The 72,089-nt window shown below is 38.5% G+C and overlaps 1 protein-coding gene across 8 annotated transcripts; it reads left to right on the top strand.

Annotated features, from left to right (window-relative positions):
- Positions 1–13,453: 13,453 nt before the first annotated feature.
- On the top strand, positions 13,454–68,647 carry ARMC3 (armadillo repeat containing 3). 8 transcript variants are annotated; one of them, XM_015853325.2, is made up of 20 exons: positions 13,454–13,587; positions 14,045–14,204; positions 19,681–19,729; positions 26,471–26,588; positions 27,033–27,134; positions 28,011–28,136; positions 29,195–29,263; positions 29,574–29,749; positions 31,040–31,234; positions 32,032–32,215; positions 37,305–37,457; positions 37,574–37,679; positions 51,059–51,308; positions 52,466–52,602; positions 55,580–55,769; positions 56,639–56,739; positions 57,791–57,886; positions 63,379–63,582; positions 66,436–66,598; positions 68,087–68,647. In XM_015853325.2, exons 3-20 carry the CDS (start codon positions 19,682–19,684, stop codon positions 68,294–68,296), a joined length of 2,628 nt encoding a protein of 875 aa, XP_015708811.1. In that variant the 5' UTR covers positions 13,454–13,587; positions 14,045–14,204; position 19,681; the 3' UTR covers positions 68,297–68,647. The 8 variants fall into 8 exon arrangements, with proteins under 8 accessions (XP_015708811.1, XP_015708813.1, XP_015708817.1 ...); XM_015853328.2 differs by having other exon boundaries at positions 13,455–13,587; positions 55,601–55,769; XM_015853329.2 differs by lacking the exon at positions 27,033–27,134 and adding an exon at positions 26,715–26,759 and having other exon boundaries at positions 13,455–13,587.
- Positions 68,648–72,089: the final 3,442 nt, after the last annotated feature.

Genomic DNA, 72,089 nt, shown 5'->3' with positions numbered 1-72,089 from the left:
TTGTCAGCGGCTCATGGACTGTCATGTCTGCACTCGGATTAATTTTCAAACCTGTCCCCAGCAATTCCTCTAATACTCATCGTTGCCTTCTGAAATGCTGCACAGAGGCTTGATCTGCTTCAGCTCCATTTTGGGTGCCAAGAGGAACGGAATGTTCTGCCACAAAATCCAGACTACAGCTGTGTCTGTTTAGCATTCTGTTTCGAGGTAATACAAATCCTGAGAGCTCCCATTTACTGCAGGTTGGTGCAGCCTGCAGAACAGCATTTGCAGGCACCAGGTTTCCTTTCAGAAGAGCCCAACCTGATGTCTGTGCTCCATATAGCCACCAATTACATTTCAGTCCCTTATGGGAACACATGAGCCTGTGACAGCACTTACCACTTCAGGGTATGTTTGTGTCACCACTGGTCAGTCCAGATCAGAGGTGTGCACGGGAAGCAGATCTTGGGGCTACTTGACCTGCTCCTCTGTTCACAATGCAGAAGTCTCAGAAAACCTAAACTGTATTATTTGAAGGCAGAACTAACCTGGAAGTTGTATTCCAAGATTTTCTCCTAACATGCTGCATTTACTAATGAGCATTCAGTGCCTGGGCCAAGATCTAACATGTAGTAAACCCTCCGAAGTACATATTCTGAACATTAGGTTCCCAGCAGCAGCTGCTTCACTCTGCAGATGTGTTTTTCTCACAGCACGATGTTTACTAACCTAAACAAAGCCTCGGATAGCTCCTAACCACATGTGATGATAGTGGTGATGGTCTGGGGGGCCAAACTGAAACTAGTCTGAAGTAAAGCCCCTGAACTTCACATAATGTAGATAGATGTCCAGGCCTCAGTACTGATTAATTCACTGACTGACACTTTTTTGCACCAGATCACTTGCCAGTGTGGATGTAGAGCTCTTTGCTGTTAGACAGTGGCTTCTGATGCTTAGCCGTGCCAACCAGAAAACACATATCATAGCCCCTTCAAAAGAATCCTGCTTCTGACAACTGAACATCTACACTCACCCCTCGATGCTGTAACTCCATTGCATTCCTGAAGCTGAAACTTGAAGCAGGCAGAGGTGGGATATGTGCTACCACAAAGATACTGCATTGGGCTGAAAAGGAATGCTGGTTTTCATAGCTCTGTTGAGATTTAAATTCCATCATACAGCTTTTTCCGATGGTTTATTTAAATCCTGCAAATGCAGTTTTATTTTATTAATGTGCTCTACATCCGATTAAATTTTGTGGTTGGTTTCTTTTTTTATCTCTCTATATCACCTAGCATTAAAAGTAGACTCACTGGAATATAAATAAATACATAAGTGAACTCAAATCCACCATAATTCTGCTGGGTCTGATTTCATGGTAGCATTAATCAGAACTGGAATCACTGAAAATTAATGAGTGCTCTTGATAGGTAGTATCAAAAGGAACTCCTCCAACTTCACTGCAGCTTCTGCTCTTGGAGACTGCAGACACCAAAGAGGGTATCATTATAGAGCCTAAAATTAACCTGATGCAAAGCCCAAGACATGCCCTTCATGGTCCCTATGAAAAGGGAACACGCAAAAATGGACCAAATGTCAGAACTCAGTGTAAATGAAGGTTTCAACACATCTCTACCTTCTGCTTTGTGGTTTCTGTCTGCTATAAAATTAACCCGCAAAATCATATCAATCATGGCAGGACTGCAGACACAGATCAAGGCTGCTTCAGATTAAGTTCTAGGTATATATCATGGTTCAGCACCACCTGTTTCACATTGAAAAAGAATAATACTTAAGGGATATTTATTACAGTACAGTAGGAATCTTAAGAGCTTACATACTCCTTTAAAGAATATATTGAAATTAAAGACAAAGTCCTACATGGGAAACTGACATTCCTTAGCATCTTTCAACAGTCAGTAGTTTTACGATAGTATTGTAAATAAAAACCATCCGTAATGTACATTATTTTTGCCAGCATCCTGTAAAAATCATCACCATTACTTATATTGTGCTACTCACATATTTTACAGGCATATCCTGTAAGTTACAAAGAATAAACTTAAATCATGATACTCACTGACAAATTTCTGTTATGCATCTATATTTATGGAGAATTTTATGAAAAGAATGCACTTGCTTCTTTCTAGCCATGCTTGGATCTACTTAATTTTCCTATACTAGACTTCAGATTAATGGGATTTAAAATACATACAACTTTCTATTTATGCACTGCATATGAAATTCTTGCTCGGTGCTTTAGTTGTTGTTTTATAACTTTCTTCTTATTGTTTTGATTTTTCAGCCTCCTCGGCAGACAAAGGACTTGATGAATAACCACATACTGTCCTTGAGCCCTGCAGTTACCCATTCCTCTATGCAGTTTCAGCCACTTACACATGCCAGGAGAACTCTCAGAACTATTATGATCTCAACTACACAGTAGGTACACAGGGGCTCTGGAAGGATTTAGGATTCTTTAGTGATTTTTAGAATCCAGAGTTACACCGACCACATTGCACAGACTCCTGTTCTGTGGCTCTGGACACAGCAGCAGCAGCACTAATAGCATGCCAGGTGCACTGGCAGCTGTGTAGGCAGCTGTCTGACAAAAGTGATTTCTCCCTTCTGTTCATTTCTCATGTCCAGTTTTAGCAGTCCCAGCACAAGAAAGACTGTCCACCCTGGTGAAGAAACTGCTGAATGGAATCCAGCTGCTGCTTGAACTGCCCAACTGGCACCTATGGAACGGATGGTGCTGGACTCTTCTCTGAACTGCACAGAGAAAGGACGAGACAAGAGTCAGGTTGCAACAAAGGACATTTGGAGCGGACAGAGAAAAAAGGTCATCTATGGGAGCACATAAGCATAGAAACAGCTTGTCTTTAGGTTGTAAGAATCTGTCCATTTGATCAAGCAATGAAACAGGCTGCCCAAGGAGGTTGAGTCACCATCCCTGGAGGTGTTCAGGAGATGTTCAGATGTTGTACTGAGGGACATGGTTTAGTGGGGAACTGTTGGTGGCAGGTGGACAGTTGGACTAGATGATCTTGGAGGCCTTTTCCAACCTTGATGATTCTGTAATTCTATGATTCATCCTTTAAAACAGAATTTATCTGGAAAAGGCCTACTGTGACTTGAACACTGGCAAGGGGCTGGATCTGATGACCTCCAGAAGTCCTTTCCAACTCAATTCTAAGCCTACAAGGAAATCTTGCTATTCCTTCCCCTGTAATGCTTCTCATATCTAGTTTTTCACCATCTATACACTAAATCTGTCATCTACATCCCCATAATCTTGCATTCTGATTAATTCAAAACTGCTGTTTTCAGGCCATCTGTTATGCATATCCTCCCCTCAATCATGTATATACGAAATACAGTGGCCATGCGTATTCCCTGACCACAGTTTTGACATTTCTGACTTGTAATGTCTCATCACACTGCTGCTTATTTCCCCCCACATCGCAGAGGATTTGTTTGCCAATTTGTCAGATTCTGCCACTGGGATCTGGCTGTGCTGGCAGAACCATGCAGCAAACCATGCACTGTAACCTGTCATTGAGGTTTGGGTTGGATGGAACCTTAAATATAACCCAGCTCCAACCTTGCCCTATCCCTATAGGACCTGGAAAAAAGTCACACTGTCTTATAAAACCCCTTTAGATACTGAAATGCCCAAAGCCGGGCTGTGAACAAAAGGGTGAAATTCATCCCTGCATATTAGTAAGCATAAATTTAGGTATATGCTTATAAATGCAACATGTCAGTTAGGTGCCTAAGCTCCTATTCTGTATTGGTGATGAATTCACTGCAGTGGAGTCTCTAAAACTATGCAGCTGAGTGAATGGATTTGTGCCATCATTTATACCTATGTTGTGCTTCTGCAGATTCTCCTGGCAGTGTGAGGGGGGGCACAGCGTGTTGTTCTGGCCACTGGCTGCTGTTCCAGAAAGACACTGTTCTCCCATACATCTTCGTCCAGACCTTACAGCTGTGCCTGAATACCTGGTGCTGGGTGCCTGTGCTAAATGAATTGCCTTGTGCTGGTGGTGTTAGGGTGAGCTGAATTTTGATCCAGCCTCCACTGAATGTACTAACTAGATTTGTCCCTAAGAATAGCAACTCCTTTGAGTGCAGTAACACATGCAGATTGCTCTTTGTAGAAGATACATGAGCCTGCAAACCAAACCCCTCCCAAAGGTTTGATTCAGATGCTCGCACACAGTCAGCTGGTGATGTCATTTGAGATGTCCCATGGTCTCTAGCAGGTCTCTTCAAATAAAACCAGCCCTAGGCCATGTTTGGCTGCTATCTGAGTGTATCTGAAATGTCATGTGGTACCTCCACGTGCAGGCAACCAAGTTCCAATGAAAAATGAACTAATCCTATAAAATACTCTGAAATGATTAAAAGAAAATGGTAAGAAATCCAGAGGAACAATAAAAAATAATCATCGAGTATTTATGTGAATCAGTTCTTGGCACACTAGAGTAGGAAGAGCTGCCAGTACTGGTGAGTCCAGTCCATGCCACCCTTGGCACGACATCCTAAAGTCCTCTGCAAAAGCACAGCTCCAGTCCTTGAGCAGATATCTCCTACCACTCTAACAGCCAAGTGTGTTAGTCAGGTATAGCTCAGAGCCATATGTAATATCTGGACAAGTTCAGTACTTTTCACTGGAAAGAGCTATATTTTGGTCGTTTCTTATGCTCTTTTCTTTCCCCTGTAAGGGTTCAGACCGTGATATGAAACAAGCTGGATATCAAGCTGTGAGTTATGGGATATCTGCCCTCAACTCTCTGCCTACAACTTCATTAGAGAAAGTGGAAGCACTTAGTGGATAACAACTCTGCATTTTTCATGTCTTCAGAAAAAATCTGCAAACAATGACATCATCTTTGGCACTGCCCCCGTCCACTTTGGACTAAGAATCAGCTGTCTAGATCATGATAATTCGGTCCATCTTATGCCAAATGAAAAGAGAAGAAATTCCAGACAAAATCCTCTTTTTCAAAGTGCTCTGACAAATTAAACTACATTAGGGAAGGATTATTAATATAAATAATGAATTAGTTTTGTACTGGATTGTCTGTGTAATGGGATGTCAGAAATGTTTGTGGCCGGACCCCAAACTGCACAGTCGACAGAACTTAACCTCACTAACTGGAACTGAGATACAGATTTGGTTCTAAGATAAAGGAAGTAAGCACTGGTCACTTCCTATATCTATCTTTGTTCACTTTTTATTTGGAAACCTTTAAGAGAAAATTCACTACAAGGTAGAGGAAGAATAATATGAATACCAACTCAGTGTTAAAATTTCAGCGAGATGCCTTTGAAAAGAATCAGTCTACATCAAAATTATAGACAGCTTTGCCTGCCAGAAGACTAAGAAGTGCTAGATGATGAATGCATAACTCCTTGAATCAAATACAAACACTTGCAAAATCTTAAGCAGTGCAATTTCTGTCAGTCAAAACATTTGCATGCCCAATGTGCCAGAACACCCCTCGATGCATCCACATCATCTTTATTTAGCACAATATATTACTTGCAGATTGAACTTGATGGCTGTGACCAGCTTAGAAAAGCAGTCCAACACAAAGTACAACCCCAACCGTACTCAAAGTAGGGGATTATTTTCAGGTTCTTGATCACTTGTTGTAACAATTCTCATTTTTTCTTCTTTTTTTTGGGGGGGAGAAGATGATTCCAATATTCTGTCCTCCTTCAGTAGAGACATTTTGCAAACATGTGACCTGTTTTCTTGCTGTTTGTTGCACGATGTGAGTAAAGCCGCCTATCTTTTTCATGTGAAAGATGCGAGGGATCGTGCCACAGATGTGAACTTGCGGCAATCAGCTCCACCGCTGAGCTCAGCCTTCAGACCTGCCAAGCATTTCACCCTGCTTGCAGGGCTCAGGCAGTTAGCTCCCGCCTGGCATTTTCTTGCAGCTGGGGCTCCAACACACACATTTATTCAGCATTGACACAGCTCCTTTGATTTGATGCATGAGATCATGGAGCAGGAATGAAGCTGTTGCACGGCCATGCTGCCGTAGCGGAGCCTGCTGCTCGCAGGGGTCCTGCTGAGGGATGTGTGCTCTTTGGCTGCAGCCCAATTCCCCAAGCTCCGTGCCAGCCCACCACGCCGTGCTGCATGCCCCAGACATAGGGCAGCATTCTTACAGGCACTGAAATAAACCGGACCTGAGAGCACTGCTACCTGAGATTGTGAGATGCGCAGAATTTGGAGTTTAGAATAAAACAGACAGCGCAATAAATCCCCCAGTATTATACTTAGTAATGGTATCGTTTGTGTCATTCGGGAAAGCGCTCTTGATTCCTAAAGCCCCACAGCTCTGAATAAATCACTTCCACAGTGGAGTGTTTGACTGATGAGACACTAACTGTCCTATAGCGAGAAAATTATTCAGACTGGGAAGATGACAGGTTCTGAGCATGAAAAACAATAAGCCACAGAGAAGCTGGAAAGAACAGCGTGTACAAAAGACCAAAGGGCAATTGTCACTATCCCTGAGTAATGACCATAACAACAGGTGCTAAAACATACAATACAACTATATAGTGCCAGCCAATTTCTGGAGTGGCAGAAAGTTCAATAACCAAGTGAAACCCTTTATAAGCCAGAGCGCCTCATTAGCACAATGAAAGGGACCAATAAAAATCGGTAGAGATCTTGTTTGCAATGCCCAGAGGCCTGCAGTGTGAACAAGCTTTCTGTTTTCCCATCTCTCTATGCTATAGCTAATGCAGGAGCTGCCAAGTAGGAGAATAAGCTAAAATTCTCTACAGCCTTGAAATTGTTACAGTTTTTTTCCTTGTCTTCTTTGCCAACGAGATTCCTGCCTTACCAAGTACAGCGTATAATTATTCCGATTTCCACTCGTGAAGATGCACACCTTTTCTTATCTAACCTGCCTGTCATATCTTGTTACAGCTTACAGAAATCTGAAATACGTTCTTCTGATAAACTGACGGAATAACAACAGAAATATGTACAGTTAATAGTTGCGATGGGGTTTCCACATTATTCTGAGAAAGACCGAAATGAGTATTATAAATAGCACTGTAAGTGTAATTTATACCAAAAGTACAAACCCTGCCAGCTGATTCAGTTTACTAACAATCCTGAAATATTATCAGGTATTAATTGCTAATAAGTGTGATTCATTATGACTTACTGCGTGCTGATTTACTGCTCTCAGTAGTGAAGCAAGCAAACAGAAATTGGCAAGGAGCAGTTGTGAAAATTAAAAATATTTTGAGTTATCTCTAGGCCTGCCAAACACGAATTAATGTTTCTTGTGGAGCATGTCAGTACTTGTGCTGATACTCAGCACTGTGTCATGCGGAGCCTTTCTTTTTTTCCCCTCTAAATTTACAAACACTTCACACAGGAGAATAAAGGAGCTCTATTGTAACGTGCCGCAGAGCGCAGCCAGCTGGAGATATGAAGTGGAATCAAGCTGTCATTTGGGGAAATGCTGCAACCAGATTTGTTAGGTCCAGTCAGAGAGACCTGAAGGGATATTTAGTGGAATATTCTCCTGTATAATTGCTAATGACTTCAATGGTAAATTCAAGAGGTCTGAGAACGGGAAGCATAAGCCCCAGAGAATGATTTTTTGTTTGAAAGGCACATTAGCTTTAATCCCAAGCGTATGTCCCTGCCTCCTGCATGAATACGGGAAAATCCAACAGAATAAGCAATACCATCCTTTGATTTATTTCTCTGACTGCTTGCGCTTCAGCTTTGTCATCGAGTGATCCATTTCAGCCTCATCTGGGCACCTCGCATCTCTTTCATTCTGCTGTTTCTCAAGGCAGTTCTTGCCGCCGCTGCCTCCCTAGTAATGCACAAAGAGATTTGGGCATGAACATCCAATGACAAAGGCCTCTGAAAATTACACAACTAATGTTTTAGAATTGTTTGGTCTGGGCGGTGGCTTGCAGCACGCCACACAGAATCGGTGCGCTGAGATCAAAGATGGGCACCTGCGAGCAGAATCCTCTATTATCCTTTCACTGTCAACAGTAATTGTTGCTAACTGAACGAGTTTGTTTAATACTAACACAGCCCAAGAGACCGTATTCAGAGCTGATGGAAATAGATCCGCTTCTGCTGAAGTCAGCTCTGCTGATCTATACCAAGTGAGGATCTGACACAAGGAGAAAAACAGTTAACCCACTGCTTAACCGTATGAGCTGTGTGAACTAAGTATGTCTCAGAACTTGGCCTGATAAAGAAAAAAAAGATGTTTCTTTGTCTAACTTTAACTGAGAAGCTATTAAGTATGCACTCGGATATCAGTAGTCTAGTATATGTACAATAGGACTTCAAATGATAAAAGGTTGGAAGGCCAGCAAGAAGCCAGCCATCGCTTTCTAAATGCTTTTCCAAACTGGGTTAACTTTGCAAGAATCAAAGCTCCTCTTCTCCCCACCTAAATTCAACACACAACTCCAATCAATCAGCAAGCAGCAAAACCACAGATCTCGTGTATAGATTTAAATGTTTAAAATGTTAATAAACACAAATTCAGCACATCTCCAAGTCAGATGCAGTGGGAGCCATTGCCCTAAGTATGGAATGAAAGCAACAGAAAAACCCATCTATAGTCTAAAATCATTGCTCAATACCATTACCCCGCGCATTGGAAACTGCACCCTCAAGCTGCTGTCCAAGGGTCTGCCCCTGTTTGGAAAGTTTTTACTGTATCAACCATCAATGAACCACATAATGCAACAGAACATGAGTTATTACTATTCTGGACAACCGTGATTCTGCAAAACCACACAGCACTTAGCCCTGTTCTGACCTAAGCACAGCAAAATATGGCCCTGGGCACCCTGCTCTGGGTGGCCCTGCTTGAGCAGGGGTTGGACCAGATGGACCCAGAGGTCCCTTCCAACCTCAGCCATTCTGGGATTTAGTGAAGTTTCTACTCAGCACTAGGCAAGTACCGAATGCGTACTTTTACTAAAGGCAGAGGGAGCACAAGATCCAAGAACCTCTAACTTAACATAGAAAGCAGAAGACAAAGGCCAGCTGTGTTGCACAGTGTGTTATTCAACACTCTACACACAGCTCTGTAACATCCAGTGCAGATGCCCTACAAACAGTCCTGAACACACTTTGCCAAACACCCCAAACTGGGCTGAAGACCAATTTCTTAATATCCAGAAATAGGAAACGTTTTGGTAGGCTGACAGCAAGCCAAGATAATTTCCAAAACAACTGATGCCAAAACAATAATTGGATAGTAATAAAGCCAGGAAAGAGGGTGGAAATTAAGGAGTTCCAGCTAAAACACGAGCCTCAGTGCCATGCAGTTTCTGGGTCACTGTCCTGAAGCACAGCTGGATTCACCTCTTGTGCTCATCTTTCACTTTGCCTGGCTTTTAGAGGAGCAAAAAGGCAAGAGCTCGGCTGGTTTACATCTATATGCAAGCTGTGAATTACATTATTCCGACAATAAGGCCTGGCACCACAAACAGCCTTTGGAGACAGCAGTGCTGGCATGCTTCAAGCTGCCCATGGGTTCATTAAGCTGCTGGCCAGGAAGATGCTGGATTCTCATCTCTAAGTCTGAGTCTGGCAAAACCTCTCCACAAGTGTTTACTTTAAGGTCAGGAGGGAGGGTGTGGGAATAAACAGATGCTCTGATTTCTTACAAAAATTCCCCTGGCGATGAAGGGGTAAGACAGAAAACCAGTGTGAAGGTACTTCATTATCTCCAGATATGTTTGTCTGACTTGAAAACAGTTCAGAAATAACAGGATGCTTACACACTCTCACAGCTAAACACTAGAAAGCACAATGGAGGTATCCCAGATAAATTTAGGGAACATGATAAATAACATTTTGTAGCAATATATTAACTGTTAATTTTAATAACTTTTAAATACACTTTTCACCTCTGAGGCAGTTTTCTAGACCAAGAGGTTATTTTCATTGATAAAAAATAACAGCTTTCATTGAAGCTGTGTCTTTTTCAGCAAATATTATCTGTATGACTTTTGTTTGCATAACTACAAACTTAGAGATGTCTGTTGTCGCTTTCCGGATCTCCGAACTCAGGAGAAAAATCTCTTTAGGGAAACCTTCTTGTCTCTTTCTTACCTATTTTGCCTCAACTTTCTCAGCAAAAGGAAAATAGAAGTGTAATTGTGTACCCTGTATTGTGTTCAGAGCTGAGAAAGTGATGTAAATTACAGAGTAGATCAATGAAGAGGAACGAAAGAAAAAGGAAAAAACTGCTCATTTTCCCCTCCAAACAAGAAACAAAGGGAGGAATACAAAAGAAGTAAAACATCCAAATGATGAGCAAGAAATGAGAATTCTAAATCTATAATTAAAAGAGCAGACTTTAACCAAGAGAAATGTATGTTTTGAATAATATAGCAGTGAAACAACTTAAAAATATTCATTAAACTATCTTCTATATTTAGCAAGTTTAGTCGTCTTCAAAGCCAAAACAAGGACAGAGTTGTCATTCCTTTGGCAAGGCTTAGCAGGAACAGTGCTGCTATAAGAATGGAAATAAAACAGCATCATTTGTCCTGAGGACGCTACAGAGTGGTCGATTTTTGAAGGCTGAAGTTGCGAATTGAAATGTAGGCAAAACAATCTCCATACAATCTCCATCTCAAGAAACGTTTGGATGTTGTGTTGATGAATATGATTTAATCGGGAAGTATTGGTAATGGTTGGATTAGATGATCTTCTAGGTCTTTTCCAACCTTGATAATTCTGTGATTCTGTGATATTAAAGCACAATCTCATCAGCACAAAGCTCTGAGAACATCTGATTTCAAACTTAATATGTCCAGGATGACGCTTAATAATATTCCAAAGAACCAATTCAGTTTAGCCTTAAAAAGGATGCACGTCTTGGGAAAGCAAGAAATGCTTTAAATACATTTGCTGACATGCTATGAAAATACGTAGCCAGAAGTGTCTGTTGTGTTAGATATACAATGACAAAGGTAATTCCTTCAGTCATCCCTTCCTTCAGTCAATCCTTACACTTACCCTTTAACAGCTCTGACAATACACACAGTTTTCAAATACCACCTTCAGCAACAAACACAGGTCTTTATTTCCATCTATGTTAGCTAACCTACTTGTTTTTTAAAACCACAAGTACAATAGCAAGGTAATTTAAAACACAATCTCATTTTCTTAAGATACACGTGCCCTAAGAAACAAGCATCACATCCTGATTCACCAGATACCACTTCAGGATACCCTGCATTGCTTATATGTTTCAGCAGCAGTACCTGGGGATGTAAATAAACTTCAGCACTTGTTATGATAGGGGCTTCAGAAGTGTCACCTCTTACAGGCAGAAATTCAAATGCAGAAATACTGATGTATTTATTTTCTTTCCCAAAGAGGTCAATTTACACTGATATCGGGTATTTTAATGTTGAAGTAAAACACCAAACTGAAATGCAAAGTAGATATGCTGTAAACTCGTTACTTTAAAAGCCAGCTGCTTCTTGTCAAAAAAGGAAAGTTCCTTTTAGCTGCCTTCTGAGACTGATATAAAACAAGTTACATGACAAGGTTTTTTTGTACCATATGTTATCAGGTATTTCTTAAGGCATAAATTATGAATGATTCTTTATTTATTTTCTTTTTAATGGAAAAGAAGAATTATTCCAGCCAGGCAATCCAGCTAACAGTAATTCCACTTCTGATGGCTCAGGAAATGAGGAACGACTCCCCCAGCAGTGATTTCAGTAACACCATGAAGATCATTTGAAACACCTCGACATGTAAATTTCCAGCCCTTACATTCAACAAATACTTTGATTTTGCAGCAGCTCATGTGCTTAAACCCTTATGAAATCAAAGATATTCCAAATGTTGTTTCATAATATTCTTTCAAATGTGTTTTTAATCCACACTTGATTTATTTTTGCAAAAACCTTAATTTAATCAAATTGATAGGGCATTTGGCCCCGTTCCTTCATAGGGAAGTGTACAAATTCTATAGTGGCTTTGTCATAAGCTAAATCGTCAGAAGAAATTTCATTAAAACGTGTAGTTATAAAGTCCTTATTCACTCTATTAGATACTTAGTCTCTAGAAAGCTCTTTCATTTCATAATCTCCCAACTTCAATGCAGTTTGTATTATTCTGTTTTGTGTATATTTTTGTGCTAATAAAAGTCGTATTTCAATAAAATATTTCTGTCATTTGTGAACATTTTTCAGAGTTATAAATTCTCATGGCATTTTGTAACGATCCTCATTAGTCCCCTTCCTTTGCTTCCTCATTAGTATGTTGTTACTTAATGACACCCTTGGACTATTTTCACAAAATTAAATTAACATTATACATACAAAGCTTAATAAAAAAATCCTGCATTTGTGTGGCTGTCACCGTGCTTGACTACCTCTACCCATGGCAAACAGATAAGGGCAGAAGAGATCATCTCTGCTAAATGCATTCCCGCACTATAATAACATTCCGTTTATTTAGACTATGGAGTAGGTAAGTGAGCACAGTGTGCTCATAGAGTTTAACTTCCAGCCACACGACCAAATGGAAAAGAACACTGGGCTGAGGAACACGGAAGGGATGAGCTCAAATCTCACCCAGCGTAGAGTCAAAATGCTACACAAGCACACAGACCTGGAGGTGCTTCTGGTTGCTGAAGTCATGGCAGAAGTAACATCAGGGCAAGAGAAAAGCATGCTTATCGCTCTCCAGGTCATCTGCTGTCGTCCTTGCTCCTTACTGCCTGTATGCTGGTCTACTTCACCACATAGATGCAGATTCATAATGTTTGTGAGATGGTCTTTAAGCTTTAAGTAACCAAACATGTTCTTCTGGGGCTGCCTCAAAACAGCGACCATGGGTCTCATTACCACATCCCTCTTCCTTCACGTGAATTCTTCATTAACAAATACTGTTTATTTGACCGTTCATACAGAAATAAAGATGCAACTAAGTGGGGAGACTGGCTGTGTCAGATAGAATTCTGATGATAAAAACTACCACCAATGAAGACAAGGAGAAGCCAAGGTCATGGAGACCATTTTGTTTCCACTGAGCTCATCCCAGATTGCAACTAAGCATCCCACAGCCACTTGCTGAGCACCAGTGGGATGGGAGAATCGGAAAAGCAAGAGGAAGAAAGAAGTTGTGGGTGCAGATCTAGAAAGATCAATAAGTGAAGGAAGAAAACTCAAAAATCAATGCAAAAACCAATCATTCACCGCCTCTCACAAGGAGACCAGCCAGTTTGCAGGCCAATTTCAGGCAGAAATCGTGCAGCTCGGTGTGATTACTTCAAAAAAAGAGTTATATTCGCCCGTTTCCATTTGCTGCCCGCCGACAATGTGGAGAGGTCGAGCGGGAAGCCGACAAGCCCGATCCCGCCATCAGGCGGCTGTCCCGCCTTCCCTCCCGCCGCACTGCGCATGCGCCGCAGCCGTCTCCTAACAACGGGGAAACAGCGGCGCGATCGCCCCCGGGCGGTGCGAGGGGCCGGGGAGCCCGAGGGCGGGCGGGAGGAGAGACGGGAAGCGGCCCGTTAAAGGCTTGGGAGCCTTCAGCTGCAAGTAAGCAGAAATAACGCGTTTGTGGAAGCAGCGGTGAGAGGCTTAAAGTCGGAATCGCAACAGGGAGGTTTCGGCCCGGCCTCTGAGGGTGCCGTTGGGGGCGGCAGTGTGGTACGTGCCCGCCCCGCTGAGCAGCAGCCGGGAGCCGTCAGAAACCACGGGACAGGGTTTAAAAACTCCAAAACTTGGGTTATCTTTTAGCTTGAGAGCAGAGGTTAAAGTTTCCTTCAGCCACAGCCTAAACCGGCAGCTCCTGATCCTGGAAGGAAAGTGGGCACCGTATAAGGTTTATAGTGAAGCTGTAGGGCTTGTGTAGCTATGGAGAATTCCTCTGAAGCAGTAACATAACGAGATAGAAATAACATGGATAATAAAGGAGAGAGAGGAAAAAAAGTAGAATAAAACTTCACATACAGAAGATTGACCCTAAATCTCACCCTGTTTAATGATGCTTCAGAGGTATGGGATGGATCTGCAGGCAGGAGCTCTTAAGACCCAGCGTGGGTTTGGTCACAGTGGAGCATCACCTGTGTGAGAGGACTCCTATAACCTCACTGCTGATTGGAATGACCATCTTTGTAACACTGTCAATGCTGTATTACCTTAGCCAGTGGAAGGTAAGCACAACTGCTGTCCACTATTTGTTGGCTATGAGCAAGCCATCCTTCTCACCTTTGCTGATGGAAATACCAACATGTTTGGGACTCCTAGCACTGCTGCCATTTTCTGATTATCTCATGTACTGCTGCTATGGTGAATGCCAAGACAGGCCTCTGAATCCTTACAGCTCCTACTGCTGTCTGCAAACCTACTGCATGTACTTCTATCTTACCCTGTAATAGACCCATTTTTTTTTATCCCACAGACACCCAAGGTTAGGCTGGATGGGGCTCTGAGCACCTGATCCAGTGTGGGTCCCTGTTCATTGCAGGGGAGTTGGGCTGGATGACCTTTAAGTTGGCCTTTCCAACTCAAATGATTCTATGAAAAGACTTGCAAGGATGTGGATAATAAGGAATTGGGTGTTTTAGAGGACCTTAGAAGAGCTCTTTAGCATGACCAAATGAAGGTTGAATAGAGTTATCTTCAAATGTATTTTGTTAGTACTGCATATAAATGGTATAGTATGTTGTATGAGTGGAATATAGGCAATATATGATGTGTAGTAAAAACATTTAGGGCTATATAAGATGTATAGGATATAGTAAATATATACTGTGTGGTATAAATATTTAGTAATCTACAAAAATATTTTGTCATGTGCTAGGAGAGAAAGAAGTTGACAAAAGCTTGAACTCAACATGGATACACAGATACACAGTAAGCTATACTTAAAAAAGAACACACAAAGAATCTGTAGTTGCTGAGCAATAACTTGAGCAGCAGCTTTTCATTGAGAGGAGTGGGAACAAAATACACACTGTTTTTTTAAGTTATAGCGTTGGACTTATCTGGTGGGATTAATGTGATGTGATACATGCGGCAGGCAGGATTGAATCCAATCATTTAGATTGCCACTTTCAGCTCTATAATGTCCCTGTGAAATTGGTAGAGGGAGACATTTGTTTTAAGACATATGTATTGGTACAGCTGCTTAAAATCTTGAGTGTATTTAATTTTTACTTATTTTAAAGATATATTTCTTCCTAAGCCTCTTTGGCTTCTATATGAGGAATATCCGGCTATCATTGTTCAGAGAATGGGAACCTCTCTCTTTCTCTCTCTCTCTCTTTTTTTAGATTAAGTCAATTTTTCTTAGGCAGTTCCTCATGGGATGAGGGATTTCACTGAGTCTCAGTGAGACATTTAAAATCACACACATAATTTCTAAAAAAAATCTCCTTTATTCGAGTTGTCACAGCTTGGATTCTCCAAGGAGAGACCCCGGGTTTGATATTACTTAATATCTTCATTATAACTTGGAAATGAGCAATAACGTGGAGAAATCACAAATTTCTACTGAGATAAGATCGTTTCTGTTAATTAAGGTGATTGTTAGCAATGTCTGCAGCTATTCTGCAGTTAGGTGAGCTGGTAACGCTACGACAGATGAAATTAGTTGTTTACACATGGAATGTAATTTACACAGGCAGGAATATTTGGAACAACACACTTTTCAGTAGTGAACCTGAATTAACTACAATCTGTTGAGGGAATGACCTGTTTACCACATGTGGATGGCTTAGCGAAAATCTTCACTGAGGAAATTGGGTAATAATTAATCCTCAAAAAAGGCATAATGTGACCGTAATAAATCAGTGGTGTTCTAGAATTGATGGTGGTATTCCAGATTAGGTTAATCATATCTGAGAAAGATTTAACAGTCACAGAGGGGCTCTGGGATAAGAAACATATACATCTGGAAAAGCAATATGGAAAAAATAATTAAGACAGCTTAGAAAGGTGATAAATCAGAATGTACAGGGAACCATAAAAGAAAGTAGAGAGGATCAAGGCAGGGCATCTTTTAACTAAATTTGTAGTACAAGAATGTGGGGATGTTGTATTGAATTGAGTAACACATTTAAACTGTTTATGTGTTTTTTAAATCTAAGGACTAGTTGCTTATGAAGTACACTTGACATTTGGACCCGGGCCATAGAATGAAGAGCAGAGGGTTTAAATGTTGATGTGGTCACTAAAAATAGGGACTGTTGTTAGAAAGAGCGTAGCAACTTGTTGTCTAAACCTTTTTACTTTGGGGAAATAAAACCCCATAACGGATGGAGGAGATCTGACTTTTGGGATTATTTCATGCGTTTATCAGATATATCACAAGGAAGCAGTATACTGATCTACCACAGAAAACTTCTTACCAGTGTATTTGGTTCTGAGTCCAATCAGTTGCTTTGTGATTTGCTATTATGTTTGTTAATTCCTGTTACTTCATTATATGCACATTCATGCACTGCCTCTTGCACTGCACAAATTGATAATGAATTGTGCCACTTTAGCTTAGAATCACACAACAGGAGGGAAATACTCCTTAGTGCACCTCTTAACAAGCAGCTAAGCTTCAGGAAACTGCAGGTGTGGTGCTTGGGCAACACAAAACCAGGCAGTTCTATTCATCAGACTGATGGGCTTGGGATGTTTCTTCAGTTCTTTTTCTTTCCTCTGGCTGAGAGGAATTGACTTGAGAGGTTTGACTTAATAAAATAATCTGACCTCTACTTGTATGCAGCAGGACTTGGACAGTGTCATTGTGTACCTCATAGACTAAAGGAAGTATTTAGAGGATTTCAATATTTTGATCAGTACAACCACTGTAAGACTTTTCTCATATTTCCAAGTGTGATCTGTTATAAAACAAATCTTTTGTTAATTACTTTTTATTGATACTAATCAACTATCCATCATCTGGTGATTAAAGTAACCCAACACTTTCTGTGCATGCTCACTGGTGAACAAGGGTATTGATGAAAAACAAGTCGAGATTCCAGTGATGTTCTGGCATGTGGATTCATGTGGAGAAACGGTGAAATATACATCTGACTCGTTTTAATTGTCAGCCGTGTAAGTGCCAATATATGAGCCAGCAGCTCAAGGCTCCATTTTTGATCAGAGGATAAAATGGTTGTTTTTGTAGGTGTGATTCACCTGACCAATTTTAGACACTTACTTTAGGATGATCTGCCCTAACAGCTATTGGATGGACTGGCTAGATCTCCATCTGTTATAAAGGAGAGTGACTAACTTGAGTACTGACGCCTAATTTAGTTCTGGTCCTGCAGAAAAGGTGATGGCCCTTCTGAAATTTGGAGTGAAACAGGACACAGAGAGAGTTTGGGGGACTGTCATTTTGGAAGGAAGATGCAGTTAGACCTAATGTCTGCTTTACTGGATGTGAGACGGCATCTGGTCGCATCACTGCACTGAGGAGCAGCGTAAAGCAGGGTCATTTATCTAGCGCTGAAATCAGCGCATTCCAGGTGAAGAGCAGGAAGTAGCACTGAATGATGGCTCTGTAGGCTGCTCAGCTATGGCCACATCTGTTTAGTCAAAGTCCTTTAGTACCTCTAGCTCTATATGATTTAAACAATCAGCCCTTTCATCTCAAGACACAAGTGGAAAACCTACGCTCCTAGCAACTTATGGAATATAAAGTACAGAACATTACTCAAATAAGAATATTATTTATGTTTCATAAAGACTTAATTAACTACATTTAATCACTTGTGAATAGAGTTGTAGTTTTTAAAGCATTTTCAGGTAACATAAACCCAACATTTAATCATGTTAAAAATATAAATCCCACTAAAAATTTGTCTAAATTAAAAATCTTCAGAATAATAAACTGAGTCAGCAATACGCATTCTGTACGCAGCTAGAGAGAGAAGTTGAGTTATGGACCAGTAACCTTTAAATATGTGTATTCAGTCCAGAAGATGCAGTTCTAATGGTTAATATATTCCAGAATACTGCATGTGTCATAGCGGTCGTTCTCTCTCTAAGGGCAGAACACAAAGAATTGTATGGGGACCAACCAAGTGCAACAACAGTTGTTGGCAGAGTGCACTGAAATCCAGCACAGTAACTGCAGGAAAGAAATAACCTGAAAAGCATAATCTATGGTCATGTAATTATCCAGTCCCCTGTGCTTGTTGCTGCATATGATGCTGCCTTTTCAGTATTACCAAGGAACCAAATGTTTCTGAACATGGGGGACAACACACAAATTCCTTGAGAATATCCTTGGAAGCATGAAAGCATGAAGAAATACTGCTAAAAGCTTTGCTTATTCACAGTGTTAGAATACGTACAGGATTTGAAACTGAGAACATTAGTTGCACAACAGTTTCTCTTATATGTTAATTGGTCCCTTGCCAAAACTGCAGTTTTGAAACACTGAATGCTTCTATGTCTGGGTGTTCATACTTGTGCATGTATATGTGACCTGCCTATGAAGTTTTAAACTTCATATCCATTTTTAGGTTGTGCTTATCAGCTGGATTCACTACTGCTGTGCTGTAGCTTATTTGGGATGCCAGTAGCACTACCTGAAAGATTAGAGTACTCAAGAAGAGCTACAAAGTTTTAGCAACCACAATAAGCAATAGCCCTGGCTTTTGTAATCAGCCAAGCTGCACATCTCATTGCGCTGGGTAATGATCTTGTGTTGCACCACAAGAAGCTGTTGGTTTAGGCCTGGCTATGGGTGATAGTGTGCTTTCCCCTTGAGAACTACCAAGGAGTTTTTAAGGGATATTAAGAGCATTTTTACACAGCGTTAAAACAAGCCTAAGTTTGGCATAACTTGGGCTATATTCTCTGCATTGTTAGTGATAGAGGGTCATGTTGGACTTTACTTTTTGCCTGTAGCTTAACTGGAAGCCTCTCAGACGAGGCTTTGCAAGCCATGTGAAATTAGGTCCACATGGGGTTATTAAATCCATACGCTTCAGAAGCTGCTATTAGATGCAGCTGAGAAGGTCTTCCAGGTTCACTTGCACATGTGCTAGTACAAAAAAAGCAGAAGACAGAACCTGGTGTAAGATCTTTAAATTAAAAAAAATAAAAAATAAAAAAATCCTTGAAAATAGTTTAGTGCAAAACTGTTTCTTTGCACCCACAGACCTGATTTTTATCTTCTGTTAAATATGGACAGAGAAATGGAATTGAATTTGAAATCCTTTTTCTAGGTAGAACTCATTTGTTCATTCTACAGCTGTACGGAATGTTTGCCAACATATAATGTACAGGCAAACATAGGGAAATAGCCTGTTCTTGTGTGATTTATAGATGCAGTCAAAACTGACTTATAAAAGTGCATGTCTTGTTTATTTGTACCACGTGACACCCTGAGCCTGGGATGTCTTGTATTTTCCCTTTTAGGTGCTTTTTGATTGAGACATTTTACCAAATGTGTTAGAAAGTTTGTTGTGTTGCACAAATGAAATGTTACTGTTTGAAGGGATGTCCTTCTGTACAGGAATTACAGTGTCAGTGAATTCTTCCACTTGTTTAGATGGGTCAAACAAATGCATAGGTCGGTCTTAGAAGTTTCCCTAAAGCTCTGGTAAACTGGTTCATGAGACAGGAGGGGGTTTGTTTGTCTGTTTTTATTTTTCATTTTTGTGTTTTTGTTTTTAGAATGGGTAAAAAAGTGAAGAAGGAAGTAGAGCCTCCACCCAAGGATGTGGTAAGTTTATAAACTACAACATGCTATAAAATAAACCTTGCACAATTATAGGCCCAGATCTACCATCCTTACGTAGTTCCTTACTCTCTGAGCTTGCCCATATTATTCTAAAAATGTCTTTTAAAGATAATTCTGTTTCTGCTTTTTTTGGACAGCGTACAAGCCAGACTGACTGGGCATGTGTAGTTCTTTGAGGAGACTGTTGTCTTTGGCAGGCTGTGCAAGTAGTAATGTATGAAACAATCCAGGCTTCTGTTTATTGGAGGAGCGGTATTAGTTTTCCATTTGTAAAAATCAAAAGGAGAAGGTGGGAGGGACCTGAAATCTGCTTCTCTTTTGAACTGTGGAAACATTCCCAAGGATGAAAGAGTTAAAAGCTTAAATAAATCTGCAGGGTTGTTTGTTTTTTGTTTGTTTGCTTGTTTAACTGAATACAAGAGTTTTACAGATATTTTGAATACTTGTAGAATATGTTCTGGATCTTTTGCAAAGGTATATGGTCTCTAGGAGTAGGTTTTTTATTGTGTTTTGGTTTGTTTTTTTTTGTATCATTGAAAAGTGCCACAGTAAGAAGTGCTTAGAGTTGAAGCCAAATATGGAATAATGATGATATATGACTTTTTTTTTTTTTTTTCCCAAAAACCTGGAAATTAAAGATCTGACAATGGCTAATGAACACGTTCTGAGGGTTTCTCTGAAGTTGCAAAGTACAGGGAGACCCAAGTAGAGGTAGAAATTGAAAGTACAGAAGTTCTAAGTCCTAGTGGCTTATTCAGAAAGAAATATAAGATATGAGATGAAACACTGAACAAACAAATCACAGATTCAGTACCAGATAATGAGTTACTTAATGGAGAATCGTATGTTCCCAGACAGAGCACAGGAATAAAGGCAAAGCTCAGTTCATGTGGTTTGGTTTTGTTCTGTTTGGTTTTAAACAAAACAAGACAAAAAAGGTTTTATTTCTGAGAGTAACGGAACTAGAAGAGCTTTTTCAGACATCATAGCAAAGTTGATCAGCAAAAGCTACATCATGGTGTCAGTGCTATTTAACCATAAATAATTTTATCCAAGACAATAAAAGCAGCCATTATAGTTGAATTCTAATGTCTGAAGCTGTGATGTCACTGAGGTTTAGCAGTTGTCTGACCCTACACAACTGTTCTGTGGAAAGTTTAATATTACAAATGTACTTCATAAGATCCAGTCAATTATAAATGCTTTCAAATGGAGAGTTGAGTTAAAACTTTAACACGAGGGGGTAAACTGACCTAACACTAACCCAAAAAACAAGGACACAGAAAGAAGATACATGTGGCTAAGGCTAAGTAAAACAGACTTGATAATTAAAACTAGATATATTTACAGTCTAGTAAAAAATGGAAAGGCATAATAATGTATTTAGGGTCTACAGATATGCTACCACCTTCAAAAGTAGTAAAAAGAGACTACTTTGGTAATTATCTAGAAAATCAATAGAAGCAGGACCGTAGCTCCTGTATTCAGAAGCCACCATTTAGAGTTTCTGAAGAGCAGAATGGTACGGCCTTCTGCCTACTGCAGTCAGCTGTGAATAATGTTAGGAAAGATATAAAACAATTGGAAAAAAAAAATAAACTTACAATAAAGGTTAAGAAAAGTATTAAAAAGGAAAGCAGTAGAAAGAGTGAACTCCAGATGGCATCTGTGGTTTTCGGCTTAGACCCTTACTCTTACTGTACTTCAGGGTAACGTATCTCTTCTAGCAGTCCTGTCAGAAGAAAACAACTGAATGTTGCATAGCAAAACAGTATTATAAATGTGAATATAGATCCTTAATTGGTTTTTACTATCAGCCAAGAAAATCTTCAAGCAATGAGAATATTGTTGACACCAGTCATGTCAAATCAAAATTCAAACCTTTAAATTTCACCTGGATATTTTATCCTATTTTATGATGTTGTCCCACAATTTCAGAGTGGATGATAGTGGTATGGCAGTAGAGGTTGAATCTCCCTGCCAATATGCTGTTACATTTTGTTGCCATGTGACAGATGGCAGCAGAGGGACAGTCTGGCAAAATGGCATCTGATGTGGTAATGCTGGTGAAGCAAAGGTGTGGAATTGAATTCCTCCATGTGGAGAAAGTTGTTCCCACTGACATTCACTGACTCTCGCTGAACATTTATGGAGGCTGGAGGGTGAATGTGAGCACAGTGAGTCGGTGGGTGCTGTGTTTCAGCAGTGGTGACAGTGACATGAAAAACAAGCCATGTTCTGGATGACCGTGCAGATGTTTACAAGCACAGCATGTGGACTCTTGTTTACTGCTGGCAATTATACATAGCTAATGGTGGTGTCTGTGTTGAAAAATAGTGTTTTGTAGCTGAATTTTTTTTTATCAAGTGGTGTTATTGTGCTCTTTGTATCTGATGTAGTTTCCGTGAAAATAAATAGGAAGCATTGCTTTCAGAGCAACCTATGTAGGTGGTATCTTAAGTTTGTTCTACACAATCCTGCTATTTGTTCATCAGTTGGGGCCCTTGTGTTAGCAGAAAGCCTAGAGTTGCCACTAGAGAAAATACTGCGTCTTTATCCCTAAAAGAACAATGTAGCAATCTGGGTATTTTTGAAAATAGCTTCACTTGTGACACTGATGTTTAAAATCAAAGTATGGAGGAACGGAAGTGATACTGTCAGCTCTGGACAGGAACACATTTTGAGGAATCAGTAATTAATTTGACTTGATTTTAGTAAGGCTTTCAACACTATCTTTCGTAACATCCCCATAGACAAACTGATGAAGCATGGACAAGATAAACAGACAGTGATGTGAATTAAAAACTGGCTGAGCTGCTGAACTCAGAGGGTTGTGATCAGCAACATGAAGCTCAGCTGGAGGCCAGTCACTACTGTTGTGCCTCGGAGGTTAACCTCTTCATTAGTGACTTGAGTGACAGGACACAGTGCATTTGCAGCAAGTTTACAGACAATATGAAATTGCTGGGAGTGACTGATGCACCAGTTGTTGTGCTGCCATTCAAAGGGACCTCAAGAGACAAAAGAAACAGAGAAAATGAGAATTTCAGTAAGTTCATTAGAGGGAGGTGCAAAGTAGTAACCAGTACAGACTGGGTGAGGACCAGCTGCAAAGCAGCTTTGGTGGGAAGTAAGTTGACCATGCTCTAGTAATGTGCACTTGTGGTAAAGAATGCCAGTAATACTGTAGGGTGCACTAGAAAACATTGCCATGGTGAGATGTGACTGCTGTCTTTACTTTGGTGAGATCAAATCTGGAGTGCCATGTCCAGTTCTGGGTTCATCTGGTCCAACAGTCACATGGACTCACTAGAACAAATGGTTGAATTGCCATCCCTGGATGTGTTTAAGAGCCGTTTGGATGTGGTGCTCAGGGATATGATTTAGCAGAGGGTTGTTAGTGTTAGGGTACTATGGTTAGGCTGCAGTTGGACTTGATGATCTTCAAGGTCTTTTCCAACCTGGGTAATTCTATGATTCTATGAAATCTGGCAAAGGGCCACAGAGGGCTTGAAGCGTTTGTCACCATCTCTTTTACTAATGGATGATGTTCATTTAGTCCAAAAAGAGCTTTTAAAAGCATATTTTAGAAAAAATAGCATGATTAAACAATAGAATAAAAGGAGATGATACGTCTTTCAAAAGGTGGGATCAGTCCAAAAGTGAGTCTAATAGGAAGGTGCCTCTTAGATTTTTCAGAGAGTAGGAGTGAATCTAATACTTATATAAATGTATAGATGTAAGACCAATTTGACTCTGCCTGTATGCAAACCTACAATTAGAGCCTAGGAGTTACCAATGAATTGTAGTTTATACGATAAAGAAAATGGAGCTACATAGTAGTATTTTCATTATTAGATCAATGTAAATAAACAACTGAGATTTAAAACTCTTACTTCGTATTTCATTTCTTATTAACCTTCATCTGAGATTAATCTTTGAGTTTAATTTATGTTTCCCTGAAATAATAGCACCCTTTAATAAAAATTAAAGTTTCACACTATCACAAAGTGTTTGGCCAGACTTGGCCCTGCTGTTGCCAATGAATTTTCTACAGGGTTGGATTTAACTTTGCCTCTTGATATATCACTTTTCATTCAGAGCCTAATGTAATTAAAATGTCTGCAATTGCCTGGGAGAGCTATTAGGAATCCATTTTGAATTGTAATGTAGAAAATAAGTATTGTAACTTATTCTTTTATTATTTATACTTTTATAACCAATAACCAAGCCCTAAAACCAATAGAGATAGAGAACGTTTTCATCGGTGTGTGGAAGAAGGGCACACAAGGTGTGGCAAGGATTCTCCTCTGCAGTAGGCTGTTCTGTGAATACCCTTCTCATGGCTTCAGCCCTTGAAGCGCTGTACCAGAGATGTACCCTTGTGGAGCAGCTGCAAGGGAATGAAAAATTGTAGCTGGGGAAAAAAAGTCCTCTTGCTAGAATAAAAATATCGAACTCTTCGGTCGACCCCACAACGTCCAAACAAACTGGATCACTTTAGGAAACCAATTGGATGGGATTCATTTCTTGGACCCTGACATTGTGGCGCAATTTAAACAACATTACCCAGATGGAATCATTTCCAAACCCAAAAACATGTAAATTTTAACACCCGTTTTGGGGCAGTTTACCCAAAAATGATCATTTTTACCCCTTCACGTCCCCGATGATCCAAAAAACCTCCATTTCCAGTTGGTTTTTTGGGTTGAAAACACCCAAAAATGGCTCGTTTTGATGACGAGGCAAAACTTTTTTTTTCCTCTATTTTTTTTTTTTTTTAATAGAAATGACCCAAAATTGCTCTTATTTGTAAGAAAATTGCTTATATTTGTAAGAAATATTGACAACATATCTTCTTTGGTCAGAGAGAAGTAATATATATAAAGCCAAGCTGAACAGACATGAGTTTAGCATCAAAGAGGTATGACCTCTTTTAGCTGTTGGGTTTTTTTTGTTTGTTTTTAATTGAAAAAGGTTCTGCTCTACGTGTTTAACTATATCCATGTCTGCAGCAGTTTGCAGGTAGAGCTTACCCACCCTGACAAAGCAGTAAGAGTTTAAACATAGTTCTAATGTTCTCTACTAATGAAAAATCTGAAAGCAAAAATTCAGCCTAGACATGTGTTCACTCAATTTTCCTCCTCTTGTACTGGAGAGGTAGCATGTGTTCATCTGGGTTTAGTTAATGACTTCCACAACTTGTCCCGTGCCTTCACCTTGTCACAGCAAGCATGAAGATGGATAGATCTGCATATTTTCAAGACCTGCTTGGAGCTAGGGAGAGCAGTTCAGTGCATTAGCCAAATAACCTTTTTATTATTAGGGAAACATGGATCTTTGTGGAATCATAGAATCCTTAGTGTTGGAAGGGACTTTTAAAGGTTTCATCTAGCCTAACTCCGCTGCAGTGAACAGGGACATCCAGATCTAGATCAGGGGCTCAGAGCCTGATTCAACCTGGTCTTCAGTATCTCCATGGATGTGGCTTCCACCACCGCTCTGGGCAATTTTTACCTTAGAGCAGACCTAAATCTAACCCTCTTTAAGCTTGAAACAATTGCCTCTTGTCCTCTCAGCACAGACCCTGCTAAAGAGCCTGTCCCCTTCTTTTCTGTAGCTCCCCTGTAGATACTGAAAGGCCATTATCAGGTTGCCTCACAGCCTTCTCTTCTCCAGGCTGAACAGCCCCAGTACTTTCAGCCTGTCCTTGTAGGGGAGGTGTTCTATCCCTTGGATCTCTTTTGTGGCACTCCTCTGGACATACTCCAACAGGTTCCTGTCTCTCCTGTACTGAGGACTCCACATCTGGATGAAGTACACCAGGTGAGGCCTCACCAGTGCAGAGTAGAGGGGCAGGATCACCTCCCTTGCCCTGCTGGCCACGCTTCTTTTGATGCAGCCATGATATGGTTGGCTTTCTGGGCTGAGGGCACATTGCTGGCTTATGTCCAGCTTGTCATTCACCAGTGCACCCAAGTCCTTTTGTGCTCAATCCTTTCATCCCCTAGCCTGTATTGGTTGCAGGAGTTGCTTTGACCTGGATGCAAGACTTTGCATTTGGATTTTTTGAGCCTCATGAAGTTTTCCTGGGCTCACTCCTCAGCCTAAGTTCTTCTGGATGTCATCCCATTCCTCAGGTGTGTTGACCTTACTCCACAGCTTGGTGTTACCCCACAGCTTGGAAGATATTTTTCTGAATCAGAGAATCAGAACTGCAAATGAGCCCTTTGTATCTTTTCTGATGCAGAGCTCACCGGGGATTATCACAGAAATACTTCAGCATGTGCAGGAGTGTGGTAAGCTAGTGTTCAGTATGTGAAATGAGTTGATGAAGGCACAGGAAGGGTCATTTTAATTTATTTACTTTTAATAACTCCCATTAAGTAGTAATGCCACAGAGTTACCAAATCTTACTTCTTCCCGTATTTGGTTTGGAAGCTGTAATATGCCCTTTTACACGTAACAGAATTGTGTAGTCTTTTCCCTTCAAAAGGATGCACAGGAAACTGTCAGGGTTTTCGCAGAATCTTCATACAGGATGAAACAAGATGATTGTATTAAGTCAATTATTCTTTGTTATTTTTCAAAAACATTTCAAATTGTTACTAAAAGTTAGAATTCTCCATTTATTAACCAAGTGTGGAAGTCTACTGCAGCACACAGCAAGGCTCAGTAAAAACTCATACTATTCTTCCTTTTTATTGTTGTTTTTTTTCCTAGTTTGATCCTTTACTGATTGAAAGCAAAGAAGTAGCAACAGTTGTACTAATGCTTGATTCTCCAGAAGAGGAAATTTTGGCCAAAGCATGTGATGCTATATATAAATATGCATCAAAAGGTCAGTCTTAGTTGCAGAAAACTTCCCTCTGCCTTACTTATGTTTTGCCAGCAGTTCAGAACTTTTTAGTTTCCTAGCACTAAAATTTTCAACCTCTGTCAAAAGTTTTGTTTTGTTTTCCCTCAGAAAGACCTGTCACTCCTGTATTTGCAGTTATAAAGAAGTCCTGTGGTTTGTATGGAAATGTTCAATGTTTTGTTGGAGAAATAATTGTTTCAAAGTGTTCCTGTGCATTGAATTAAAAATCTGAAGTGTGTGATGATGTTAAAGACCATCCATTACACACATTAAGAAGATACAGTTTAATTTAAATAGTCAATTTTAGTACTGGAACTTCTGGCTTCTGAATGCTTTTTCTTTCTTTAATGTTTCATAAAGTAATTGTTTTTATCGCTTTTATATTAAATAGCCAGATTGAGACTAATTCTGTTGTAACTATTGTAGCTTTTGAAAGGCATCCAAAAAAGAGATTAAACAGATTAATGGTCCCTGATAATGTGATGATGAAAAGCCAACATATATCCTTCCCCACCACTTGGCACGGTGGTAAGGAACAGGTTCTTCCTTACTTCTCTTGAGAGATGTATGGGATCACCATTTCCCCTAGTGATCTGTTGTGTAATAATATGTTATCCATCCAGTTTTCATACCAGTGAAGCACCTCACTTTCAAGGCAGTCATTTTGGATTATCTGTAAATTCATTTAACAACAAGTGTCACCAAAACTATTGAAAATAGTCTCTGCTGCTTTGTAGCAGCAGGGGCAGGCTGCTCTGTAAGGCAAAGGAAAACAGGAGTTAGTGACAGCAGAGCAGGCAAGGGATCATGGCCTCCAAAATGGGCGCAGTCCCATGAGTACAGTGAGAACACATCCCACAGTGGTGACCACACAGTCAGTACTCCAGTGGTCACCGAGAAGTCCATAGTGATAAGGCAGGTTTGAGGTCAAACCAAGAAGTCAAATCTGTGGTCACAGTCTGGATCAGTGTATACATGGCCAGGTGAAATGAAGAGCAAGGGTTCACCTTAAATCTTCATACGGAAGCTGAGAGTCCCTGTGCAAGGCTTTTTCCAGAAGGGAGTTAGTCCTGATACATGTTCTCAAACTTTTTGCAGTAATATTGAGACCTACAAGTTTCTTTCTTTCTGTTGGAGACTGATACGCTGTTTTAATGTTATGATCCAGGAAGGGGATCAGAATGACATCAGATCCATGAACTACATTTTTAAAGAGTGTGTTTGATATATTTTGCTTGATACTCAAAGGTCTTAAGTAACTTTTTGATGATATTATTGATGTATACAGACTAATTTATGATTTATTATATTTTTGGTCACTGAAATACTGTCATACTTTGTTACATTAGAACTATGACCTTGTTGCATTTTTTTTATAGAACTTTTAACCTATTTACTCTTCAGGTGATGAAAACAAAGTGACACTTCTTGGGCTTGGAGCAGTGCAACGTTTGTATAAACTCATCTCACATGAAAATCCCGTTGTACGCAGAAATGCCATAATGATATTTGGCATCATGGCTTCTAATCGTAAGAGTCTCTGTTTCTCAATATTTTTCCATGCATATGGTTATAGCTGTTACAGCAATAGGTGGCTCATGGGAAGAAAAAAAAGTCAAAATCCTGTATTAGTGACTCAAAAGAACTGGTTCTGCTGGAGAGCTCCACTCATTGTGGAAAAAAATATAAAAGATAAGTGAATTCTCTTCCCGGTCATTATTTTTGCTTTGACTGGGTGAAAAAGGTTGGAGTTTACTACTGGAATTCTTTCTATCTGAGAATGCCTGACTATTTTTGATGCCCAGCTAATGTGGATATGACAAATTCTGAACATTTACAAAAGTTGGAAATAAGGGATAAAATACAATTTATCATCTACAGAAAATGCTGTGTTTTCTGGAGGCATTGATATAGCTACAATGATAGGAGAGGAAATGCATTAGGTTTATAGCATCTAACTTAGATATCAGTAGCAAAAAAAGTCCTGAACTATGAAGCACTGATGTGCATATTTACCCAGCTTCCTTGTCTGGTCAGTGCTGCTGCAGTTATTCGTTATTCTGTTTCTGAGCTACTGAATTGGAGCTCAAACATCTCTCAGAAACATCTCAGTTATGCAAACTCGTGTATCTTGTACAGCAGTACCATTACTGGATGCATTAACCACAATATAATGTTACATTGAACCTTCTGTAGAAAAATAGGTAGTGGTGGCTTGAAAACTAAATAAAGGAAGTATTGCTTTTAGTTTGATTACTGTAAGCAAAAATATTTTATCTATTCAAGTATAACTTCTTTGACGACTAATGTTATGTAATCCATAGTAAGAACCTGCTAGATGCAAGTATTTTCAATGTGAAGTATTGAGGAACTTTTCATATATAAAATAATGAAGAACATTATCTGGTTCTTTAAAATCTCCTGTGCGTTTTCTGGGCCCATTTCCTTTGTTTAACTTTGGTTACGTCAGTCCCAGTCAAGTCTTTTTGTCACTCATGAAGTAACCTTAAGTACATTTCCCTTGGAGCAGAATCTGTTTCCTTACGTGCTTGCCTGATGAAAGACCTCACGTATTTATTTCATTGTAGAAGATGTCAAGAAGTTACTGAGGGAACTGAATGTCACAAGTTCTCTTCTGTCACGCCTGGTACCAGAAGGTAACTTACAGCATTCCTTGTGCAAAAATACTCTCAAAAATCATTTCCTAAACCAAGCAGTTTAATAAAATGTTTCTCATATAATTTGCCCTAATACATATTAAATAGATGATCACTTTTATAGGCAGAGCTTGGTTATTCATTGAGTAATATTTTATGCTGTACAGATGGAGCAGCATGTTAATGGAGAACTGAGGTACAATTAACAGCTAATGTTTATCTATTTTCTACAATATCTTAAACCACCAGATCTGTGAGCATATACTGTGCTGAATAAACTTGATCAAAATATGTATTTTGTTTCTTATAGAAGATGTGGTTATTCATGAATTTGCTACTCTGTGTCTGGCGCATATGGCTGTTGAATATACTACTAAAGCACAAATATTTGAGCAAGGCGGATTAGAACCACTTATAAGTCTACTGGGTAGTCCTGACCCTGATGTTACGAAGAATTCGGTTGAATGTATTTATCTCCTGGTACAGGTAAAGTTTATTGATTTAGAAAAGAGTAAAAATTACAGAGGCAGTAAGTATTTTCCCATGGTGTCAATAGTTTTAAAATATTTTGTTCCTTTACTCTCCAGCACTCGTCAGTGTCTATGAAAACATTAGTTGTCGCATTAACTGTGAATATATAGCTGATTTAACTATACTCGTGTCCACCCTAATGCAATTATCCATGCTGAACAGCAACGTGAGATCAGAATCAGATTCAGATGTGTTTTCAATTAAATACGTATTTGTTTTCTTATTTGGGAAATAGTAGTCTTGGTAATGAGAGTTATAACCAGTCTATCTAAAAGGCTGGAATAATTATAGAACTATATTAGTAATTTCATTATGCCTTCTTTTGGCCAGTAAGTCCATAGTTACGATTGTGAACATCTTTCTAATGATAGGTGGATGCTGTCAACAGCTACTTTCCATACTAGAGGAATAGATTTGTTATTGGCTATTTTCACACTCAGCACTAATGTCATCCATATGCTGCTTAGCAAAAGAATGGTGCATTTGTATGTCAGTTCTCTTCCAAAGCTTAAGCGAATCAATTCAATAATGGATTCCGTTTATAACTCTATCTCTTTTGGGGCATCAGAGCATGTCTATTCAGAATCACATTTTACTCTTTCTCCTTTTTTACTATCTCGCTGTCTTTGTTGCAGAGTATATCTGGATAACTGCACCTGGTGCTTGCTTATATTGATAAGGATAATTGCATGCTGCACATGTGCAATGAGCTATTTAAAAGCAAATTGTAATTTATTTATATTTTTTCTATTTTAATATAATCTACTACTGTCTTTTTATTAAGCGGCATATATATTGTTTAAATTCAAAAATTTTAATCATTGTTTTATAATTATTGAAAGACGTAACCAGGCAACCACAGTGTAGTGGGAAAACTATTTTTCCTCCCATTGAGATAAATAAAAATGATGAAACTAAATTTTAAAAACTTTCTTAAAAAAATGTCTATGTTGAGATAAATATGGCAAAACCAAGAGTAAAGAGGCTTGTTTGGCTAGAGCTAGATATTGCAGTGTATACCTCAATAGCACAAAATGTTTGGATTTTAATGTAATGCGGTGAAGATTTTACTAAATTTGATTCATGGACTAAAAGAAAGAAATGTTTAGAACTGCATGTTCTTAAGTACTGACTACTTTTTGTATTTTTGAAATTAGATTTTTGATGTTCATTCTGTAAACTCAGGAATTATTGTACTGCTATATTCTCTATTGCTAACATTCCTTGTTGAATATTTTACTACAGGATTTTCAAAGCCGTGCTGCTGTTTGTGAACTGAATGTAATCCCACCCTTGTTGGATCTACTGAAATCTGAATATCCAGTTATCCAGTTGCTAGCCCTTAAAACCTTGGAAGTAATTAGCAAAGACAGAGAAACAAGGATAATATTGGGAGAAAATCAAGGATTAGATCATCTTCTGACGATACTGGAAACTGAAGTATAGTTGCCTTACAAGTTTCTTTTTCCTGCTGCTAATGTTTGTGTGACTAATGAGAAATATTGTGCATGTTGTGTAAAAAAGGTAATAGTAGAAATAGCTTCTTACTTGGAGCTAGCTATGATGGAAACAAAATAAGCAGGCATACCCAACTTCCCACAAAAAGCAAAGGGATTCAAAACAATGTTTGTTTGTTTTATTGCCTTATTTGTGATACACTTTTGCATTTGCTGTCCTTTCTCAGATGATTGTAAATATCAGGTAAATTTGCCATGTGCTTTTTCATGATGTTTTCTCCAAAATCTTCATTAGATGCTGAACTCTGGTGCAGGTTTGCAGTTTGAGTACTGATGTTTTTTGAGTTTCCTTTGATATCCTTGCCTTTAAATATAATTTCCTTCCTTGGAAATGACATTGTTTATGTTATTGTGACACCCACTATAGTGCTTCCTGACTTCACATGTCACCAAGGGAAATAGAATGAATAGAGAAATTTGTGAAGTTATTGAAATTCTGAGGTGACAGGTCCTTTCTGAATACTTGCCTAACCCATTTAGATATAAATGAGAAATGGTTTTTTTTGGTTTTGTTTTTTTTGGTCTTTTTTACAGTTTTTAATAACTTGGGTTCTAAAGCACATCAAAAAAGTATACATAAAAAAGGTACAAAAATGAAAAGATTTGTACTATAAGCAAACTGTCCAAGAGAAATTTATTATGACAATTATTCTCCAAAGTTAAAAGCCAAAGATATTTTAATTGTTGTCTGAAGGTTATTTGGGCTTTTTTCCTCACTAGGAGTTCAGTGATCTACATGTGGAAGCTCTTGCTGTGTTGGGAAATTGCCTTGAAGATGCGGATACTATGCAATTGATTCAGCAGACAGGAGGCCTTAAAAAGCTACTTTCATTTGTTGGAGTCTCTACTGTTCCTGATATTCAGAAGAATGCAGCAAAGGCAATTGCCAGAGCAGCTTGTGATTGTATGTGACTTTAAAACAATCTGTGTATGAGAATTTGTTTATGAAGTAAATTTCCATCCAGAATGAGGTGATATTATCTGATTGAGGACAGTACTTCTGTAAGAACGCCTTTAAGTGAAGGATCTTGGCAGTCTGAGCAGCAGCTGGATAATGTTCATGTATACATATGAACATCTAAAGATTAACTTAAGATTGAGTTATTTTTAAATGTAATGTATTCTTGCAAAATGCTGTCCTCAAACAGGAAAATAAGATAAAATATGTAGGTCTGAAAATACGGCTTTCATCTTTCGTTTGGTGATGCCAGGTAAATTTAAATTTTAAACCACCACTATTGACATAATTTCTCATTTATATCAATTAAGATGTAGTTGTAAGCTAAGTTCCTTTTGTATGCAACTACTAATCTAAATGTCAGGCAATTGGATATTAGGATATCAAGATATTGGATATTAGGAAAAAATCTTCTCAGAATGAGTGGTAATGCATTGGAACAGGCTGTCCAGGAAAATGATGGAGTTGCTGTACCTGGATGTTAGGGACACAGTTTAGTTGTTGTTGATGGGTCAACAGTTGGGCTTCATTTTCTTAGAGATCTTTTCCATGATTCTATGATTCAGTTTCAAGTACAAATTCCTTTAATGAGGACATGAAAAAACCAGTTCAAATGGCTTGTAGATTAATATTCCCAGTGGGGCTAAATAGTTTCATTGTCATCTTTTTATTATGATTCATCCTAAGATTCTTTTGGTAGACTTTTCTATAAATCTCCAAGGAATCCTGAATTAGACAATACACACTCATCATTATTTTTGCCCACAGTGATGCTTTTTAAATAAATGTGCTTTCGTAATTCCATCCATACACTGGTTTCTGAGTTGCAATTTCTGCCTAGTACTGCTATATGAGAAAATGCAATGTAAGAAACAACATACTTCTGTCTTCTGTAAATTTTGATTTTGTTAAGGGATTTCGATAACAGTAACTATGACTGCAGTGCTTAAATATTTTGTTCATATTTCTGTCATCTCGTTATGTTATGCTTTTAATTTACATGTATTTTACAAATATCTGATTTAATACACAGCTACAATAATCTCTCCTTTCTACAGTATTTCAGACCTCCTTTCTTCTTCATCTTCTCTTTTCCTATTCTTTTCTCACCTTCCTTAGTTTGACTTTCTGAGTATTTGTAATTATTTGGATTGTAAATTGTATATTAAAAGAGTAGAGTTTGCTTTTCCTAGTATTCTGTTTCAGTGTGCTTTTATCTTTATCTGCTGGAAGCTTTGCAAATCACACAAAATTATTTTCTTTAATGTTTAGATATCAAAGATGGGAAGGAACCTTCTTATGCCAGTGTTTTCTTAGTGTATTTTTCCAGCATTGTTATTTTATTATGCTACTTAGGACTGTCAGTATCATTTTTATAGTCTTGTGACAGTCTTGTAAGTGGAATGCTATGCAGATTTATATTTGCTCCTACTACTTTATATCGCATCTTCATCCTTTTTCATATTTATTTTCAAATAAGCACAGCTGCCTTTCCCTCTTTCCCTCCTTTTTCAGTTTTTGTGGCCTAATATTTTAGCAGCTGTTAGTGGAAGCATGTCTGAACACAACATTTTTAAAGCACGGTGGCAAGAACTACACATAATATATTGCAGTATGGCATATGATCTTATATCATTGAATGTTACCGTCAGCAAAGATGCATCTTCTTGTCACATATCTTTACAAATGGAGTCAACGTGGTTTCATTATAAAGGTTTGCTCTCTTCTTCAGCCTACGACAGTTGGTATAGATGGAGCAAGCTGGGAAAATAGATCAGAAGAAGATTTAAAATATTTTCTTCCAAGCTGCAGAATTTTGGTGACAACCAGTTAGATAAAGGACAATACGTAGTGGTGCAGTAGAAACACAATGCAGTTGCTGTTCAGCATGACCCCCAGAAATATTGAGTTTATTTCAAATACCTTGAGCTTCTGAACTAAAGTCAGTCTTCCAGCAGAAAGAAAAGTGATGCACTGAGGCCATTTAAAAGAATACTGCAAAAGCAAGAAGAAAACAAATATTTATCCCAGTATGCAGATAGTACTTTTTGGGGTTTTTTTCTTTTTTTCTTTTTTTTCTGTTTGGATCATGGTTGTAAATCTACCAAAAGGCCTGTCCAAACAGCAGCTCTAATTTTTACTGTACTAATATTTGACTCATTGTAAATACAGTTTGGTAAAACCTAACTCTTAAGTTCTTACATGGCTTTTTCATTAAACTTGCAGTAGCCATACAGAAGCCCACATTTTTCATGTTTGATAATTGATTGTATTTTATGAATATTTCCTGCATACTTGAGAAAAAAAGACCTATTTTCACTAAATGAAAAACCATAATTCTGCTGTGATAGAGCATGATTTTTTTTTAACCTTATTAGCTATGCATACAGTAGTATCTGGTTTTGAAATGATTAGCTTTTTCCTGATGTGATCATAGCAAACAGTTTTGTTTTGTGCCACTATCAGACATTTAGAAAGGATTCCTGTAACTTTTGTTTGTTGATCTTGCTGTTAAAATTCAGGCTTAGTCACTTCAGAGCTATTCTCTCTATCAGAATATCCTACCTGGTACAAACACTATTCAATTCTAAGTAGCATCTACAGGATGCTACTCTGTTTAAGTTTAAATTGATCACATTTCTAAACATGATTATTCCTTTGACACTGAAAATTAGCTTTGTTCTACAGTGTTATTTTGAATTTAATGTGTTAATCTATCAACAGTTCAACTTTGCATACTGAGATTTATAGCGGTAAATTTTATTGTGATTCCTTCCTTGCCCAGTAAATAATACAGTCACCTTGCAAAACATAGTTTAATGCTGTCAATTACTGAATGTCTGTGAGCAGGTTATTTGGACTGTTGCTTAAGGAGTGCCTGACTTTCCTCTGACATATCACAACAGCAAAATGCTATGGAGTGTATATGGAGAAGGTGATGACTGTGGTTTGATGACTCAGGTTTAGCTTCACACTGACAGACTTCTGGTTTGAAGCTCTCTAAGTTCTTAACGTATATCTAAATGCAATTCATTCCAACTGGGAGCATATTAAATGTGTATTGTAACCCAATTAACATATGATGTTTTATGAGTTTTTGTTTTTCTGGGTTATCTCAACTCAATGTCAGTGGGAGTTCATGATAATAGTAAACATTTTTTCCATTTGAAACTGGTGTAGCTAGTTCCATGAATTGACAACAGAAAGATGAATGGATGGTCAGTGGAACTCTTTGATCATGACTTTACAGTAAGAATTGGAAACAGGAAAATACATTGAAAAACAAAGGTTAGCTTGTGATGGAGTCAATTCACAAAATACTAGACAGAGGTGTTAGTACTCCAGGCTGTTTTGGTTAGATATGCCTAACTATTTTAAATTAAATAAAATGCATTCAAGTGACCTAAGGATCAAGAGATCCATCTCTGTAAATGTTGGCATTGAATGTGAGAAAAGCAATTCAGCTCTATATTCTTTCTGTCGTAAAAACCACAGGTAACAATGCATACAAACAGAGAGAGGGTCAGTATGAAATATTCTTCCCTTAAGAAGAACTGGCACTTGGATCTTAAAATCTTAATAGTTTTCATCTATTTAGCTAGCTAGCCAAATACAGGTGCATAATGCTTACAGTAATTCAAAATCTGTTTTTCTCCATCCTTGAAAAGTTCTTTATTCTGCTTAAAATATTTTAAACCACTATTTTCACCCATTCAAATGAATTATTTTCATGTCATATAGGCATAAATTATCTCTAAAGTGTAACAGTGTTTTCTATTAACGTAACTATTTTTAAATACAAAAATAATTGTAGAAAATCTGTGTAGAACTGAGTAACTCTGTACAAGAACCAAATTACTGAGGCATGAAGAACCTCTAGAGATCATTATTAGGGATTATGGACTACTTTGGCAAGCAACAGGCCAGCAGCATACTTGATTGCTTGTCAAAACGGTCTGTAATCCCAATTAAGGCCCTCTCTTGAGAGCTTGCTGATACACATCAGGGTTGTGGCCAAGGTTCTGCAGATGCTTACAATTCTCTCTGTTTTATCTGTTGCATCTTTTACTTTGTGACTTCAATTACATATCTCTGATGATTCTATAAACAGTTAAAATTGATCTAGAGAGGAGAAAACAACATTGAGCCATTTTTTTCACAAGTAAGCTTTTAATCACATTGTTTTTCCTTTGGCTTTATGGACTTAGATTTGTTAGCGTCCATTCACCATAGACTTAGTTTTATTTAAAAGAATACTTCCACTATTTTTCTTTGTTTTTTACTTCTAAATTTTTCTTTAGACAACAGACTACACAGAGACACTGATCCCTTAAAAATTAACCAGTAGTTGTGCAATTTCCAAATGTGCGCATGGACTTCATGGCACCTGAATTTCTTTGATACATTTTAACATTTTACCAATTAACTGTAACTTCAGGAATGTAATTAATCTGCTTCAAATTATGCGTGTGGTTAAATGTTTATTGGCCCTTGTAACTGTAAGGTTTATATGCTGTCCAGTGCTTTCGTAAGAAAGTTTAACTAAGATACCTGTACACTGGGAGAAGAGAATGTTTGGACCTTTCCTCCAGCCTTCTGGTCTAATCCATTCTGGAATGAATGAGGTTGTTAGCATGCTTGTCAGACTCCTGTGGATATGTTTGATCTTTGTCAGCATTAACTAAAGTGTAATCTACTGAATGGAAAAATCTCTATTAATCAAACCTGTAGGCATTGTGTGGAACTTAGCAATCAAACTTTGCTTTCTGTTATATAGGGTATGTGTGTTTAAAGCTGTATTTAATAGGTATGTTTTGGACTTGATTCAGAGTTCACTGAAGTCTAATGGGTTTTGGATCACATCCTTCATGCACATTTCTTAATTGCTAGTGTGTCTGTTAGCAAAATGTTCTCATTTCCATGGTATCAAAAGCAAATTTTCATAGGAAATAAGTATATGAAATCAAATTTGTGTTCTCTCGCTGATTGATAAAATGAATGCAGATTAATACTATTGTTCTTTTTTTGTTTAAAGCTGAAAATAGAAAAATCTTAAACGAGGAAAACGTTGAGAGTTGTCTCATAAATCTTTTGGAAATTGATGATGATGGAGTTAAAGTTGCTGCTTCCCAGGCTATTTCTGCTATGTGTGAGAATGTAGCTAGCAAACGTGCATTTGGACTCCAGGGTAAGTAAGATGGGAAATGAGAATCTGTGCTTTTCCTTTTGTAAGGAACATGTTATGACTTTGTAGATTGTCATGGTTTATTTAAATGCTCATGTATACAACTGTTTGTTTTAAAGGGATTCCCCAGCTAGTACAGTTGTTAAGCAGTGATGATGAAGAGGTAAAAGAAGCTGCAGTCATGGCATTAGCCAATCTGACAACAGCCAGTCAGAGTAATGCAAGGTGAGTCTGCAATAATCAAATTATTATTTGAAGCACTAATTTGAATGCAAATGATAATGTTTGGGTTTTTAATGAATGTCTCATCTTGTCCTTATCCTACAAAGCAGGACTCTTGAATTAGCCTGTAAGGCCTTCTGTGATGCTCGTGAGTCATCTGGAATTGGTTGGTTCTCATCAGGTTTACAAATGTTATGCTATCCTTGCTAATGTTGGCTCTATCAGAGAGAGGTATGAAGCAGATGTAATGAAAGCAGAGGTATAGGTCATGTTTTGAAGGGAACATATGACGAAAACATGACTCATATCCTAAGACATTAAATGTGGGGTAGTTTTTCAAAATTCACTATCAGTAAATTATATTATAAAATTCGATGACTCATGCAGCTTGGTTTTTTTAACTGATTTGTGAGAGTTGATACTCAGATATTCTGATATTGACACTGTCATTCTCTTCTTATTGCTTCCCCAGTAATAAAGAATGCTCATAGTGCATTCTCTAAAAGAAGTGTACTGTCAGTATCCAAAGTAATTAACAGTGGTTGGTTTGCTGACTGTAAGTTCCAACATAATTGTACCAACTAAATTCTATTGTCAGTTGCAGAGTTCCCAACTCTATTAAAAGTTCTGTTCAAGGAAAAGAAACAGAGCAGCCTGACATATATGAGCAATCACATGTAACCAACAAACCATAAAATAAAATTCCTTAAAAGTTTCCTGGAATATACTCAAGGAAGTTGTAATCCATTCACAAGCATTCTTTGAAGTGAAAAATAAAATAACGCACCAAATAAATTATTTGTTTCAATTTATTGATTCAGCTCTAATAGTCACCGGTATTCACTTTATGTTGCCAGATGGAGCCATAATGTGACACAAGAGAATAATATTCTGCTTTCAGATTCACATAGTAGATCTTTTTTTCTTTGGTCTGATTTTCTGCTCTCCTCATGTGCATGACTCCACTTGGTGTCAGTGGGAGTCATACACACATAAAAAGAGCACCGTACTGGAGTCCAGGGGTCAAGCTCTGCTACAGCTGTTTTTCGTAGTGCAACCCTTTGAGGTTTCACATTGTGAAAAAGGAATCTCTGGAGAGTTTCAAGTTGGTATAGCAGCTTATGCCAACTCGTTCCGTTTCTTTTGCCAGGGAGATAGTCATGACATTGTTTAGCTCAACTGCTAGAACAATTCTCTTAGATTTCAGGCAGGGAAATAGCTGTCTCTGTTCCTCTGAATTATAATTGAGGCTGTGTTTTTTCCTGCTAGGCAGTCAGGAAATTGTAAAGGTGGCTTGCATATACTTCTCTCTCCTTGCAATCCAGCTCCAACTACAATATGGAAGCACCAGATAATCTAATCACAGGTCTTCTGTGAAAATCAGTAGGCAATAATTTACATTAAATATGTATATTGGATGAATGCCATGTGACTATATAATTACTTCAAAGCTTCTTTTCTAAATCAAAACCGTTAATAAGTCATAGATGGCTCCAAGTGTTACTGGGATCTACAAATGACTATATAGAATTGAAACCACAGCTGATACAAATTGGTATAGTTCCAGCTCACTGACCAACTGTCTGGCCCATATTTATTCTACATTCAAATAACTGAGAAAAAAAGTAGTTTGGAAAAAATGCATTGCAGATTGAGTTACCATAATCATATTTCATCCCAGAATATTTGATATGTCTATCTTATAAATCATTGAAAGTAAGTGTATATATAATGAAGATGCTGATATACTTTTTAATGATGTGACCTTGGTGTATAATTATGTTGACAATATTCAGGTTCCAAATTGGACTAATGAGACTAGTGCCCTTTTATTGGCTATGTATTTGATTCTTGTTAAAAACCCTCAAAGAACATTAAATCATAGAGCTAGTAGTATCAGGAAGACCTCGCAGGGAAAGCACCAGAAAATGGCTGCAGCAGAAGGGAAAACCATTTACTCTAAGTGTGTTTTCACTATTTACCATCCCACCAGATCACAAAATTTGTTTTTGTTGAACATAAATACTTGTGTTCTGCTGTATTTATTTTTATGACTATTGTGGCATGTGTTAATACATTGATTGAAGGAGGTGTACCTCGCCCATTCATCGTATACAATGTGTATATTATAAATAATAGACAAAACTGCTTGCTTTTGTTTTCTTTTTTTTTCCTGGAGAATCATTGTTGTTCTTAGGAATATTTGATGAAGAAAAGTTACTTGCTTTTCTTGTAATATGGAAGAAAATACAAGTTAAAACAAAATGTATACTTAAGGCTCCAACAATAGCTGTCTTATTAGGAAATAGTCTTCCACTGATTAATAACACAAGAGCAGCTCAGGCAATGGGCAACACTGCCCCCCACTAATGTATATTAACCTTGACCTCTAGGTGCTTCCCCACAGCAATGAAAGGCTAGTTCTGCACTCCTGCCCAATCAATCCTTTGTTTCTCAACTGAGACAGCTAATAAAGGTGTCAAATATGGTAAGGCTTTTGTAATTAGAACACCTGTTCACAATGTATGGGACAGAGACTAGGTTGTCATTTTACACCAGTCCCCGAGCAACTGTTATTTGGCAAAAATAAATAAACTGATCAGCGACTTCAGCCCCCATCATATTTGAACAAAAGGTCTAGAGCAGAAGAGAACATGAGTCCAGTACTAACAATTTTGCTGGAAAACATGGATATTCAGTATGGTCTCCACCAGAATACGTAAAAATTGCTGTAAGTAACTTTTAGTATATATTCCATCATTTAACCTTTGGCGGCATAGCTGATGTTGTGTCATGCTTCAGAAGCACATTACAAAAAAATAGTCAAATGTCTCATTAATTTAAAAACTAACATCTCAGATTATGATTTTATCAGAATTTTATCATCAAGTAGGATGGCATTTTAGTTGTTCTGTATGTTGATTATAAGGTCTTTGTAAAACAGAAAACACTCGGATAAATAAAAATAAAATTTCAAAATTTTGAGCCATATTGCAGCTTAGAATCTCATGTACTTATTCTAACATATGGTAGAAGTGGCGTGGGGTGTTACTGTGTGCATTGCTCTGAGACCACGCTTGTGATATATGCCAGAATTGGTTTCTGTTTCTCTGCTTCTGGGAAGAAAAAAAAAATATGTTCAACTATTTGCATCCATTTAAATTTTTTAATCCAGAATGGTAACTTGTATTGCTGAAAGCCATATACACTTATATGGATGGTTGAATGCCATTTTATAGAATCTATGGAATCCGTCCTTTTTAGATGTATCCAGGCATCAGGAAATGTAGGCACAGTCACTTCAATGATGTTCATTATGCACAAATTGAAGAATTACGTATCAATGAAGAAACAGCAGTGCCATCTATTGGACAGAAAAATAAGTCATCCTGTGTTACACAACTACCTCCAGAACAACCGTTTTACTTTCTCTTCTGCCGACATTTTCCTGTTTAAAGTGTAACCAGTTATTTTTGCTCTTCGTGTATTTATGGTAAGCTAATCATGTTAAATATAAATATTATATCGGTTTGAAGTAACAAATGGTAATAAGATATCGAATGTACCAGTTAGGTATTATTTAACTTGACCAGCCATTTCCTTCAGCACTGTCTTAGCACAAATGCCATTTCTGATAGCTGGCTTCATAAATCTGGCAATGTCAGAATGCTGGGCATCTACTAGAATTGACACTAAAGGAAAACATATATTCTGAAAATTATTGCTTTGTACTAACTAACTAACTCATTAACAGCCTCCATAATATTTGTCTTAAACTGTTTATTTTAAGTGCAAAATTTATAGCATTCAGTTAATTTGGTCTGGGGGAGGAAAGGAAAGCATGGATTTTCTTTGTCTGTACTAGAAACTGCAGGAAACTGTGGTACCCTTTGGACTGGCAAAATATTTCTCCTGGGGTTTATAATTCGTATTATGCTACACATTTCTAAGTATCCTATCCAGGCTCAAGATAGTAAAATATCATCCAAAAATCAGCAAAGTTTGATGTTACATGATTTTCTAATTCTTGAATTCTTCAGAGGAACCTCTGGACCTATTTACATCAGGAAAACTACATTCATACAGGCAGTTATAGGTATTATTACAGAATCTGAATATGTGCTTTGTGATATGCACGAAGATTTCTGAGATATGTGAGTAGATCGAGAGCAGAAAGCTGGGCTGGGAAATCACTGCTTATAGGCAGTGCCCACTGAGGAGAAAATGTGTTTCTCCCTTGACTTATATCAATGTTGCATCTATTTCAAGCTGAAATTCATATTCTCATCTAATAATTCAAAATATATCCTTGGTCCTCGATGTGTGGATAGTGCCCACCTATAGTGAGAGTTTCTCACCTTCTTAAAGGGAGATTTTCGTTGTTCACAGTAGATTTGGTTATTTTTTTTAGATTTTTTGGCTGTCAAGGAATAAATCAAAAGGCTTCCTCATTTTCTTAGGTTTCAGATCTTGTTATTGTCGTTAAAAAGTAATGGTTGTTGCCATTAGGTATAAATAATCATAAGCAATCTTTTCTATTAGAAAATGGAAAACTTAGTCATGCATTGTCTCTTTCAAGACTGTTGGTGGAATCTAATTCACATAAACAGATGAAAACTCAAGAGCCACGAGACAATATATATTTACACAAATGTATGTGTGAATTTATGAGAAAAGATACAAAAAAATCTTAGTACGTGAATGCTAAATTTAGAAACACATACAGGTAATAATCCATAATACGGGTTTTGTCTTTTTCATTGTTTAACGTAAGTTTGTCATCCGGAAGGAGGAAATCAACAATGGAATTCCACTAGCTGTATTGAATTAAGGTAATATGTTTTAATACTGACCCCTAGTGACAGAATAATCTTTTTGAGCTACAGCTCTGCCGTGATAAGGGGAATTTTGTGATTTGTGTTGTTATTTTCCACATTAGTGCCTGTTCTGCTGAGCTCTATACAAATACAACCAGTTACCTCGTGCCATGAATAGATTCCTGTTTTGACTTTCTCTTGCTGTATATCTGTAGTGTGGTGGGGACTTTCTAAACAGAAAAGACAGGACGGTCATTAACTACACAAGCTTTTCTATACAAGTTACATATTGTTTTGATTGAAAACTGCAGAACGTTTTATGGTAGATTTCTTCCTTGTCAAAAAAGCTGAATCAAAGCCTAACGCTGTGATGTCATGCAGAAATAGGATTGCTCTATGACTTTAACATCACGTCAGTTGACTGGTATGCAACTCGTGGACTGAACCCTAAATCATCTTCCACTGATAGGTGTAAAATGTTTCATACAACCACCTGCTGTTCTTTCTTAGACTTGTGAATGTGTGGATATGTAATCTACAGACCCAGACACTATAGCTGCATTTTGTACAACTCTCTTTTTTTTTTCTCTCTTTCTTTATTTTATTTTATTTTATTTTATTTTATTTTATTTTATTTATTAGTTTTTTTGTGAAAGAAAACTATTTTTTCTAGTTGTTTCATTTATTTTTTTTTTAACAGTGTTGCCATCAGGAGTCCGGTGTATTCATGTCTAACACAAATTTCATGTACCATATCCTAAGTCTCACGAGGACATAAGTGTCCTCTGAAGTGTGAATCTCTGCAATGACATTCACTGGTACTCACTGAGTTGAATTAAAGGAGGTAGAGGGTATTTCACCTTGGAGTAAATTTCTGACAAATCCATTGGTGCTTTTATATATATATTATATTTGTAGCTATTTACTTATTATGAATCTAATTAAACATTTAATTATATGATTTAACTTATGTTAGTCTAGTTTGAAATTATTTAAGTGTATGTAAGAAAAGAGCAAGTCTGATTATGCAAACTTCTGTGCTGCTGTGAATTTAAGCTGTGCGACGACTGTGGCTTATTATCTGATTAGAGGCTGTCATATGCACAAGAGAGTAAAAATAAGCTTTCACAAGTAACTTGAAACCTTTAGACCTGCGGTCTAGGTAATTTATGTTAACGTAGTACTGTACGTGTACTTAGAGATTTAAATTTTAAGAAAGAGGAAAATAATGTGAGTTCCTCTGCTTTGAATCATTCTGAGCACTTGAACCATTAGCAGGGCAAAACAGATTGCTGCCATTTGAGATAAGTCAGCGGTTGTCCAGAAGAGATTTAACCAGAAGGAGTAGAAATCTCAAGTTTCACAATCCGAGTACTATTTGTAGAGAGACTGACTTGGCACAGTTTTGTCATCCTCCTCATCTGGTGCTTCCAAAGATGGAGGGAAGCTGCTGGCAGCTCAGGCACTGTGTTTCAAGCAGTTGGTGTGGGGACTCTGCTCTGGCTCTTTCTTTGCTTTTTTCATTACACCTCCATGAAGCTGCTCTGGCAATTCCTGAATGTTCTCTGCTGTTTTGCTTTTGTGACAATGTGGATTCCAGACTCCCAACACTTGGGCTGTTATTGATTTTTCCATATGCTGTTTTTTGTATTAGAAAAATGAGAAAGGGGATAGCTTCAGCCCAGATAAGCTCATGAAACAGACACTATGTGAGATTTTTAAAGGACTTTGCTGAATTTCATCCATTCTTCTAACAGTGGAAGTGTCAGAATTTCTTTACAGAGGTTGCAAATAAGACTATAATTGAAAGGCTCAGTTATCAGGAACAGATATTTCATTATCAATACTCCTGCAATATTTCAAATTCACGTTTGGGATATCGGGGTTCTAGTGGTGAGATCTTCATTACTCTGTCAGGTAAATTCAGTGACAGGCATCAGAAACCTTGAGTATATTTCTCAATGAGGGTCAGTTATCGCAGGCTTCTAACCCAGGCAGTGTAAGGTTTGATTGCTTCCAGACCATGATGGTTATTATTGAGTTGTGGGTCAGTTGATGTTTAAACGAGGTACTTAAAAAATAGGAATGGAAGATTCTGTTCCTGAAATGAGAAATGAATATTGTTGATGTAATCAATATTTTTTTTGAACTACAAAGAGCTCCCAAACTGTAGATCAGCTTCCCATGTGCTAGATTCTTACCTGTAATAAACTCACTGACGTTAGTTTACTTTGGATAGTGAAGAAAACAGAAGTAATGGTAATCATTAAATAAAATGAGGGTGACTGTATAAAAAAACAGTCAATTGGTTTTGCAAATGATTAAACTGCAAAGTGAACATTTTGCTAAATGCAGAAGATGTTTACCAAACATGATTACATAACAAGGTAAATAAAGAATTATCAAACTAATAGACTTAAGGGACAAAAAGGAATCTGTTTCTTGAGGTTTTTCAGCTTCTGGTTAAGATGTTCTTTTTCAGTCTCTGAAGTTGCCTTCCAGTTTGAAATTATGTAATAGAGCTGGATCAAAAATGCCTTGTGTGAAAAAGAAGTCATGCGATTTAACACAGATAGAGTTGATTTAAAAAAATGTGTGTGTAATTAGATGCATAATTCTTATGCATAATTTACATGCAATTATGTATGAAAATGAGATATGCACATGCATAAATGGCTAGCTAAGCACCTCACACACAATCACAGTAATTTTGCACAGAAATTAAACATGCAGTTGCGAATTCATTTTGGAAAACGAAGTCCGTGAGGAGTCCAGTGGCCTTTGTGAGAAGGAAATCTATTTATTTTCCTGAGGAAAAGAAATGGCTTAGATTCTTCTTCAGTCAAGAAATGGAGAATTAAACAACATAGAAGAGAACCAGAAGTAAAATTTAATACAAACCCATTTATTTTCAGTAGTGGTAGAAGGAGCAGAAACAAACATCATCATTTTTATGAACTGTCAATCTCACAAGTGTTAATTAAACCAGAGCAAATCCAGAGCAAACAGTGGTGTGAAGCTGCACCACAGCTCTTCCGCTCCGTCTCCGCTCCATGTGAGGTGGCTCAGTTTAGCAGCTTGGGGGGTGGACTCCGTGGTTTCTGTCAGCAATTTGAACACGGACAGTTGCTCTCTCCATTATGATGAACCTTCTCTTCAGGAGGAAAAGCTCGCTGGGTCCGTCCGTACGCACTGAGAGAGTCAATAATCTGCTCTCTTTCTTGCGGTGGCTGGGAGGCTTGGGCGGGGAGCAGAGCTATTATGCTTGATGTGATGCCAACAAAGCCGTGGCTCTTGCCCCAGAGAACCTGCACTCCTGAAAAAACAATAATCTGGTTGTTTAGTCGGATTTTTACTGATGATTGTTTACACAACGCTCTCTACTGATTTCTGAGCTTTCCTACGGCACCCCTGACAATTAAATCAATGGCATATTGAGTTAAATGAAAATCATATGCATCCCCATCTTAACTGTTTAAAAATAGCTTGTATTGTGACATTTTTGGTAACAATTTTATTGTCTACTTTGAATTTAATTTGTGCAATAAAAAACAGTGAACAAAGCTTGTTTTCCCCAAGCTCTTAGCATTTATTCTTTGAGTTCTGAGTGATCTTACAGAGAATTTTCAAGTTTATATCTTAATAACTTGTGTATTTAAAATTAATACTTCAAGTTAAATATTTAATATCTGAACATTTAATGCTTGTTTTTCCATTGATGTGCAGGAAAAATATTTCAGCTATTCTTGAATGTAGGCATTTGAAACAGTTCAATGTAATCCTATTGTACTGTATGCTCCAGTTAAGGTAAATGCCTAACCCTGTTAATTTAGACACCCTATTGATCACAGCCACGTATTTCTGTGTCATGACATTCTAACTACTTTACCTCTAATTTGAGCTCTATGTGTTTGTGATTCAGTCAGCTTTTGCTTGTCAGAGAAAGGTAGCGATGTTAAATGCAACATCCTTTTATTCTTTTTCCCTTGTCACTATTTTTTTTTTCTCTCACCTCTCCATGATTAGGGAATTTGGTACATCTACTCATATAGGGGAAAAAACAAAAACCTGAAAAGAATTTCTTCCGTACTCAAGTCCTGAGTTGTAGTATTTCACAGTCTTAAGAACTTACATTCATTCTTTCAGTTCCCTTCTGAGGTCACACACAGCTTCTCTTCAGCACCTGGAGCTCTGTGACCCTTTTGTATTTTCCAGAGGACTGTGGGATAGGAGTAGAACTGTGGGTTCTCTCATACCTCTTCTGTAGACATCCTTTAGCAGGTCACAGTGCTTCCCCAAGGTGTTCCAGCTTCTCTTAAAATCAAATCCCCAAAGGTTGCTTTCAAATCTCATTACCTGCTGTTGTCACTTCTCAGATGAATTCTTGTTGCCATGTGATCTGCTGAGCTCCTTGATTAAACTACAGTCATAAAATGGTGATTCAGAACGAATCTGTGGAAGTAGAACACAGGATTGAAATAAATATGTATGATTGTCTAAATTGGTGATTCTCAACCTCTTTGAAGTTGAGTGGCACTTGAGAAAATTGGCTGTGCTCTGTACCTTGCTGAGGTCAGTTCTGAAAGCACAAGGAGCTGCACCTTGCTCGTTTGTTAAGTACCTGTGTACTTGTGTGCCTTATGCAGATTGTAGCAAATCTGCTTATAATGCAGTTGGCTACCTGGCTCTGCTCTGTCTAGCAATCAATAGGGACCATGTGTTTATTAGGATTTTTTACTGGGGAATCCACATGCTGTGGGGTGTAGCACAGGAGTAGTAAGTCCACCCTTTGGTGAAATGCTGGTTGTATTACACCTGTAAGATGCAGGGATGCAATTCATGAGCAGTGGCTCTGTCTCATGCATTCTGGAAGCACTGGAATTTGCAAGCATCCACTGTACAGGAAAAACAATTTGTTTATTTTCTGGAATTTGTGTGTACATACCGATAGCTTATAGACATACCTTACTGTGCATGGCTGTGCATGTGTTTGATGAGTCTCTCCCACACTTTGCTGGTAGGTACATTAAATCACTGATCCATGTGTCACCGTGTAATGTGATTATATAGCAGGGTTTGCCATGTGTTTGCTTTGTATACTCTTTGCAGAAATGAGTGACCACCAGCATTCCTGACATTTTCATGTTTTATCAGCAGTTTGACAGTCTTTGATGGTGCAACTCTCTCTTGTTTATGCAGTAATTTTGTGTTTACTTGTAAAATTTACCAAAATGTGAATTAGATTTTTGGTAAGAAGCCATTCCAGCAAATGTAAAATTTTCACATCCAACTTTCCCCTGTTAACATGCAGCCAGAAAGTTAGCAAAACTTATAAAGTCTGTGTGGGTATTTTTGTAGTGAAATTGCTCCGATATGCCTGTGTAGGGCGGCTTCATTACATTTTTGAAACAAAATGTACTAAGGAGATAACATAAAAAAGCAGTTGCATGGAAAATTCAAATTGCCACCTGTGCATTTCCTTTGCTAATAACATTACCAACTTTTGTTAACAGACAGATGAGCCCAATATAAAATTACTAAGGGCAGACAGTACATTGGGCATATGCCTAAAACCATTTGATCAAATTTTATGTACAAACCCAGTGGGAAGACAATTCAGTTTTTATAGTGTGCTGTTTTATAACGACATTGGAAAAATTACCACTGAAATGAACTAAGATAACACAGATGTAAGATGATGCAGACAAAGAAATGAGTCTGTTCTCTAGTTGAAAGATAAGCCTCAGCAAGAAGGTTAACAAGAATCTTAAGTTATGGAATATCTTATGGTATTTGAAGAATGTAAACTATATTTGTATCAGTAGTCTCTTTTGCCTCTGGCAGATAAAACAAGGAATACATAATGAGGTGGCAACTCCAAAACATGTGCCTATCCAGCGTTTGAGATCTGGATTTGTTAGAGGGTAGTAGTTTCCTCTGAGTTAAACCCATGTTCTCTCTTCTGGGATCCGCATCAATTCTATTCTCACTTAGGAGACACAGCAGCAGCTGCTTTCAATATATTCTGTATCCCACAAATTAGGCGTGAAGTTGATTTGGAAATAAATAAATAAATCAAAGGATGCACTGTTCAGGTGAATGCCAGCAGCAGAATATCAGCGTTAAGGGACAGTGCTCATAGGCCAGTTCCTTCTGTTGTGACTGAGTTCAGTTCTCGAGTAGCTATTACAGTATATGAGATTTACATCCTCCAAATGCGGCCTCCAATAGTACAGCTGCCCTCATCTTCTGCTGTCTTCTTCCTTAATTTACTGCTTCCTCAACAACGCTGCTTCAGCTTGGCTGCTCCCTTACCTAACTCTATGAAGGGACCCTCAGAAGTATTCCAGCGTTTTCCCCCCAGTTTGGGTTTTTTTGCAAACAAGCTGTTTTGCTGGTCTAACTTAGAACTGGGCCACAGCAGCAGCTTTCAGTCACAGGCTGCATGTGTGGGAGCACAGAGAATATTTGTTTGCTACTGATTGGCTGGTGATGTGGATCCACAAAACTTGTTATTAATGCATGAGTGTCCAACCTTTTGCCTTGCCTGGGCCACACTGAGTGAAGAGGAACTGTCCTGGGATGCATATAAGTTGCTCTTAAAATAATGCCTCCTATTTATTTCCATGGAAACTACAGGAGATATAAAGAGCACAATGACACCATTTGATAGGGCAAATTCTCAGCTACAAAACATTATTTTTCAATATAGTCACCACCACTAGCTATGCATTTTCACATGAACAAGAGTCTGCATGCTGAGCTTCCAAAATCTGCACCAGTGGAGGTGACCCATTGTTGCCACTCCTGGAATGTACCACCCACTGCCTCACTGTGCTCACTACCACTGGTTGGTCTCCATAAACATTCAGCAAGCATCACTGTATGTCAGTGTGTGCCATTTTTACCTCTTGGAGAAATTCAATTTGCTTCATCTGCACTTCTGTGTCAGACACCATTCTGTCAGACTGCCCCTCTGCTGCCATCTGCCACATGGCAACAAAATGTAACATTGGTGGGAAGGTTCAGCCTCTGCTGCCATACCACCAACATCCACCTCTGATGTCATGGACCAACATAATAAAACCAGAGGCATTACTTTTGGAGCAGCCCTCATAAAATATATAATATAGTTAATATATATAAGTAACAAAACTTATTTTAGTCTTTTATAGTTTTTATTTTTTTTTTTAAGAAGAGAGGAGTAAATACATAAAACTGGTGGGATTTCTGACCCTGTTCTGTGACACTAACACATTGCTCCCTGGTGAGATGGCAGTGGTTGCAATTCTCAGTGAACTCTCAAGGTGTTTGTCAGAGATTCCTGATGTAATTGTACTCTTCCTGTACTTCATCCTTGACAACTGTTCACAAATGTGCATACTGCCAAAAAGCAGTGATGTGAATGAGGTGTGACTGTGAAGCAAAGGATATTTTTCTCTGGTAAAACTGGCATTATAAAAGTCCTGTAAGGATACATGGTCAGATTTTTGAGTTGAATGTCTGATTGCAGCCCTGTACATTCCATTTGAAAATATGCAGGTCATGGCTTTATAACAACTGAAAATGGTGCCACAGACATAAATTGATGTAGTTCTTTTGGCAATCTTGAAACTTATTCTTAAACTCCTGTATTAAAAAGGAAGGCACGGCTGCATATTCTTCTCTCTTCAGAGCCCTGTGTGCATAGAGTTGTTAAACATCACTTGAGTCAGCACTGCACGGCACCGCCCTCCTTGTGCCCAAAGTTCTGTTAATGTAGTTTTCTTTTGTAATGTGCCAGTAGTTTGGTTGTGGCTGAGTGTTGGGTGTGCACACGGCTGCTCTGCTGGGAAGAGCTGCTGCCATTTATAGCATGGGGGGGGAGTGATGCGTTGCCAGCCAGGCTGGGCTGCAGCTGGACATGCCTGTACTAATGTGTCTGCTGTACTCCTGCTGGCTAAACCAGCTCCTGCAAAGCCAGCTTAGTAGTTTCTACATTGCACTGAACTGCAGTGCGTTACCCTATAAGAATGGCAGGAGCTTGCTGTACTATTCATGCCACCCACTCATGCTATCACAGAAATTCAAGGAGACAGCAAAAAGCATAGCAATGTGATACTCTGTGCACTAAAATCCTCGTTAGAAAAAGTGCAAGAATGGTTATGTGAAGAGATGATAGGATTCAGGAGAGATGTTTAGCTGGAGCTGAAGATAGAGAAACTCAGCATCTTAGGAAAGTTGCAAGATTTAATTTGCTTATTTGAAACTTCTGAAGGAAAAAAAAGTGTCCTGATAGGTTGAATGTCTCAGTTTTCATGCTTAGGTTGTGCCTCTTGAGCAGTGCTTCGCTGTGTGAGTCAGATCTAGGTAAGGCATCAGAAGGAGGGCTTTCACAATTCAGCTCTTACCTTCTGTTTCACATAGTGATTAAGAGCATAAAAATCAGCCTTTCAAGTTATTGCAGGTAAGCAACATTTTACATTATTGAAATGTAAGACTTATTTCATTGGTAAATGTAACACAGTAAGTGGAAATAAATATCCTAAAAATAACTAACATATTTTTTCTTCTTCATTTTCTTAGTGCTGTTGCAGAAGCTGAAGGAATCAAGCCTTTAGTAGAGACCTTAAATGCTGAGAGACATGGAGCCATTGCGAATGCTGCTACAGTGCTAACAAATATGGCCATGCAAGAGCCTTTGCGCTTAAGTATTCAGAGCCATGGCGTGATGAGTGTGCTCACAGAGCCACTGCGTTCTACCAGCAGCCAGGTGCAAAGCAGGGCAGCACTCACCGTGGCTGCCTTTGGTTGTGATGCTGACGCGAGAAGTGAGGTAAAAATCTCCAAGATTGGGATTGTTTGTAAGAATTCTGAGTGCTGAAGTTTTTGTTACTGATGTTCCCTGTATTTTTTGTCTGCTCTAAAAGTCCTTGGCTTCTAGATAGTAACTAGTTTTGCATGGTTATGATAGGCTCATTTGGCTGAGTTCACCTCCATTTGTTATGAAGACTTGGAAAAGGTTTTCCTTAATTTTTATTTTTACTGTTGTATTTACCTGCACAAATTCATGCTACACAACCTTCCTGTAGCTTCAACAAGTTTCAGCCAGGACTGTATCTTAATCTTTATGTTTATGAGTAGAAAACATTAAGGTTTCTTTCAGCTGCAACTGACAGCTGTATTTTGAAGATGATAAGTTCTTGTTGCTCCTCTTGGTGTTTTATTACCGTCCAATTTCAAGGCCTGAATGGCAGTGCCTAATTTTGATTTATGAGATATTGAATGTGCACAGAGTAAATGTGATTCAAACAAAACTCAAAATGTAATTAATTCCTCCATCAGCAGCATCCAGCTAGTTGAACTTTTCACTGTTTATCAGTGGTGATATTACTTTCTTTTCATAAATAAGGATGGTGCTTTGTGCGTTCATGGATCATAAGCTGGAGATTTCTCAAGGGTCAAAGCTGTTACTTAGGACACGAATAAGGGGGGTAGGTAATCAATCTACCTCTTTCGGTGTCCTTAAAATGTCTTTATCTTCAGAAATCCAAATGAGCAATGTTTTCTCCAGCATGTGTAGGAAAGACACTGTAGCACATGAGAGAATAGGATGTTAATAAGATTGCCATACATATAGTACAATACAAATTCAAATGTATTGTAATGTAAATTAGTTGCTAGGAGGCAAAAGAAAGCGGAAAAAGGTGTACAAATCTCCATGGCAGTCTTGGGTTGCATAGTCTCTTCAATTTCTACATTGCAATCTTATAACTGAAAAGCAGAGTCAGAAAGGATGTGTGTCACTCTGAACCTCACTTCAGGTCAGAACAGCACAGAAGCAGAGAGCTACCATAAATAGCCTGTCTGCCAGCCCAGCATCGCTTGTCTGCAAGTCTTGAATCAAGCTTTGGATGGAGAATTTAATATGTTGTTCTTGCTGGAATGAAGTAGGTAAAATATATCAGTGGCTGTGTCTTCATGTTCTTACAGTTAAGAAATGCAGGTGGACTGGAGCCACTTGTTGAGCTGCTACACTCAAAGGACAGAGAAGTCAGAAGAAATGCCTGTTGGGCTGTCATGGTCTGTGCAAGTGATGAACTAACCGCTGTTGAACTGTGCAGGCTAGGGTGAGTAGAAATAACAGGAGCAGAGGGAGGATTTTAATGAGATAACTATTAAAGTTGATTTTAATGTATTAATAACAGAAGGACAAAGTTAAGCTATACTTTTTGGCAAACAGAAACTACTTTTGTATTGCCAGTGTTACAGCTGAAATGGTCCTAATTTTACAGAAGAAAAACTGCAAGCCTGAAAAAAGATCAAGATTTGTGTATGAGGTGATTCTTTTATTGTTGAAGTGAAATATATGTTATTGCCCTGCTCCCTCTGCTGGACACTTCTCTGGTTGCTGCACTGATGCTTGCAGCCCATCTGTGAGGGAATTCTGCAGCCAGACCTCAGAAACAGATCTGGAGGAGACCTCAGATGTAGTTCTGTCTGTCTGCCTACTGTGACTGAATCAGGTACACTGACATACTTCAGCTTGTTCAGTGTGATTGTGGGTACTCGTTTTGAAGGGGTTTTACAACTTCTGAGGTAACCTCTTCTGGTGATGTGTTGTTATAATTAGAAGGTTTTTCAATTTTTAAATGTTCCTCGCAGCAACTCTGTCCAATTATATCTCGTCCTAATTTCAGTGGAATTGAATAACCACCTTTTTATAGCAGTTTATTTTTTAACTTACTGTATTTTGTATCAGAAATAGCATAGCCAGCAGGAGCAGGGAGATGACTGTTCCTCTGTACTCAGCTCTGATTGAGGCTGCATCTCAATTACAGTGTTTGGTTTTGTGCCCCTCACTACAAGAAAGACATGGAGGCCCTGGAATGTGTCCAGGGAAGGGCAACACTGCTGGTGAGGGGTCTGGAACACAAGTCTTATGAAGAGTGACCGGAGGAAATAGGATTGTTCATTCTGTAGGAGGCTCAGGGGAGACCATGGCACTCTCTACAACTGCCTGAAGGGAGATACTGGCAAGTTGGGGTCGGCCACTTCTCTGAGGTAACAGACAAGGACAAGAGGGAATGGCCTCAAGTTGTGCCAGGGGAGGTTCAGGTTGGATACTAGGAAAAACTTCTCTGAAAGAGTGGTCAGACACTGGAATGGGCCATCCATGGAGGTGGTGAATTCATCATCCCTGAACTGTGTAGATGTGGTACTAAGGAACATGGTTTAGTGGACAACATTGGTGGTAGGTGGACAATCGGGCAAGCTGATCTTAGAGGTCTTTTCCAACCTTAATGATTCATTGAGTCTATGCAGTAAATTTCTCAGTTTCCTTTTCATGACAAAGCAAAAACATTGAACTGCTTTTTGTTCTGAAATCTGGTATCATTCTGTCACACATCTCTAAATTTCTCCCAGTTATTTACGCTATTTTGAAGTGTTGTTTCCCAGCCTGGATGAGGTATCTCAGCTGTAATCAAACCACCACCAATCAAGGCTCAGTAATTATTTTCCATCTCTTGCACATAGCACTGTTCTTATTTAATCCTTTCTTTCTGGCAGCATCCGAATAGGACTCTAATTTATATGTCCTTCTAGTTTGACAGCATATTATTGATAATAATACATTAAGCATAGTTTTTCAACCAGTCAGGCTCTGCTTCATGTTATTTTCATATAGATCATATTTCCCTGACTTGCTCATGACTATTCAAAAATGAATATTTGAGAGGACTTATTAAAGTCACAACATATCTCAAAGTCACGACATATCTCACATCTACTCCTTGTGCCTGTACATTGTCAGTTACCCTATCGCAGAATGGATTAAATTGGCTTTATGTGATTTGTTTATAATGTTACGTAATGGTTATTTCTAGCTGCCTTATCTCTTGAATGCTTGCAAATTGATTGTTTAGTATTCTGATATGATATTCTTTGGACACTGAAATTCAGCTGAATGATCTCCACCATTTCCTTGTTGATTCTTTTTAAATTTATCTATGCCCTTCTCCACTCTTCTGGCTCTGTACCTCTTCTTCCTACATTTTCAAAGATAATTATAAATACTTTAGAAGTTGATTTTGTCATTTCAAAACACAGGATGGGGTGAATGTCAGGCACTGCTAACTTAGTCTTCTGAAGCTTACATGTTATGCCTACTGCTTCTGCCTTCTTGTTAATATTGCTGTTAGGCATCTGTTTGCAACCATTTTATCAAAACTGAAGCAAGAAAGGCAGCAGATGCTTCAGTCTTTTTTATACCATCTGTTATGAGTTTTCTTCCCACACTGAGTCATAGACTTACATTTTTCTCTTTTATTGTAGCAAATGAAACATTTATTTTTGTTTCGGGTCCCTGAATAGTTGTATCTCAGTTTTTCTGTGGGCTTTTTTGGCCTTGTCCCTTATTTTTACTTCCCTGTTGGAAGTCTCCATATTCCCATTTCTGCCTGAGTCCCTTCTGGGTTTTCAGGTAGTCACAGAATTGTTAGTGCTTCTGCATATTGTTCCTTTTTGTGGCTTGTCTTTCCTCCATGTGAGGCCAGTGTGCCTCTAATGTCACGTTTTAGACTTTGCTGTACTCACTAGACTTAGCTTTCCCTTTGAAAATTCTTTCCTTCATTATCTTACATTCTGATTGCCTGATCTTGTTGAGATTTGCTTTATGACAAGTAGTCTGTATGGTTGTTCTACTATTTTCTCCCAGTGCTCTCTTCTAAAAGGGATGGCTGTCATGTGCCTTGTCTGCAAAACTTGTTTTCTGAATTTCATCTGACGTACTTTCAGAAGTCTATCTTGTAAATGTCCACAGCTGAGGCACCTTGTGTAGTTCAGAGAGATAAATGGACAGTCCAGCTATGGAGTCCAGTTTAGCATTTCTTTATGTAACTGTTCAACTGCTGAAAAGGACTGGTTTTGCTTTTGAGCACAGTAAGGCATTTTTTCTCCTCTAGAGAAAGAATTCAGTGTAGCACAGCAAGCTCCTTGCTGGTCTAAAGAGCAATGAGCTAGCTTGTAGAAAGAAGTCTGTGTCTTGGCCTTGGTAATGCTGAAAACTGTGTAATAACAATGAATTGGTACTTAGAGATGAATTAGCCATTGTGTTTTGTTTAACAGAGCAATAGACATCCTAGAAGAAATTAATCAGTCAACGGCACGCAGAAATAACTTCAGTGAAGCTGCTCTGGAAAGGCTACTTGATAACAATCTCTCCCAAAAGTACAGCCAAATGGGTTATTTATCATCAAGTAATGTCATTACTGATGGATTCTATGATTATGGTAAGGTAAGTTACTTTAAATTACTTTGCTCAGAAACAGTAAAATTTTCTTCTTCATTTTGAAAAAGTAAGAGGACTGTAGCAACAGCCAGCATCTGGCTACCTAAAATAACTTTGTTTTCCTGTTATGCTGTCTCCCAGGTTTTATAATGATTTCTTTTGATTATCTTTCTTTATGGTAAAATCTTATAATCTTTATGCTATCCCCTAATTACACTCTTCTTCCAAATCTCCTTCCAATCCTGTGTAATCTGCTGAGTTCTTAGTTCCCTACCAGGGACTTTCTTGGAAGTTAGTTCTTCTGTTATCTTTCACTGCAGTATATTTGATAGTAATCTGACTCTGAATGACCTATGGACTTTTTGTTTATTTTTACATAAAGAAGGGTTCGTATTTTCACCTTGGTCATGACCCTTTCTCTCACACAGCACTGCTGATATATCAAGACTGACTCCACTATGTATCACCAGTTACTGTGTTCAGTTTAAATTAGGGAAGTACTTTTCAAAATGCCCAAATAAATTAAAAATATTAGTCTTACTGAAAGATCAGTGAAATACGTGCCTTTAAAGCATTTACTTACTTTTGAAAATTTCATCCTAAATTGTACTGTCTTCAAAATCAGGAATATTTCCTTATCCTAAATTTTAGGATGTAACAATAATCACAAGTTAAATTACTTACAAATGATCTTTTCTAAGAAAATTGAAGGAAAATGCAAATAGGGAAAACACTGTTTTTGTATATTTAGAATGAGTTTTATAAGTTCTCATGTAAGTCTTCTGTTAAAGGTTTACATGATTCTTTTAAAATATTTTTTGTCTTCATTTCTAACTGAGAGCACCACCTTATCTTTTGCTGTAATTTTCTTGTAGATAAAACCTGGCGTAAAACTTCCATCTTTGGAGGAACTGAGTATGCAAGAGCTTACTGACCGTCGGGCCATAATCTTCGTTAGCACTAAGACACAAGAAGAGTGAGTCATCTAGTAATATTTATTGCAGTAACTCATTTTTCCATTGTTTCCACTGTTTCTGATATGAAAGTACTACATAGTTTGTACTGTGAGAGATCTATTTTAATTTCAACAGAGTGCTACGTCCTAGAAGCCAAGTGATGGGTATTTCATAACACAAAAATTTGTAAAATGGCATTTTTTTCCCCTTAGACAGAAAATATTTATTCACTTGATTTGATCTGTTTTTTGTTAGAAAACTTAGCAAAGAAGACTCACTCACTGAACACTTTTTGGTTTCTCATGGTGAGACATCCATTTTATTAATAGCTATAACAGAGCTTGTCATCTGCCATAATAGTTATGTCATCCAAACTGAACATCAGCCTGCAGCAATGAGACCTATGATTTGATGATCTTAATGAGCAGACAAATGTGTGGAATTTTAAGCACAACATCCCAGGAAGCTGTTGGGCTCGATAGATAATCTATGTCAATTATTTCTCTGTTTAAGTTGAAGCCAGCCTAACAAATCTTCTTAGATTTGAATGCAGGAAGTTGGTATTGGCCTTGTTTAACTGGGAGTCATTTCGTGTAAACAGTCTCACAGATCAAAGAATACTCTACCAGTATTTTGCAAGTCCAAAATCTTCTTCTCTGTCAACACATCACATATTTGGTTTACAGTATCATAAGCTTCCCTTTTAAGCTTGTATATGACACCATAAAAATGTCTGAGAATATCTATGACAAATTAACCTTTCATGCTCTTTGTTGATCCTAACCTTGTCTTTTAACTATTGGGTTTTCTTTCTTTGACTTTTGCACAGCTTATTGCCTTTGCACCTTAGCATCAGTCCTACTACCCAGTTACTTCTGTGTCCATCATTGGTATTCTGTACTTCATTTTTGATCCTTGAATCCACATTATGTTTATTTCTATTATTTCTTCCCCATATATATTTCTTATTAACATGTTGACTGTCCTTTAAATTCAAAGCTCTATTTTCATAATTTAACATGCAAATGCTGTCTTACAAATAATACACAAAAAAATCTTACCTCTTTGCAGTGTCCTTGCAATAGAGGAAAAGCCACGGCGTGTATCTTACGAACTGGCTACCTTGTCACCTTTAACTTCAAGGAGAAGCAGTAGAGAAATATCAAGGTATGGTCTTAAAATGTACTAGTTGTCAGTGTTCTGTTATTGTGCTATAGTTAAAAATAGAATTCTGATTGAAAATTGTAATAGAGAATTTCCTAACAGAGTACAATAGCTCAAATACAATCTTAAATAGGTTTTCAGAGTCCTTCTTTCACACCCTGATTGCAGTAATCTTCCGTTGTCTATCTTAGTTGTTATTTGTCCTCCCCATACTGTATTCAAACATCTCCTGTTTGTTTGGCTGTTTTTCCTTTCGGTATCCCTAGAAGGCAATTATTTTACAGCCTGACAATTAAGCCACAGGGAAATTAGGGTAGTTCTTTTTCAAATTAAAAGCTACATTTGTGAATGAGAAGTCCCTCTACTGCCCACATTCATCCATTTTCATAGATTAAATTTCTTCCAGTGAAATTCTACAAGTGACTAAAAGCAGTAAAGCGTGTGTTCAGTACTATTTCAGCAGGGAGCCTAAAAATGCCTCAGTCGTGGAGAGCTCCCTCTGATCCATACAGTACACTAGGTAGAGTTTTACTGGTCCTTTTTGTGGGGCTGATCTGTTGAGCGGGTTTGCTTCTACCAAAGAGGTACAAATCTCTAATCTCATGGAAAATTTATTTCCTTCCTCTGTAGAAAGAGTATTTGAGCCTGTCCCTGCTTGATGTTTGGGGTTTTTCAGTCTTATTCTGGTTTGTTGTAAACCTGCTCAAAACAAGGCATAACAGATATAATAGAAAGCTCTGTCTGTTAAGGCATTTCTTCTGAGAGAGCTGAGATCTCGTCCTGGTCTTAATGATTTTTAGTTAAAATACTTAATTTATATTTTTTTTAGTGTGGAAAAGAAAAGTGAACCGCACTTTCCCAACTGAACTGACTCCCCTTCAGTTCAGTTCTCCTGAACTGAACAGCTGCACAGTCACCGCTGCATGAGTGCCTTTTGGAGAAGGCAGGAGTACGTGCCTAGTTCCAGGGGAATGTTCAGGACTGCAAAGCCAGTCCAAGCAGAACCTCTTTGCAATCCAGGGGATGGCATCTAATCCTTGATAGAAATGTGATACAACCTACAGCTGCACTCAGATTTTTGGTTACCTAACTTAGGGTTATGACCATTTATCATTCAAGTTTCTGTGGGTCTCAGTCCTGACTTCCAAATTTACCTAATTTTGTGGTCTAGGGGTTTTTTGCCACTTCTCAGGGCTGTGAATTCTTGTCACCAATAGCATTACAGAATACTAACAATTTCAGGCTTGCAAAATGTGAGTGTCTGTTGCAGGAGCAAGGGCACCACGGTTGCAATTTTCAGCTTGGAGCTTATCCATGAACTACGATATGCTACTATCTATACAGACCTTTTATTGATAGAGGTAATTGCTGATTTCTTGCACTGCTGTGTGTTTTTGTGCTTATGAATCTTTGTGTGTGCCTGAGAGATTAAATGTGCCGTAAGGAAAGACAAGGGAAAATTGGAACTTGCTTTGTGATCTCAATAGCTTGATGGTATCTCCAGTGGAGGAAAAGCAGGAGTTATCTGGAAGAAGGTCTTTTGGTCTGCATAAGCCGCAGCAGAGAAAAAGCTTTAAGGTGTCACACTCTGAATTATATTAATTTAGAAAGATATATTTAAGACCCGCCTGGACGCCTACCTGTGTGACATGGTGTAGGGTGCCTACTTTGGCAGGGGGGTTGGACTTGATGATCTCTAGAGGTCCCTTCCAACCCCTACAATTCTGTGATTCTGTGATTCTGTGATTCAGAAGTGAAATGCAAATTTTTGATAGATAATAGCTACTGATGGTCAAGTGTTGAGGTTCTGAGTTCAAACCAAATTGTGGGATTAATCTAGCCACAAGTTACTGAGTTACAATTTGGCTAGTAATTCTGTAAGTACTTCTGGAATTCTGTTTGAATCACTTCATATTAAATACTTGAAATGAGTTTGTTATGGTTTAATCTGGGAGCAGCTCAGCACCACACAGCTGTTTGCTTGATTTCCCCCAATCAGGAGGATAAGGGAGAAAGTGGAAACAAAATAGAACTCATGGGTTAAAAACTGTTTGCTAAGTCAGAGAAAACGAAAAAGAAAAAAAAAGCAATAAGGAACTACTTGCCACCTGGATTTTGTGCAGGGTTCTTGTTTCAGGATGAAAAGGAGTGGAAATGTCTTTAGTATCTTACCAGGCCTACTCTAACATCTGCTGATTTGGATGGTGTCCTCCTGATGTCCATCCCATGTCTATTGCAGTTTACTTAAAGGGAAGAGAAGTGATGGGGGAACACAAAGCCAATAATATTTGCTTTGTACTTGTGGTCATTTCTGTCATTTCAGCAGATGCTCTAGAGACTGAGACTACTTTGCCCCGTCATAAAGTGCAAAGCTTAGAGATCTGTTCTGACAAGATAATGTGTTTGTGTACTGCTGTGTGAGGGCACCCTTGGGTAGTTGCTTTTTAACGTACAAGGGCTGCTCCAAACATAATGCTTCCTATTTCGTTATGTTGGCCCACAGTGCCAGAAGCAAATGTTGGTGGTATGGCGGTAGAGGTTGAACCTTCCCGCCAATATCCTATTCCTTTTGACAGCAGAGGGGCAGTTTGACAAAATGGTGTCTGACATGAAAGGGTACAGGAAGCAAAGGTGTGGAATTGAATTGCTCCAAGTGGAAAAAAATTGCACCCATTGATGTTCATTGATGCTTGACAAATGTTTCTGGAGACCAAAATGTGAATGTGAGCCCAGTGAGTCAGTGGTGATACATTTCAGCGGTGGTGACAGTGACATGAGAGACAAATCATGTTCTGGGCAGCCATGCAGATTTTTGTGAGCACAGCATGCAGGCTCTTGTTCATTGCTGGTGAAAATGCATAGCTAATGGTGGTGACTACACTGAAAAACAGTGTTTTATAGCTGAGAATTTGCTCTATCAAGTAGTGTTACTATGCTTTTTGTATCTGTTGTAGTTTCCATGGAAATATACAGGAGGCATTACTTTTGGAGTGACCAATGTAATCTGTGTCAATTACACAGTAAATAACTGCACTGTTAGTGATCTTAACTCGTGTGGAAAGCAGGAATTTTTATTTAGGAAAAAACAAATGCCTGGCTCAATTTCCCCACAGTAAACTTGCAGGGATACAAAGACTTCTTTCTTCGAGTATAAAATAATTGCTTTTGAATGCCATAATCAAGTTGCATGATTTATAACCCCATTGTCATTCATTTTGAATCCATAATTCATACATCATTATTACTATTAATTTGTGAGATATATGGAAGTTACTTGAAGGTCAGTGGCTGACTCCAAGTCTTAAACATGCTTATACTTTTTTTCTACATATTTTTTTCCTTTGATCATACGTTTCTGTTCAACATTATTTTGCAAAGTACCACTGAACACAGTTTAAAACCATTGTTTTTGAAAAGTGATACTGGTTTATATAAACTGTAGCTGAAAGCTAAGAGAAAGGAGAATTATAGTTGTCTGCTGGAAGTGTTTGAATTAGATGTAGAGAAAGTGCTTAGCTGATAGTTTGACATGTATTTGCATAGACAGATAGCAACATTTTTGATCAAACAGTTGCATATTTGATATATATGATGCCTGAACTAAACTGTTAACTTTAATGTAGACTGATAAATGTGTATCTCTCACACGCTATATACTTACAGAGCATTCAAGAAAATACTTTCCAATGCTCATTTCCTCCTTTCTGAAAGACAGGCAAGAGATTTTATTGTATACAAAAGGAAAAAAAAATAGTAGCAATTGCTGTTCTTTGGTGGCAGTACAGTGCATTGGCTGCCATTTTCTTCATGCTGGCTCTCTGGTATTACACAGCACATCCATGCTGAATTTGCAACAGAAATCCTAGCAGCTTTAAAACTATTTACCACAGCTAATTCTCCTCTAGAGTACTGTTTTGCATTTGCAGCATGTCATAGAATCATAGAATGGCTTGGGTTGGAAGGGACCCCAAGGATCATCAAGTTCCAGCCCCCATGCCACAGGCAGGGCCACCAACCTCCAGATCTGGCACTAGAACAGGTTGCCCAGGACCCTATCCAACCTGGTCTTGAACACCTCCAGGGATGGGGCATCCACATCCCTGGGCAGCCTGTGCCAGCACCTCACCACTCTCTGTGAAGAGCTTCATCATGAGCAGTAAGGCAATTTTCAGAAATAGGAGTGGATTTTTTTTTCCCCCAGATTTCATAATTCCCATAATAAAATGGGGATAAAGAAGAGGATATGAAAAGGTTAATAGAAGCCTGCTGTGATGGTCACTGTTCATTTTACAGCCTTCAGCTGTAAGGCAGTAATGCCACAGTTCCTTACAAGACAGATTTTTAGGCAGACATAATGAAATGTTGAGGAGCAGGACAGACACAGTTTTTTCCTGAAAAGCTGGGATGAAGGAGAATAAAAGTGTTTCAACAGTCATTTGAGTAAAAAGGAATAGGAAACTACTCTTCCTATTGTAGCACAATTAGCACACTCCTCATTGGGAAGAGAATGTTTTGGGAGGAGCAGAGAAAAAAAAAACAGTCAAAGAGAAAGAAATACACCATCCATAGATGTCTGTTATTTTGAAAACCTGCTAAATCAGACACTGGACAGGTGAGAGTGGTTCATTTTGATGTTGTTCCCTTTAACAAGTTATTCTCAAGCATAATACCTAAGTGCATAAATGGAGTAGTGGTTGTTTGAGCTACTATTATGAGGTCTCCTTGCTATAGAGTCAAAACAGATAATGAAAACAGTTTGCCTGCATTTTTAGAGTATAAGTGTAATTAATAACCAGAGTAGTTTATTTAAGACAGTGGTGAATTTTCTATATTTTGAAGATTAAATCTTAATTGGTTGTCCTTCTAAAAAATGTGCTTTTTTGAAACCTGTGAAAAGGGCTTTTTGTGAATATGATAAATTTTAATAGGTAAAAGTTGAAAAATATTCCGAAGACAAATTGCTTGAATTAGACTACTGATAAAGGTAAATGCCTTTCTGCTTTGTACAAAGCCTTCTTAAGTCTTAAGAGTGCAATTCATTGTAAAATTTTTAAGAATAATTGGAAGAGCATACAGTAATTATATTGTACCCTGAAGCACGCTCTCTTGTGGCCCTTTATTTCTTTTCTTTTTCTTCCAAGAATGATGAAAGTGTTATGGATTAAAAAAAAAAAATGGAAATGAAAGGAATTTTGTCCAATTTCCCAGTAGGATTACTCAAGATGTATGCTGAAAAAAGAAACAGTGCTTACAAAACACAAGTTCTATGTATTCCTACAAATAAAAAATCCTAAAATGTCTGATTCTGTGGATCTTAATAATAGCCCCAGTGAGATGCTGATTTTGTAGTTCCTATGAAGCCTGTGAAATGCACAGTGTTTTCTCTGAGCAAAGCAAGCATTTCATTTGTTCTTCCGCTATGTGGTTATGGGATCTGTTCTGGATTTGGACTTTAGAAGTAACATAACTCTAAACAAAGGTATTATTATTTTCAGTGTAAGAAAATGGAAAGGGAAGAAAGAAGAGGAAAAACTGAAAGAAGTTGCTGAGATTTTATCTGAAGTCCAGGATGAAATAAATCTAGAAGATGCACAATGGCAACCACCACCTGACTACATGTTAATGAATTATATTAATGATGCTTCCAAAACAATTCTACCACTCACCACTACTCGGGAGCAGGTTGTGGCTCTTGCACAGTGAGTTCCTAATTATATTTCCATAAGTAATGCAAATAAGTTGATTTGGTAAAGTAACATTTTTCTTTTCACAGGGCAACTTTTTCCAGCTTGTTCTTTTTTCCCCACCCATAATTGGAATCAAAACCAGCTTTGGCCTGGTATTTTAATACAATTTTTGGTTTTAAGTTTCTTCTTTATTACTTGATTATAATTAAAGTACTTAAATAAAATATCATTTGCAACAAAAGGTTATAATTTTCACATTCTGAAAATATTCATGCTGGCAGTTTCAGGTTTTTGACACTTATATATCTGTACTGAGCCTTTCCATTGAGCATTTCAGATAAATCAGGATTTCCAGTGTTTCCTTGTAAACTTTCCTATTCATTCTACAAATGAATGCACAATGAAGACTGTCTTTAAAGTATTTAAAATATTTCCTATCATTAAAGAGCTTGTTTTGTGAAATATGTCCCCTCTTATTCCTCTTGACATAGCACCTACTTTGTGGTAATACAGATGGCCCTTATTCTTAGTTGTCATCTTGGCTGTGATGATGCCCTGAAGGTTGTTGAACAGCAATTAATGTTAGGAGAGTAATTAATGTTTTTTTATCCCCTGGATTTTAAAACAAACATCTAGAAAGAAGCATTACTTGCCATTATTTTCTCACTGCTACTGGGGTATGGCCCAGCACAAAAAGGTGCTATGAGCCTTTCTGTTGACTCCAATGGGTTTTGGATGAGGGTTTAAAAATTGACCCAAATGCAAAACTGTCATGTTCTGTAGGAGAAGGTCCAGATTCCCAGGAAATGCCCTTTTAATTCCTTATATGTAGAACTTTGTACAATTGCTGCTGAAGAAAAAACTGCACAGTAGTTGAGACTGTTGCAACTTACCGCTGTTTCTTGCCTTAGGATCTTTCTTGCTCTATTAGTTTAGAAACTCCTCTTAATAAGAGCTCTCTTGTATTTTGTTTTCTATACCAAAAGCACAAAACATTCTTAAAAGGAGTTTTCAGGTGCTACTATAATTAACATCCTGATGATTTAATAGTGCCAAAACATTGCAATGATGTGTGTACAGACAGTTGTTATCAATGTGCGATTCATTAGTAGCACTGGCCATTCAGCCTAGGCACCAATCACTGTCATCTCCAAGCAGTGTGGCTTCTTTCATCTTCTCCATAGTTTAACCTTTACTATCTTAGCAGTTTCCTGACTGCCTCCTGAATCTGGAGAGTTTGGCGTCAGATCCCACTGAGTCTCTCAAAATTTGTTCTTTCTTTCTTTTAACCACATTTTTAATGAAGTGGTCCGCTGTGGTATGAGGAACGACTTCTCTGTTGATTGCAAAATTTGACAAGACAGGGATTCATCCTTCACTATCCAGCTGTGTATAAATTACGCTGTCTTTCTCAAGGTGGAACTCATAAAATACCCTTTCAAATCCACTCTTCAAACACCCGAATGGAATATTTGCAAATAACCAACCTGGTGAAATGATCATCAGGGACAGAAGTAAAATGTTTTCTGCAGGGATTTGTATTCATATAGTGCATTTTCTGTGTGTGCCTGGGGAGCATGTGCTGAATGCTGGAGGAGGAGGCAGCTGCAGGAGCCCATGCACATCCCTGCTGTGTTTGCTGGGAGGAAGCCAGCATGAGTTAGGGAATGCACCATGGTACTGGCTGCCTCATTTAAACGAGTGCAGCACATCTCCGTGCACATGCAGGAGTGGTGTGCATGTAGGCTCAGAAGCCTTTGCTCCCTTTACTGAGAGCTGGCTGCAGGCATGAGCAGCACAAGAGACTATTTGGAGCCCTTTGCTTCTTCAGGCTCACGCTGTAATTGCCAGCTTCGCATTATCACATCCAGTCTGCTCAGCAATAACTCCCTGTGCTGCTGCTACTAGTGCCTCCCTAGGCCCTGGATTTTGAGAAATAAGACCTCTTGAATAGTTTTGCATGCAGTGTGAAGCTAAAACCTGTTTGCATATGTTTACGATGGAGACAGTGATGCAGAAGTTTGTTCCCAGTCTGAGGTAGTGGCTGTAGTGTCAGCTCTGCGGCACCTTTTCCAGAGTTACAGCCCTCATGAATAGCCATGCTTTCAACTGAGGGCACTGCAAGGAACAGAGGTCTGTGCATAGAGGAGCTGTGACAGAAGGGAGGTGAAGATGTGTGTAAGAGGAGGTAGGGATGTGTAAATCAGAGTTGGATCCTATCTGTGCGCAGCCACCTAGAAGACATTCTTTTTGCAGTTTTTGCATAGCTTGTGGGTTCTGATCTTCTCTTTCTTTGTTTAAACTATTATTTTTTTTTTAAGGATAAATATAACCTCCTGCACCAAATATTGGCTTTGGCATAAGAAAACACATATAGAGATTGAGGTACCCTTTCTGGGTGTAGTTACTTTCCTGTAACTACCTGGGAATATTGTCTAATGACTTTATTTTTGTCACATACTCTCGTGCTTTAATTAAAATTTCAAACAAATGCTGGGGCTGGGGATTGTACTACATTACTCAAGTAATCTGTTGGCTGCAGAGATGACCATTAGTTTCTGAACTATGTATTCAGTTATTTCAGTTTTGGTGATGATGTTATTGGAGTACTTGATGCCCACACTAGACCTCTCCAGAATCCCTGCTGGCAGCTTCGACTTTGGTCTGTGATCTTTATGTTTACAGTGATGTCTAACTGTAGTTAATAGTAAAACAAACAAAAACCATCAAATAAAACAATTACAGCATTCATAGCAACAGTTTGAAGTTACATGTATCATTCTCTTACTGCATCTGTACCTTCCATTTTGTGACAAATTCGAGAGGTGCTGTAGGTTTAATTGATCTTGGTGTTCATTGGAACAGGTTTGTTGCAGACAAGATGGGTGGTGCAATTGAAAGAGACGAACTACACAATTTCAGCTGGGAGCTTCACATAAGTGAAATAGAATTTGAACTAAAATCCAACGTTGTGCCTATTGGGAAAGTGAAAAAAGGGACATTTTGCCACAGGGCTTTACTTTTCAAGGTATGTTAACATTTACTTTAGAACATATTGTTATTCTTGCTAAATGGATATTAAAACTAGAGTATACTTGCATCAGTGTAATCTAATATTTATATTCATGTAATATCTTGTGTATATGTCTAAGTCTGCAGAAGTATATACATATTTTACTGGCAAAACTGATTTCCCAGTGAACAAAAGCCAGCATGGCTTCTTTTTGTAAACATTCTTTTTCTCATTAAATTGCCTTAAGTGATATCAGCAGAACACTTGAAAAATGGCGAGGAGTCAAGAGATTTGTTTGGTAGTCAAAACATTTTATATTTTCTGTAACTGTCAAATACTGAATTATGCAGTTTCCTGGGGTGTTTTTCTGTTGTTGTTGTTGTTGTTTGTTTGTTTGTTGTATGCTGCAAATGTAAATGTGTAGGGACAATTTCTGTTCATTATCTATCCAATATTCTGTGACAATGCATAACAGCTTTTATGTTCCAGTTGCATAGGCTGGAAAGCTTTGTTTCTTCCTCTGTCTTCATGTCAGCCTGCTTATCTGTGCCCTCCGTAGCTGGCCTCTTCTCCTTCTTGTATGAAAAGAAAAAGAGAAGAAGGGCTTAGGCACTAAGCAGGAAGGACCTGGGAAATAGTATAGAGGAGAAAGAGTACAGTGCAAAATACATGACACCCATGGGGAGAGAAAGTTCCTGACATATATTGTGGAGGTCTGAGAGAAGGAATTAATTGTGCTGAAGCAGTACTGATGTTCTCTTACCCTCCACTGTCCTCTCACCATTATGTTTCCAAAGAAACGTTTGCAGGGACAAATCCTCTCTCTTAAAGCTACTGCAATCTCAGCATGGAATATCTTTGTAAGAAGTAAGATTTTTTCAGGATTTTATTTCTTCATGGCAGATGTGTTCGAAGAAAGTACCTTTTGTAGCTGGAAGCCCTTGCAGCACTGCTGGGGACAACATAGAGCTGAGGCCATGGAGGTGTTCTATGCAGTTCACCTCATGTTTCATTGCTTCATACACTGAAGGTGCTGAAGAGCAAAGAGCATTGGAGTGAAGCAGCAGCCCTAAATTTAACACTAATAAAAATGTTACCTTTCTACACTTAGTGCATGCAAAGTATGCAAGGTACAACTATAACTAATGGATCTTCAGAACATTGTGCAAAATGGCCTTCCAGGAAGAATACCTTTCAGTGCAGCGTGGTTATTGTTCTCCATTTGATGTCTGAAAGACAGGCTGATGCATGGATATGTTGGTGTCCGAGAAGAGTAAAAATGAATAGATTTTATTCAGTGCATAGAATGTGGTAGAAATAGCATCTATAAGCAGTCTGTCTAAGCACAACCAACAGTAAATATTTGCGGTTTGGAACACCACAGATATTTATGCAGTCTGTATCAAGAAAGCTTTTTATGGTATTTCTTTTCTTTTTACGCATCGCTCACTATCACACAAGCTAAATGTACTAACTGATTAACTCCTTTTCTTTCTCTTTTAGGTGATAGCAGACAGACTTGGAATTGGCTGTAGTTTAGTTCGTGGCGAGTATAACAGAGCTTGGAATGAAGTTAAATTGGTCGATGATTCTCCTCAAGGAGTAACTGGGCTGCTGCTTCCTCCTCAAGAGTATATTGTAGATCTGATGTTTGTGCCAGGCTTTCTGATGAAACAAGGAAGTGCAGAGGCTGATCAGTACAAATATATTTAATCACACCCAAATTTCTCCAAAATAAGCATTTTAAGATGATTACATGCTATTATTCATGAAACAAATAGGGGTTGCGGTCCAGCTATCCAAAGAAAAAGCATCTATTTCTACAGTCATTTGCTGAAAGGCATTCTTCATTTTCTGAGACTTCGCTTTAGATATCTGCATTTGGTATGTTGTTCTGAACATCGAATTAAACATAGCCAACCTCAGTTCTTAGAAACTAGGAAGGGAGTGGAAGCTGCTAATGTTGGCACTATTTTAAGAGTAAGATTAAAATTTATTAGTTGAAGAATACTTGGTATGTTGTGCTTATTAAATAGATTTTTCCAAATAGATTTCTAAACTACCTTTCTTTTCTTATGGTCCTTCAACTGTGTACTTTCTGTCTCTGGATGGATAATATTATACTGTAGGTAAAAGTAAATACTGTTTATCCTGGCACAGAGAAGACAGATGATTGATAAGTTATTGCTTGCAATCTCCCTTTAATTTCTAACTCTAAGGATTCTATGATTCTATGATTTCGAGTTTTCTGATAAATGTAAACCAGCAAAGCAGCAGACTGAAGGTGGTGGTGCTGTCAGTGGGATTTTGATATGGGAGGACTTACAGCCTTGACCCTGCGTACTTCTCTTTGTTTGCTTGTTCTGCATGTGTGGAGGCTGTTACGACAAATAGGATTCTAAGTAGATAATTCCAGGCTTTTTAGACTAGTTTGCTGGCTCAGATACATTTCTGAGGCGTCTGTAGCTACACCTCACTACAGAAAAGGATTCTTCTGTTTTCCCCAAAGTAGATGCAGAGGCAGCACAGATTACTGGCAGCTGCAGTACCAGCGTTTCCACACTTCCCCTCTGTTGATCTTGGTCTCTGATCAGTAGTAGGAACATCCGGGTTAACTTCCACTTGTTTTATCTTTATGTTAGCAAGGGACAACTGCTGTCTAATTCATGGAATTAATGCATTTCAGGTACTTTCTAATTTTCTATTACTAAACAACAGCACCAGCAGAAGACTTCCAATATGTCACTCCTTCAAACTCCTTGTATTGAAGAAGTTGAACACTTTCCCCAGTAAATCTCACTAACTGTTTAACTATGGACCCTAAGGAGGATCCAGAGCTTATGGGGCAAAACAGATGTCTCTTTTCAGATACAAGAGGAACTTTTAAATCTTTATATATATATGTATGTATGTATGTGTGTGTATATATATATCTATGTATAAAACTTGGCTTCAGGCTAAACAAACAAGTCTTATGTTAGTGGATATGGATTTGGGATGATGATGTACTAATTTATCCACAGCTCCTCTGCGTGAATCTAAACCTTTTCTATTATATGACTCCCTTCTCCAAAAATACAGCTTGTTACCATCGCAGCGTCAATGTCAAAATAGAGGCTGTGCAGAGGCAGCAAGCTTTTACTGACTATCATGCCAATTTAGTTAAAATAGAGAAGTGCATTAATACACTCATTATATTCATCGCTTTCGTGATGGTTTTTACAAGAGCCGTCTCCCCCCACAACTTGTTGCAGTACCTGTTTTCTTCAGAAGACTTAAAATAAGCAAAAAGTTCCCCAGGCAATGCAAAGCCACAAAATAACATGAGCTGAAACCCTTGTGTATGACATTACAGCAAAGCAGAAGAATAATGAATGGCAACAGTCTGTCTGCCCAAGTAGCCTATCTCCAGTAAAGATCGATAAAGCAAAGGTTAAGAACATGGCACAAATACACTTTTACATTTCCAGAGCAGTTTGCAGTTCAGTTTGCAGGGCCTTGCAAGACCGCTGTGTGGCTGTGGGGTGTGATTGTTTCCTGCTCTTTACCAGTATGGCCATTAGAGCAGAACTTTGCAGATAAATGGAAAGCTCTTCAGACCTCTTAATGAGCTAATTATTTTTCTATTATAAAAACGCTACCTCTGACACTGAAAGATACCAGGTATATTGGGCTGACTTTACCTGGCCTTCCTCGTCCACCATCACTGGGCAGAATTCACACTCCAGATACAGGTGGTGTATGTGAAGCAATGCTGGTGGTGTGGGGCCAAAAATGTGCACGTGTGTCTTTGACCTATAAAAATGTTATTTGTAGGACATGGCAGGAACTCATGTGTTGGAGGCTCAGTGAGCTAGTAAAAGCTTCTTTCTCATTAAGGAGGGAGCCTATTTGCATGCTAATTAACCAGCCTGCTCTTCCAGCTCATTGATGTTTCACTGACATGCTGAGATGCCATCTATGGAAACTGTGCACAAAGCAGAACCAAAGACAGCTCCTGCCTGAAGCTGACATTTATTCATATTTAAGGCAAATGGCGGGTTGGAACGGCTGACCTCCCTGGGCTGGGCAGCTGCAGCCAAAGGCCTGTTTTAGGTTATGAGACAAAAAAACTCACAACTCTTTAGTGAAATGCTCTCCTAAAAAGTGCAGCACTGTTTGGTTGTGCAGCATTTTCTAGTCTTTCTATATCTGCCCACTGCTGCCCTTGTGACTGCTGCATGCAACATGTTCCCCTTTGAGGTGCCAGCATCACACAGGCTTGCTCCAGAGCACGGTGCTGCCTTCCTGTGGAGCAGGAGCTGCTCCAGGGAGCACATGCCCTGCTGCAAAGGGCTGTGCCAAGCACTGGGGAGCCAGGGAGCTCCCAGCCTGCAGGTCCTGCTTCGCACTGCTTTGCTCTTCTCTCTCATGCTTTCTCCATGAGATGTCCCCAGACTGACTCATTGTTTCTGATATTAGTTGACTGTGTTAACTTAGGTCCTTTGACAAATGAGCAGATCTTCCTAGTTATAAAAGGATTTCTGGATTTGGTGAGGAAAAAAAACACAAGAAAAAAGAAGAACACACCTGAAAGTGTAATAGCAATGGAGTGCATTAAATTCCTTTTTCATTCAACTTCTCTGCACAGGAAGCTTTTAGTGATAGAGCTTGAAAGAAAAGTCCTTAAAGGCCAAGTGTCAAAAGGATATTCGAGGGTCAAAGAGATTTTCAAAATGTCATTAATTTTAATTGGCGTTATGGAACAAATTAGAAAGGATACAGGTGGAGTTCTGCTCCGTATCCCAAGATACAAGAGATTTTGTTAATGACATCTAATATCTAAAGTTGCAAAACTATCATGTTTTCTGATAAATGTGCCCTCTTCAGATACAATTTACCCATGGTAAGTTGCTGCTGTCTTACAGCCTCTTCTCCCAGGTAACAGCGATAGGATGAGAGGGAATGGCCTCAAACTGTGCCAGGGGAGGTTCAGGTTGGATGTTAGGAACAATTTATTCTCAGAAAGAGTGGTGATGCATTGGCACAGGCTGCCCAGGGAGGTGGTGGAGTCACTGACCCTGGAGGTGCTGAAGAACTGTGCAGATGTGGCACTGAGGGCCATGGTTTCTGGGTGTGGTGAGAAAGGGTTTGGGGTTCAACTGGATGATCTCGGTGGTCTTTTCCAGCCCTGATGGTTCCATGATTCTGTGATTCTACCTGTCAGTCCCTCAGGCAATCCTTCTGGTTGGAATAACCTCTCGCGCTGCTCCACTCTCCCACTCAGTTCTTATTTCTCATATAACATATGCATTTGAGGAAATCACAATCTGTTTATAGATAGCTGGGGGAAAAATAAAGTCTCCCAAAGCCCAGGGCCAAACAACTTGCTCTGAGATACTCCCATCTTCCTGGCCCATGTGCTGGGAATTGGTCCTTCTTGGTAGAGTGATTCCTGGGCAGTGGTGATGGGTGCTCAGCCCCTGCTCTCCCAGGCCAGCAGCACTGAGGTGGAAATGAGTGAGCA

This window comes from Coturnix japonica, chromosome 2, assembly GCF_001577835.2.
Source record: "Coturnix japonica isolate 7356 chromosome 2, Coturnix japonica 2.1, whole genome shotgun sequence".
Taxonomy (NCBI): Eukaryota; Metazoa; Chordata; class Aves; order Galliformes; family Phasianidae; genus Coturnix; species Coturnix japonica.
The sequence above is the reverse complement of the archived record's forward strand: the minus strand, read 5'-3'. Positions and strand labels throughout refer to the sequence as shown.

Excerpts from the sequence above, each read along its gene's own strand:
- ARMC3 (XM_015853327.2), top strand. The coding sequence starts at position 19,682 with ATGGGTAAAAAAGTGAAGAAGGAAGTAGAGCCTCCACCCAAGGATGTG. Across the intron at positions 52,603-55,579 it reads GTTGAACTGTGCAGGCTAGG|CCATTGTGTTTTGTTTAACA; the intron begins GTGAGTAGAAAT and ends GAGATGAATTAG. Across the intron at positions 56,740-57,790 it reads AGCACTAAGACACAAGAAGA|TGTCCTTGCAATAGAGGAAA; the intron begins GTGAGTCATCTA and ends ACCTCTTTGCAG.